This window comes from Dreissena polymorpha, chromosome 1 (genome assembly GCF_020536995.1).
Source record: "Dreissena polymorpha isolate Duluth1 chromosome 1, UMN_Dpol_1.0, whole genome shotgun sequence".
Taxonomy (NCBI): Eukaryota; Metazoa; Mollusca; class Bivalvia; order Myida; family Dreissenidae; genus Dreissena; species Dreissena polymorpha.
In genome coordinates, this window is record NC_068355.1 from 189,975,439 (window position 1) to 190,047,527 (window position 72,089).

At 35.0% G+C, this 72,089-nt stretch overlaps 2 protein-coding genes and 2 long non-coding RNA genes across 22 annotated transcripts in view; 2 read left to right on the forward strand and 2 right to left on the reverse strand.

The window, feature by feature from the left end:
* Positions 1–1,584: 1,584 nt before the first annotated feature.
* LOC127865228 (uncharacterized) lies at positions 1,585–29,146 on the forward strand. Its single transcript, XM_052405242.1, has 3 exons — positions 1,585–2,067; positions 14,307–15,274; positions 28,716–29,146. The coding sequence occupies exons 1-3, from the start codon at positions 1,730–1,732 to the stop codon at positions 29,066–29,068; spliced, it is 1,659 nt and encodes a 552-aa protein (XP_052261202.1). The 5' UTR covers positions 1,585–1,729; the 3' UTR covers positions 29,069–29,146.
* Positions 29,147–36,207: 7,061 nt separating this feature from the next.
* On the reverse strand, positions 36,208–38,264 carry LOC127864324 (uncharacterized). The gene is made up of 3 exons (XR_008041777.1): positions 37,956–38,264; positions 36,805–36,905; positions 36,208–36,432 (listed from the first exon to the last, which is right to left on the reverse strand). It is a non-coding gene; the product is annotated as an uncharacterized LOC127864324 (long non-coding RNA).
* A 1,347-nt stretch (positions 38,265–39,611) lies between these two features.
* LOC127864320 (uncharacterized) lies at positions 39,612–52,249 on the forward strand. 19 transcript variants are annotated; one of them, XR_008041755.1, is made up of 11 exons: positions 39,628–40,330; positions 42,446–42,592; positions 43,091–43,186; positions 43,606–43,712; positions 45,472–45,618; positions 47,665–47,786; positions 47,875–48,094; positions 48,183–48,380; positions 48,467–48,620; positions 48,708–48,795; positions 48,928–52,249. It is a non-coding gene; the product is annotated as an uncharacterized LOC127864320 (long non-coding RNA). The 19 variants fall into 19 exon arrangements; XR_008041761.1 differs by having other exon boundaries at positions 39,612–40,330; positions 42,446–43,712; positions 48,227–48,358; positions 48,445–48,620; XR_008041757.1 differs by having other exon boundaries at positions 39,612–40,330; positions 42,446–43,712; positions 47,875–48,050; positions 48,139–48,380.
* Positions 52,250–65,590: 13,341 nt separating this feature from the next.
* The window catches only part of LOC127864318 (uncharacterized), a 22,174-nt gene continuing 15,675 nt past the window's right edge, over positions 65,591–72,089 (reverse strand). Inside the window, exon 6 of the mRNA XM_052403977.1 lies at positions 65,591–65,655. Within this exon, the coding sequence (XP_052259937.1) occupies positions 65,642–65,655 (14 nt within the window). The 3' untranslated portion in view covers positions 65,591–65,641. The remainder of the gene's footprint in view (positions 65,656–72,089) is intronic.

Sequence of the window (72,089 nt, forward strand, 5' to 3'; positions counted from 1 at the left end):
ATATCAACATCTTGATGAATTATAATTCAAATTTTTGTCTCATAAACATTTACTTTGTTTAACAAACAACCTCTACAAAGCTATCATTCCTACTGCCTTTCGGCACCTCATGAACCTGAACTCAAAAAACTCGTAACTTTATGTTTCCTTAGGCAAATATCTTATTTGTACAATTAACAATTTTGTCGCCACATTAACAATCCTGCTACACTCACTAATGCCTCAAGAATGATCCAAGTAAAGTTCAGGTGATCTACGTCATTAGATATTTTGCATATGTCTCAGGCTTTTTCCGCCCTATGTCACGAATCCGAAATTCGGCCCCATTCCCAATGCAAATCTGGTTGTTTTTTTTCCCTATTGAAATTTTTTTTTCCCAATTCCAAAAAAAAAAAAAAAAAAAAATTTTTTTTTTATTTTTTTTTTTTTTTTTAACCTTAAAATATATAAGTTAACCTGATCTAGTGTAGAAAATAGAAAAAAGTCTCGCATAATTAAAATATCTGTTGCCTTGAATTTGTTTTAAAAACTGTAAAATATATTAATGATTATTTAAGACTTTCCTTATTTTCCTCAAAATCCGGCGCTTCGCGCGATTTTTTACAACTCAAAAAAGGCCAGGCCTTTTCCCCAAATTCAGATTAAAAAACCTGCACTTATCACACATGTTCATAATATTTTGTAAAATTTTAAAGGTCGTTTTTTACCAGTTAACGGCTTCTTTGAAATATAAGAAACACTATTAACATGCGATAATTTTTCCCAATTGAGCCAATTTTGCGATTATCTTTTTTCCCAAAATTGGGGTTTTCATGACGTGAAATTCCCAAAATTCCAGTGTGGCGTTTTCCCAAAATGGAGCGGAAAAAGCCTGCTGTCTTGAAGTATATAAGTAACAGAAACTTTGAAACCTACATACACTTTTTGGAATTTAATGGAAAAAGATTCATGATTGAATGAAGGAACTTTCATTAATCTTGAAGAACATGCGTAGATTTGATCTTCAGCATCTAAAAATATGTGAAATAGAAAAAACGACAATATCTTTTGGAGAGATAAATGTACCTACGCGATAAGCAAAGGACCTGTGCGACAATTCCCGGGCTTTTTAGTCTGTTTAGTTAACACCGTAGTAACATTTTCCATTAATAAAAATGCTCACCTTTCCAATATTAAGAACCCAGTGGGACGAGGGATAGAAAGAGACAGTCACATGCATGAGTACATTTCAACCCATGCGCATTGCACGCTTTTTTCGCATAAAAAACAGTGGAGCGATTCAGGGCCATCATGACCCTCTTGTTATTACTGTATGAGGGAAAGGATCTGATATTGTAATAAAATTGGTTTATGCAAGAACCTGCTTAATATTATCATTATAATTCCATGTTCATAACATGTCATTTATTAGAGCAATTAAAAATGTGGTGTGTTAAATAATTTGGTTTAAAGGTTTTATCTATACAGCTTGTTTGGTACAGTTTAAACTCAAGTAATCAAAACACACATTACCCAATAGTCATGTGACAGTATGCATAGTTACACTGTTAACCTCTATCATACAAGCGCCATTTGACGGTTAACTTGGGCGCTGTTCAGTTAGAAATTTCATATCACTTGTCTATGTTTAATAACATTGTGTGGGTGTGTGTAAAACATATGCTTGGACATAACTATTTCAAGTTATTTCAGATTGTAAAATCTTGTTTGTTGAAAGTGAATTAACAAAATGGCGACATCTGGAATTTCTAGAAATTCTGATGTGGTTATGTATTATTGTTGTACAATCTGCAAAACAGAGCGGTCTGTAGAAATAGATGCAGATTTTTACTGTGAAAAATGTCTTAAATACTTCTGCAGAACATGTATAAACTCCCACAGACAGCATGGTTGGTGGTTTTATAAAAAATCACCTTATGGAAAGGTTAAAATAAGGAAGTGGCCACTTTCTAAGAAGATGGAGACTTCTCTTTTAATATGCATCATACACAAGCGTGAAAAGTTAACAATGTTCTGCCCGGACCACAATCATCTGTGCTGCTCTAAATGTGTTGAGCTTAATCACAGGTAGCTAAAATTATTGCTTATTTTATATCAGTATAAATTACTGCATTGTATAATTCAATTACCATCATCCATTTTCATTTGTTTGGATTATTGTAATATTAGTTATATATAAGTATTTCCAAATCAGTGCATGTGAACAATTTGTTGTTCAGCTTTAATTTGTTAATTTGTGTTTGTTAATAAATAACTCTTCAATGGTTCAAGTATATGGATTACAAGATATTGGCCATATTTCAGCAAAAAACATAGTGTAAAAAGTCCTTCACTGAAATGACTAAATTATAAAACTCTTTCTTTGTTGTTTCAAGTCAAAATGATAAATGCAATAATCATGATGGACCTAAAGCTGTGACAATCAACAATTAATAAACAGTACATTTCTCATAAATAATGTAATGACTCCCATGCGGCAATGCAAGCTTTGTTTCAGAAAAACCTTAAATCAACATGCCTGTATACTATCTGATGCATGTATTCCTTTACCCAATTTACATGTATGAAGGATATGTCCTACGTGATGGCTGAATGTTTGAGCCTGCATTTTTTAACTCACTTGAGCTTAACCTGCTCATTGTGAGCTTTTCTCAGCCTGATTTCTTTATGTTGAGTGTTCATCGTCTGTCCAACAATTAGCTAATGAAAACTATAGAGGCGCCACATGTATTGCCTAATATTCATGGGACTTCAGGTAAGAACATAAATCGCCTCTATGATATTTCTGCCAAATTTGAAACTGGGCTATGTGAGATAAAAAAATGTAGGTCACATAGTCAAATTGAAAAAAAAACAGTTTTTCAACTCTATACAACAAAAGCATTGTTTGCATTCATTCTTAAATGTGCCCAACTGTCGTACCTGTTTTTAAAACAGGTCCGATTGAAAATGCTTTGTTGTCGGTTCAAATGTCCAGTATATAATTAAAGAGCAAAAGTTTCTTTATTTCATAGAATTAAAACATGAAACTAAAAGCGGGCTTGAATGAAATATGAGCTGTACAAATTACCTCATATTTATGTTAACAGTCATGAAATGTTACTGCACATGCACACCGAACACTTTCTCCTATGCAAGTAAATGTGTCAATAGGTTTTACTGTAAATCCAAAACAAGTTCTGCAACTGTTACACTTAATAGGGCTTTTTCATTGTTTTTTATATCTTTGTGGTTGGTTTGTTGATATTTGTAGTTTATTTCTGAGTTTTCGTATAATTTCCAGACCGGGAAATGTATGTCATTGAAATATTGTAAATACCTCGAATTGCTTTTAAAACTTAGTCTGTAAAATTCTGTAATTGATAGCAACATTTATTAAATTGTTTGAGGTACTTCGTTGAGTACTTTCAAGTATAAAGGCGATGTTTTTGTGTAGAAATAATTTATTTACATTCTTCAGTCATTGTGACACCTAACTAACAGCATCTGAAAACATTGGTGTTCACAGAAATGTGCATGCCAGTATACAATAACTGAATTTCCAATTGAAAACTTGCATTGTCTTTTTACTTCATTTTGGTTTAAATATTTTTCTTAAGAATACTGTGATTGTGTTGTGATTTGTTAGTGTTAATTGTTCAGTGCTGTGTTTATTTTTCATTTCATTTTTATGCCCCCGGAGGAGGGCATATAGTAATCGCACTGTCCGTCTGTCTGTCCGACACTTTGCGTTTAGTTTCGAAAAATGCTCATATGTCGCTTCAGATGTAACCTTCATATTTGGTATGCATATGTAAATGAACAAGGCCTTTTCATACGCCTCAACATTTTGACCCCTGTGACCTTGACTTTGAACTTAGGGTCCGCGTTTAGGTTTCGAAATCTGCGTTTATGTTTTGAAAAATGCTCATAACTTCTATCAAATCGTTAATAGGGGGCATATGTCATCCTATGGTGACAGCTCTTGTTCCAATAATCATTATGTCAATAAATTTGAGTTGATGACGTGTTGTATAGGTCTTATGAATCCCAGTCCTGTCGTACATTTTCAGAATATTTGTATGCCCCCCTTGGAAGAAGAGGGGGATTATTGTTTTGCACATGTCGGTCCGTCCGTCGGTCTTTCTGTTGGTCCGTCCACCAGATGGTTTCGGGATGGTAACTCAAGAATGCTTAGGCCTAGGATCTAGAAACTTAATACCGTAAATTCGCGAATATAATACGCCCTCGTGTTTAATACGCACCCCCAACTTTGGTCCAAATTTTTTGGTAAAAATTCAAAATCCGAGTAAAATACGCACTAAAAAATTCAGTGTCCGAAATCGGCCATGACACTGTCATTTCCGAAAAAAATGTATTCACACTTGTTAAAATAAAATTTCAGATTGAAGATTCCTGTTTAAAGTGATCGCTGTCATTTGTTCTCCCACATGTTAAATGTCTTTATATATTTTCTCCATTAAGTTTATTTGAACGTATTATTTTAAACAATAACGACATTTAGAGCAATACCGGTAATTATTGACCATATCGGCAAGCTATTGCATTCCCAGTACACATTACGTTCGACAGTGTTTACACCCACTCTAATTTTCGCGCGCTTTTAGACAAAGACTTGACAAGAAAATACATGAGAAATAGATTTGCTAGCGTAAGCGTCGGGTAAGCAACAAAATGGGGAAAATATATTTTTGTGTTGTGAAAATAGCAAACCAATTTGGCGTTATCACACATCTGTTTCACAGTGCTACCCCGGTATATTGATCGCGATGTGTTATCGGGCCGTTGTCATGACAGTTGCATAATAAATATCTGTCTATTGTTAAGTTCTTGTGTTTATAAAGACCCTTGACGGTAAGTGTCAATAAGTGTCAATTAGCAATCGTTTACTCAGGCCCCTAGATCGGGACCCTTTTTGTCAACACCTCGAATACACGGGTCCCGCTGACAAGCGATGGCCCTTCTCAGCACCTTTACCGATAACACATGGGCCACCTGCTGACACCCGGGTCAAGCAGTCAGCAAAAGAAAGAATCAGAGACGCTGTTTTTTTATAACATTTAATTCCATGTGACAATATTCAGAAAGATGATAATAATAATTATAAAATAATAAGTATTATTATTATTATTATATATATAATATCGATGGTTGGTCTATTTAGCATGTACGGTACTATACGGTGTAGCCGTGACAATTACCGTAAGCACAGTTGCCCCCCTTTGATGTAATTGTGTAATTCAAAATGGCTTACGCGCAGCGAATTACAACGATTAAGTTGAACATTTTCACAGGAAAATTTTTGTTCTGATCTAAATTCGTATATTATACGCACCCCCTACTTGAAGAAAAATTTGGCAGGTAAAAAAGTGCGTATTATATTCGCGAATTTACGGTAGGTACATTGATCATGACTGGCAGATGACCCCTATTGATTTTCAGGTCACTAGGTCAAAGGTCAAGGTCACAGTGACTCAAAATAGTAAAATGGTTTCCAGATGATAACTCAAAAATAAATGCTTAGGCCTAGGATCATGAAACTTCATAGGTACATTGATTATGACTGGCAGATGACCCCTATTGATTTTCAGGTCACTAGGTCAAAGGTCAAGGTCACAGTGACTCAAAATAGTAAAATGGTTTCCAGATGATAACTCAAAAATGCTTAGGCCTAGGATCATGAAAATTCATAGGTACATTGATTATGACTGGCAGATGACCTCTATTGATTTTCAGGTCACTAGGTAAAAGGTCAAGGTCACAGTGACTCGAAATAGTAAAATGGTTTCTGGATGATAACTCAAGATTGCTTACGCCTAGGATCATGAAACTTCATTGGTACATTGATCATGACTGGCAGATGACCCCTTTTGATTTTTCAGGTCACTAGGTCAAATGTCAAGGTCACAGTGACACAAAACGTATTCACACAATGGCTGCCACTACAACTGACAGCCCATATGGGGGCATGCATCTTTTACAAACAGCCCAGTTGTTTTCTAATTACATAGCTGGAAAAAGGGACATGCTTCTGACATGCTGATGGTGATTACCTTGCAAACACTCTACACATCACATGAAAAAAGATCACCTGACCACAACATTCTCATGGTGAACTTTTGTGATCAAATTTTGTCCATCTTTTGTCGCCCCTTGTTCATCATCAACATTTGCCTTTTGAACACCCAAGGATGGCATTTTTTGGCAAATCATCATAAAACTCGTTCAGAACATTTTGTCATAATGATATCTCGGCCACGTGTTAAGTCTGGTCATGTGAGGTAAAAACTAGGTTACATGAAAGAACATCTTGTGAACACTCTAGAGAACACATATTGCCCATTTTGTTATGAAACTCTTTGTCAGAACATGTGTCAAATTATAAACCATATATATTTAAAACTGGGTCATGTATGTTTCAAACAAATGGTTTGTAAAACACAATTTAATAAAAGTCTGTTCACACTCAAGAGGCCACATTAATTGTCAAGTGAAACTTAGTAACAACATTAATCCTATTAAAATCTTAGACATATTTCATGTGTCCTGAAAGCTCAAGAAGAGTAATACTGTAACAGACATTCAGTCCGACAACCAAATTTGCCAGATCAATACAAGATATACATGATATCACTTAAACATGTTCGTGGTCTATCACAGCAAACATACTTTTGTATTGAAGTCAATGTCAGAGGACATAACATTATGCATATATTTTATACAAATTAATACAAACTTACAATATGCATATTACTGGTAAAAACAAATCATTTGTTTGTACGAATCACATTACTCACATGTATTGTCAAATTTTCATGAAACTTGGTAAAAACATTTGTTCCAATGATATCAGTGGAGTTCGAAACTGGTCCTGTTGGATGTAAAACTAGACCATTACGTGAAATTGAAGAATAGGTTTTTTAACATATTTCAACTTGTAGTTAACATTTATTTCACATTGTTTTCATGACACTTAGTAATATTTGTCCCAATCATATCTCAGACTAGATCAAAACTGGGTAGGGTGAAAAACTAACTCACAAGATCAAACTGAATAAAACTCTAATGAAAGTCCACACTGATTGTATAATCCTCGTGAGAGTATTTGTTCCAATGATCTCAGCGGATTTGAAAACTGTAGAAGTCATAGCATTTGTCCAAGTTCAAAACTAGGTCACTAGGTAATGTTAAAAGAAAAGACTATGAACACTGTAGAAGTAATATATGTTTCCTCAATATTATTGACACTTGCTTAACATTGATTTAAGTGATTTCTCCGCAAAATAAGATATTATTTATATCTTATTTTGGTGCGGGCAGTTTTGCTTATGTTGCTATAGTAAAATCAGTTTTACACTTAAGAAGTCACATATGTGACCCACTTTTAATGAAACTTGCTCAACACATTGAAAGAGTGTGATATCATGATATGTGTTCTGAATATAAAAATGATTGTGTTTTGTTTAAAAAAAATTGACCACCAGAGGAAGTTTTTATCACCAGACCAGGAAGTGCTATTGTAATCACCCTTTGTCAGGCGTCCGGTGTAGTTGGTGTGCGGCATGCAGTGTTAGGTGTCCGTTTTGCACAGTTTTGTTACCACTCTAGATGCAACATGTGTAATGTATTATCCGGTGTAGTTGGTGTGCGGCATGCAGTGTTAGGTTCCGTTTTGCACCGTCTTTGTTACCACTCTTGATGCAACATGTGTAATGAATTATCAATGAAACTTGGTCCGGTGTAGTTGGTGTGCGGCATGCAGTGTTAGGTGTCCGATTTGCACCGTCTTTGTTACCACTCTAGATGCAACATGTATAATGTATTATCGATGAAACTTGGTCAGAATGTTTATCTAGACAATATTAAGGCCAAGTATGAATCTGGTTCATGTGCATACAAAACTCCATCATTGAATACGCCTGAAATCAGTGCCAGAACTTCACGTTGCATGCAGCACAACCATGTATATGAATCCATTACAAATCAAATGGTTGGCTAAGAGTGAAGACTTATTAAATAAAGTAATTCGGATGTTTTTCACATTGCCATTAACCACATAAAACTTGTCTTTTATGCACTAGGTGAAATTCTTATGACAAATGGTTTTAAAAAGTTATATGGAAAAAAGCACCACTTACCGGTGTGTTTACATCCATTAACATCAATTTGTGAACCCCATAAGATCCTGTAATCCTGCATCCTGAATATGTGTCAAGGCTGAGTTCAAATGTTTGTGTCATGTGCGTGTAGAAAGTAGATTAGCAGATGAACAATAACAAATAATTTGTGCCACTACAGATACCAGATTTCATGACTCAATCTGGACAAAACACAGAATGTGTATGTTCACAATATCTAGGCCAAGTCTGAAAGTGGATCACATGCGTCTAGAATCAATGTCACCGGTTAAAATCTTTCACTAAATTCTTACCACTCTAGTGGCAACATTTATGACTCATCCTTAATGAAACTTGATCATAGTGTTTTTGTTGACAATACAATTTTAATGTTTGAATTTGGGTCAAGTGGAGGCAAATAATAGACCCAACAATTGAAGTATTCCACAATGCATGTTCAGGAACTCAGATGAGCCCTTAAGGGCAATGATGACCCTCTTTGTTCATATGTAATATGTTTGACATTAATTTCAATATAACATGAGGCTTACATTTGTCATACACAAAAGAAAGGCAAGTGTGGGCTATTATGATAGGAACTTACCAAGCATTTTTGCAAAGCTCACATTTTATGGAGTCGTTTGCAGTCATCATATGTTGAAGTACAAAGCCACGGAAACAGTGCTTTTTATTCGCACGACGTTTTGTCCTTCACTTTCTGGCTGTCATGTTTCTTTTTAGCTCACCTGAGCACAACATGCTCATAATGAGCTTTTGGGATCCCTTTTTGTCCGTTGTGCGTTGTGTGTCGTCAACATTTTGCCTTGTGAACACTCTAGAGGCCTTTATTGTTCAATCTTCATGAAACTTGGTCAGAACACTTGTCCCATTGATACCTTGACTGAGTTCGAAACTGGTACAAAAACTAGGTCACTAGGTCAAAAAAAAGAAAAACTTTGTAAACACTGTAGAAGTCACATTTGATGCCAAATCTTCATGTAACTTTGTCAAAATGTTTGTCTAAATCATATGTTAGTTTTGTTCAAAAATGGTTTCAGTCCGTTGAAAAACATGGCCGCCAGTGGGCGGGGCAGTATTCTTTATATGGCTTTAGAGAAACCTTGTGAACACTCTAGAAGTCACAATTTTGCCCAATCATCATGAAACTTGGTTGAAACATTGGTTTCATTGATATCTCGGACTAGTTTGAAAATGGTCCAGATCGATGAAAAAACATGGCCACCAGGGGGCGGGGCATTTTCTCTAAATGTATGTAGTGAAAACATGTGAACATTCTAAAAGTCACATTTTTTTGTCCAATCTTCAGGAAATTAGGCCAAAACATGTGTTTTCTGGATATGACGGTTGAGTTTGAAATGCTTATGTTTACTTGAAAAACATGGTCACAATGGTGCAGGGCATTTTTCCTTATATTGCTATATATGGCTATAGTAAAATCTTGTTAACACTCTAGAGACCACATTTATTGTCTGATCTTCATGAAACATGCATGGTCAGAAGATTCATCCCAAAAATATCTTGGACGATTTCAAAAATGATGCCGGTTGGTTGAAAAACATGGCTGCCCCAGTCTCAGTCAAACATTGCCGGACCGACGGTCATGTCCTGTAAAATTTTGTAAGGTCCGGCCTGTCAGTCAAATATACAGGGCCGATTACCTGGTAAAATAAAGAGAACCAATTATTTGGTTTGTAGATCTATAGGTTTAATTGTTAACGGCTCTGAAAGTTTTCTGAGGTGCAAAAATAGCGATAGCGTCTTTATACAAGTGCTTTTCCATACTAACGCTTTTTTTGCTGACAGAATTTTCCGAGGGCATTTAATTGGTCCATTTTAAGCTCACCTGTCACAAAGTGACATGGTGACCTTATATGACCGTGTGATGTCCGGCGTGCGTTGTGTGTGCTTGTGTGCCTGCGTCTGTCAACAATTTGTTTGTGTAGCCACACAGTAGAGGTGACAGTTTTCATCCAATCTTTATGCAATTTGGTCAGAATGTTTATCTTGATGAAATCTGGGTTGGGATTGTATTTGGGTCATCTTGGGTCAAAAACTAGGTCACTTGGTTAAAAACTAGGTCACAATAGGTCAAATAATAGAAAAACCTTGAGTAGACAATAGCGGTCGCAGTTTTCATCCAATCTTTATGAAATTTGGTCAGAATGTTTATCTTGATGAAATCTGGGTCGGGAATGTATTTGGGTCATCTGGGGTTAAAAACTAGGTCACTAGGTCAAATAATTGAAAAATCATCAACAATGTGTTTGTGTAGACAGTAGAGGTCACAGTTTTCATCCAATGTTTATGAAATTTAGTCAGAATGTTTATCTTGATAAAATCTGGGTTGGGACTATATTTGGGACATCTGGGGTCAAAAACTAGGTCACTAGGTCAAAAACTAGGTCAAATAATAGAAAAACCTTGTGTAGACAATAGAGGTGGCATATTTCATCCAATCTTCATGAAATTTGGTCAGAATGTTTATCTTGATGAAATCTGGCTTGGGAATGTATTTGGGTCATCTGGGGTCAAAAACTAGGTCATATAATAGAAAAACCTTGTGTAGACAATAGAGGTCGCAGTTTTCATCCAATCTTTATAAAATTTAGTCAGAATGTTTATCTTGATGAAATCTGGGTTGGCATTTAATTTCCGTCATCTGAGGTCAAAAACTAGGTCACTAGGTCAAATCATAGAAAAACCATTAACAATTTGTTTGTGTAGACAGTAGAGGTCACAGTTTTCATCCAATGTTTATGAAATTTGGTCAGAATGTTTATCTTGATGAAATCTGGGTTGGGATTGTATTTGGGTCATCTGGGGTCTAAAACTAAAGTCATGAAACTTCATAGGTACATTGATCATGACTGGCTGATGACACCTTTTCATTTTCAGGTCACTAGGTCAAAGGTCAAGGTCACAGTTACTCGAAATAATAAAATGGTTACTTTTTCTTGTTTATCAGATAAAGCCCACAGTTTTCATCCGATTCTTTTCAAACTTGTTCAGTGTCTTTATATAAATGAGGACTCGAATCCTATTGATTTTTGGGTAACTGGGTCAAAGGTTAAGGTAACAGTGACTCGAAATAAGTAAAATGGTTTCTAGATGTTATCTCGAGAATGCTTAGGCCTAGAATCATGAAACTTCATAAGTGCCTTGATCATGACTGGCTGATGACCCCTATTGATTGTTTGGTCAATAGGTCAAAGGTCAAGGTCACAGTGACTCGAAATAGTAAAATGGTTACTTTTTCTTGTTTGTCTGATAAAGTCCGCAGTTTTCATCTGATTCTTTTCAAACTGGGGTCTAAAACTAAAGTCATGAAACTTCATTATAAGGTACATTGATCATGACTGGCTGATGACACCTTTTCATTTTCAGGTCACTAGGTCAAAGGTCAAGGTCACAGTGACTCGAAATAATAAAATGGTTACTTTTTCTTGTTTATCAGATAAAGCCCACAGTTTTCATCCGATTCTTTTCAAACTTGTTCAGTGTCTTTGTATTAATGAGGACTCGAACCCTATTGATTTTCAGGTCTCTGGGTCAAAGGTTAAGGTCACAGTGACTCGAAATAAGTAAAATGGTTTCTAGATGTTAACTTAAGAATGCTTAGGCCTAGGGTCATGAAACTTCATAAGTGCCTTGATCATGACTGGCTGATGACCCCTTTTGATTTTCTGGTCAATAGGTCAAAGGTCAAAGTCACAGTGACTCGAAATAGTAAAATGGTTACTTTTTCTTGTTTGTCCGATAAAGTCCACAGTTTTCATCTGATTCTTTTCAAACTTGTTCAGTGTCTTCATATCAATGATGACTTGAACCCTATTGATTTTCAGGTCACTGGGTCAAAGGTCAAGGTCACAGTGACTCGAAATTGTAAAATGGTTTCCGGATGATATCTCAAGAATGATAAGGCCTAGGATCATGAAACTTCATAGTTACATTGATCATGACTGGCAGATGACCCCTAGTAATTTTCAGGTCAAAGGCCAAGGTCACAGTGACTCAAAACAGTAAAATGGTTTCCGGATGATAACTCAAGAATAATAAGGCCTAGGATCATGAAACTTAATAGGTACATTGATCATGACTGGCATATGACCCCTGTTGATTTGCAGGTCACTACATCAAAGGTCAAGGTCATGGTGACAAAAAAAGTATTCACACAATGCTGCAACTACAACTGACAGCCCCTATGGGGCATGTTTTACAAATAGCCCTTGTTTAAACAGAGCAATATCGAAGCAATAAGTCAAGAATGACTTCCCCTTCAATATGAGAAAATTTTGAAATCCCGCTTGTTTACGTAATTAATTCCACAGTTTTCATCCAATTATTTCCAAATTTGCACAGTATCTTTATATCAATGAGGACTTGAACCCTATTGAATACGAGCAGTATCGGAGAAATAAGTACACAATAATCTCCCCTTGAATTTGAGAAAATTCTCCTTGTTTGCACGATTAAGTACAAAGTTTCCATCTTATTCTTTCCAAACTTGCACAGTGTTTTAGCAGTAGAGCAATTCAGGCCCTCATGGGCCTCTTGTTTATTTAAGTCCATATCCAGCGACATAAAATTATACAAATATTTTATACAAATAAATACAAACTGACAATAATTATGCATGTTATTGGTAAAAAACAAATCATTCATTTGTACGAAGCACATTACTCACATGTATAGTCCATCTTCATGAAACTTGGTAATAACATTAAATTTTGTTCAAATGATATCAGTGGAGATCAAAACTGGTCATGTTGGATGTAAAACTAGATCACTAGGTAAAATTGAAGAAAAGGTTTGTTGACATACTTGAAGATAACATTTATTGCATATTTTTTTCATGACATTTGGTAAGAACATTTGTCCCAATCATATCTCAGACTAGATCATAAATGATAATTGGGTGCTGTAGGGTGAAAAACTAACTTAAAGTCACTATGTAAAACTTTATTGTAATAATTATAATATGACATGATGCCTATATTCTTTATACTCAGAAGAAAGTCAAGTGTGGGCTATTATGCAACCAATTATGATGGGAGCTTAACATTTTGAAACTATTATATTCAAAGAAATGGTTTCATAAATGATGACATGTTTAAATGCAAGATCAATTTGCCATGTTGGTGCAAAAATTGCTATGTGCCTTCTCATTTCAATGTCATATGATACCTTTTTGCACCAAGGGGGTAAATTATACTTTTGAAAAGTATCATGAATCAGGATCATGAAACTTCATAGGTACATTGATCATGACTCGCAGATGACCCCTATTGATTTTGAGGTCACTAGGTCAAAGGTCAAGGCCACGGTGACCCGAAATAGTAAAATGGTTTTCGGATGATAACTCAAGAACGCATACGCCTAGGATCATGAAACTTCATAGGTAGATTGATCATGACTTGCAGATGACCCCTATTGATTTTGAGGTCACAAGGTCAAAGGTCAAGGTCACGGTGACCCGAAATAGTAAAATGATTTTTGGGTGATAACTCAAGAACGCTTTTGCCTAGGATCATGACACTTCATAGGTACATTGATCGTGACCCGCAGATGACCCCTATTGATTTTCAGGTCACTAGGTCAAAGGTCAAGGTCACAGTGACAAAAATCGTATTCACACAATGGCTGCCACTACAACGGACAGCCCATATGGGGGGCATGCATGTTTTACAAACAGCCCTTGTTTCAATTTGAAACACTGAAAACACTGAATATGTCTTAATAAAAACACATTTTGTCTTGTGGCACTTCAATGAGTATAATAATGATGAGTTAAATATACATAACTTTATGTTATACACATGTATTCTAGTAATGGCATTACTTAAGAGTGGTAATATCATTATAATGAATAAATGCACAATTTGTTGTTCAATGTGGTTTGCATTATTTCCCAAACACACAGTAGATAGATACATATTTATTTATATATTTTTATTTTAATAATAATCAATATAGTATTGCCTCTAGAAAAGTAACATGTGAATTGATGTAACATATGCATTGTTATTGTATGTGCCTAAATATATTTTTTTGTTAAAATGCCCCTTTTAATTTGTATTCTAATTAATATCCTTTCGGGGTACACAGTTGGTTATTGGTCAGTTGATTACTATTCAATCACTTACTGTCTCCCATGTGGTTGTATTTCAGACTTTGTGTACAAGTAACTCCATTACCTCAGGCTGCCGGAGGGAAGTCAACCAACTTCAAGAATCTGTCTGTCAGCACGGAAAATACTCTTTCACAACTGAAACAATGTCAGACGTATCAGGAGGACAGAATCAAGTCTCTTAAGGTTTCATACAAAGAACATGAAAGGCTTATTGTGGATGGTTTGCGTGTGAATATAGTATCATATTTACGCGAATGTGAAACCAGCACAGTTAATACAACACATAAACATATGCAATACCCAATCAGTGAAATGCGTGAGGAAATCAAATATTTATTAGCAGATTTTGAGAAAAGCACTATTAAGGACAAGAAAGAAGAGCTAAACCTTAAACAAGCTCCTCTCAAGGTTGTGAGAAACAGCTGCATTAGACTTCACTATGAATTGTTCCATCTCCATGTAGCCATACCGAAAGTACTGGGTAAAGAACTCTCTTTTATTGCCAGTAAAAAATGTCTGGAAAATATACAACAATCTGATATATTTATAAAAGAGAACTTTTCAAACAAGGTTTTCACTGTGAATGGGAAGTCTGTGCACAATATAAAAATGCCAAGTGAATCACACACATCCTCGAGCGAAGCAGTATGTGCTCTCCCAAATGGACAGGTACTGGTTGCAGACGACAATAATTACAAAGTCAAGCTTCTGAACCAGCAGTACCGTGTGGTGAGCCACTTGGATTTCAGGGATGGGCCATTGGACATGTGTCTTATCACACCCACTGAGGTTGCAGTGGCTATGTCGAATAAAGAGGTCCAGTTTATCACAGTAAGCCAGAGCCAGCTTGCCAAAGGCAGGAAGCTTAAGTTACAACATTCTTGTGAAGGTATTGCCCACAACCAGGGTGACCTATATATCTGCTCTGGTTCTGCTCTGTACAAGTTCACATTGAGTGGCGAACTGGTCTGCAGACTTTATGAAGATTCATCAGCTGATTTCACAGGTAAGAATCATGGTGGATTCATTCTAATAACATGTGTGATATGTACAGAGATTTTCTAGCCATTTTAAGAAAAAGAGTCTCGTCAAATTGATATTTTTAAAATCGATAAAATGGCTCATTGGGGAATTTCGTTATCGACTAAATGGACCGATTTTTTCTTAACAACAAATATTCGGTCTTTTCGAAACTAAGGGCAAACAAGAGTTGTCTCGCATTCAGGTAGGTCTCGGGTAACAAGTAAACGAACCAAACGAAAACAAGTTATCATATGCTTCTCACATCTCTGAAATCGTAATATTTACTGTTCATTTCAATTTACGTATACAGTTATTTCTTTATTGATTGATATACTTATACAGTTATTTCTTTATTGATTGATATACTTATATACAAGTTTGTGTACAATAGTATTTTAATGCTGTATTGCCATATAACTTTGCAACCAAAAGCTCTTCATCAGTAAAAGTTAAGCACCACTGATAATTAAGCTTTCTGCTTTTAAAACTGTGCCTGTTGCATTATTCAATTGATTCCAAACATTTATTACGTTCCTGTCAAGTATTTCATTGATTCATTCACCTCAGTAATGTGGGTTTATTTTAAATATTGATTGATATTCTTCTGTCACTGTCACACTTGACTATCAGTTTCTGAAAGAAAAAATGTTTTAACAGCAATTTCATACCAGTTAACTTAGTACATTATTTTCTTGATTTTACCATAAATACTTTATGATGTTTTTTAACTGATTTTTTGGTTTAAATATCTTCTTGATAATACTGTGTGAGAGTGTTGTGATTGGTCATAGTTCAGTGTTGTGTTGTTTATTTTGAATGTCCACTGACAAAATTAATTGACCGGGTTCTTTTTCGAATACAGCACTCCTTCTAGCACTCTCTTATGCTACGGTTCATTACATTCACCTCTGTCGTGGGCTCACGGACTACTTTTTACCGCGCGTGACTTTAGTCACATGATCATAGTGGCATATTCAAAATGGCCCCGCCCATCGGCTTTGCTTTATCTGATAGTATTTGAAGTTTATAACTGGGCGCGTGCTATTCAATTTTATTCCATGCACATATTTAACTAAATGAACATATTGCAATATTAACAATGAGTCAAAGCTGTATATCTGTATTAGAAAATAATATAAAATTATACAGAAGCATCAATAAGTAGTTGCTGCTTTGACAAGATTTTGAGTGAATGAGAAATATTGAATATAAATATTGACCAAAGTAAACAGTCTGTTAATGTTTTACCAATGCAATGCCAGTTTGGTACACATAGACCCTGAAGATGTTTACTCAAACTAATTCTATGGTAAAATACACATCTTAAAATAAATTGCAGGCCAACATCAGTACAGTTGTTTTGTTATTGTTGTTTTAACAATATACATTTCATTGTCCCATGCTTATCCTGAAAGGGGACAACTGGAAGCATCTATCATACACTTACAAGTTCATTCAGGAATATGTTTACAAATACAAAATTATATAAGAGAAATATGACAATCTGTCAAAGAAGAATAGTATCAAAACTTCACAGAATCAAATTATGCTGCTATAACATAAATTCAATTCTTTACATGATCTTTTAACTAAATAATAAATTGCAATACTTGTAATACTCATGCCTTTTCCCCAGCTCTTTAAGCACCTTAGTGCCTGAATCTTTAATTTATTACTTTATCTCACCAATTTGTGTTGCTGTAATTCTTCAATATCATGAAAGACATTAAAGATTCATCAGGTTTTTAAAGGCTGATTAGTTTACTTATATTTGTTCAATTATTGCACTTTCTTAAGTACAGTACCATTTGGTTAAGTGCCTAACATTAAATAAATTCAAAGGAGTAACCCAGTACACTGTAAATCACATATTTTCTCCTGTGCAAATTTCTCGAGAAAGACCTGCATTGCTGATACAGTAGTCCATGTCCTTGTTTTGTTCAATGTCAATATCATTATTCAGGATATTCAGAAGGTTCAGCAATGCATCAAAGTACACACATTTAAACAAACATGATTACATATAAAAGGATTTTTTAGGTATTCTTCTCAAGTGTAGAGGATGAGTTTAATAATAGAAAGCAATACAAGAAAAAGGGACGGTGGGTTGTAAATTTGAATGTCCTTAATTAATACTTTTTATGCCCCTGGATCGAAGGATGGGGGGTATATTGTTGTTGGCCTGTCTGTCTTTCTGTCTTTCTGTCTATCATTCTGTCCCAAAACTTTAACCTTACAGTAAAGTTTTGCAATAACTTTTGAAAGATTGAACATAGCAACTTGATATTTGGCATGTATGTGTATCTCATGGAGCTGCACATTTTGAGTGGTGAAAGGTCAAGGTCATCCTTCAAGGTCAAAGGTAAAAAATTTCAAACTTTATGATAGTTAAGTTTTGTAATAACTTTTGAAATATTGAACATAGCAACTTCATATTTGGCATGCATGTGTATCTCATGGAGCTGCACATTTTGAGTGATGAAACGTTAAGGTCATCCTTCAAGCTCAAAGGTCAAAAATTAAAAACTTTTTCACTATTGAAGATAGCAACTTGATATATGGCATGCATGTGTATCTCATGGAGCTGCACATTTTGAGTGATGAAAGGTCAAGGTCATCCTTCAAGGTCAAATGTCAAATTTATGGTGTCTGTCCATCTGAAAACTTTTCCATTGGTCATAACTTTTTAAATATTGAAGATAGCAACTTGATATTTGGCATGCATGTGTATCTCATGGAGCTGAACATTTTGAGTGGTGAAAGGTGAAGGTGAAGGTCATCCTTCAAGGTCAAATGTCAAATATATGGCGTCTGTCCATCCGAAAACTTTTAACATCGGTCATAACTTTTTTAATATTGAAGATAGCATTGATATTTTGCATGCATGTGTATCTCATAAAGCTGCACATTTTGAGAAGTGGAAGTTCAAGGTCAAGGTCATCCTTCATGGTAAAAAAAACAAAAAAAATTCAAAGGGGCATTCTCATGAAGCTGCACATTTTGAGTGGTGGAGGTTCAAGGTCAAGGTCATCCTTCAAGGTCAAGGTCATCCTTCAAGGTCAAACAAAAATTCAAAGCTGCGTTATCATGAAGCTGCACATTTTGAGTGGTGGAAGTTCAAGGCCAAGGTCATCCTTCAAGGTCAAGGTCATCCTTCAAGGTCAAATGTCAATTTGTTTTATTCAAAGCAGCGTTGTCATGAAGCTGCACATTTTGAGTGGTGGAAGTTAAAGGTCAAGGTCATCCTTCAAGGTCAAAGGTAAAAATTATTATTTTTTAATTCAAAGCAGTGCACTAGGGGACATTGTGTTTCTGATGAACACATCTATTGTTTCTTTCATACACTTGCATACTTTTCCATAAATAATAAATGATTAATATAAAAAGGAAAACACAACTTGACTTTTAATGTTTAATCCCTCATTTTCAGCTTTATTTATTTTTCAACATACAGTACCATACCAATAGCATATTTTTGAGTCTCTTTTCAATCTAAACAACAATAAATATACATGCACATGCAAGCACTTCAAGATAAAATTATTCTAGCATTAAAATTTGATCTAACCATTTTATCTATATGAATGCTATTCATAATCATGAATTCTATTATTATGAATGGGTACATAATATTGCACTGATAAATGTAAACATTGATTGGAGTGACGTTTATTCATTAAACAATAAGTACAATTAACTTATTAAGATAATAAATGTTTATGGTATTTTTGTTTAAAAAATATATCATTTATATTGTGAATAATTTGTATATGGGGCCTATTGTACCACAAGCTGTTTCAGAATATGCTTGGAATTATAAAACTTTAAACAAATTTCATGATACATGTACATTACATTAAGAATGGTTCTAAATGTAATCTTAGTCATGTATCAAAATTAAAGATAGCACATATATCCTAGTAAACCTGGTTAAAGGAAAGTGTAAGAAAATTTGACCTCTTTCAATTAATGGGTTGACTGGAAAGTATTCTCTCTTGAAAAGCAAGGGCAGGAATTAAGAATTCTGCATTGTAAGCATTTCATTTATCATAATTTATTATATCTGTAAGTGGCAATAAGACCTAGAACTGCAGTTTATACATTTATAGTTTTAAGCATTGTGACAAAGAAACAATCATCTACTATTCTACATGTACATGTAGGTTACCGGTAGTCAATTTACTCAGAACTTGATTTAAACGTCCAATAGTATGATCGCACAATGGTGGCAGTTCCAAATTAGCAGGTTACCGGTAACCATAAATAGTGATCAAGAAATTAACTACATGTTTATTAATTGTACACATGTAAACAGCATAATCCTAGACACTGGCCCTGATAGCCAGGGGTAAAAGATTCGAGTTCCGCATTGGCTGTACTTTTGTCCCATCCTGCAACATTTGTTGTCCAATGTGGGACCATGGCACAATCCATTCTCAACAAAACCTGTTCATGGTTTGAATGGATCCGGTTTACAATGATCCCCGTGACTTGAATTCTCGAAAAAATTCCAGCTTGGCAGAAGAGAATGTTTGTGCACGAACTAAGTGATTGTCACTTAACAGAAGATGTTTTTTGGCATATCATTAGCTCAATCAGAAAAGCAAGGGGTCCCTGGTTAAAATTCCGGACTGGCTGCACAATTTTCTCATCCTGTGTTATCAAAACATAAAATACCATAGTATATTTAAAATGCCCAGTATGTATTATGCTTGAGCATTAATTATGTGTATAATTTTTACCACAGGAGTTTGAAATTCTATACATATATATATATATACTCTTGTGGCCAAATAATAAAAATAGACCCCTATATAGTAAGTCTATATACTATATTAGTATATAGGGGTCTAGTTTTTTATTATTTAGCCATTAGATTATTAGCTTCATGGAGAGAATTTCAAACTCCTGTGATTTTTACTGAAAAGCATTAAAAGCAAAATATTGAACAAGCACAGAAGTAACATTTCTAAAGTAATTAATGGTGCTTGGTAAGCATTAAAGGGGCCTTTTCACAGATTTTGGCATGTTTTGAAGTTTGTCATTTAAAGCTTTATATTGATATATTGATAAATGTAAACATATTGGATCTAAAAAGCTCCAGTAAAAAATATAGAATAAAATTTTAAAAAAGGGAAAAAAAAGTAGCCCGCAGCAGGGCTCGAACCAGTGACCCCGGAGTCCTGGAGTAAAAACCAATTAGACCGCTCGGCCATCCTGCCAAGTATACAGGGTAGACATTATTATCTATCTATCCAAATTGCAAACTTATGATATGTTCCCATAAGTAGCTATTTCATTTGATTACATATTTAACATAAACATACACGAAACTTTCAATGTGTTTGTAGATTAACACTTGCTTTTCATCACCATTTTAGCCTTTGTTTACATTTTAGTGGAGTGATGCTATCTGCGTAAATGAGCATGAAAATTGTTCTCATAATTGTTATTAAATATCTCGATAATTTAACAATAAATGCAGTTTTTAAAGGTAACTACTTAAAATATTATGCTTGGTGTCCTAGATATTTCCATGAAAGAGCGTAAAATTACTTCGATGTGTTTCGCCAAGATTTCTGGAATTTATTCAGCCCGCTGCAGAGATGTTGTATGTTGAGGCACGAACAACAACTCTGCTAGGAGAATGTCTTTCTAGATCAAATTTGTTGTGCCTCCCAAAAAGAGTTAATTTTTTAAGTAAGTGCCTTATTCGTCTGCTTGCTTTAAGATTCTGATTTCATTTCCAGTCGGTTAATATTAATGCTTTTTACTGATAATGATTAAATCAAGTGAAATTAAATTGCTTGGATTATTTTTAATGAATATTTTCGATGAGTGTCTCCTTAATTTTTGTTCTTCATATATATAGTAAAACCATCAATAGAGATACAATAAAAATTAGGAATAGTTGTGGTAAAAGTGGAAAATTCTAAAAATGAGCAATATCTCTGTATCCCATAATTTTTAGAAATGTCTGCAAAATTATGTAATTAGATATATGCTCGTTTATAATGAAAAGTTTCCAACAGTTTTTTTTACAGATACCTGAAGTGTTTCATTTTGACATCAAAGAAAAATACTTATAAATTCATATGGACACAGTAACAATAAAAACTATTTTCATATTATTCTTCAAGTCTTTGTTGGTTCATTATATAAACACATGGCCAATTGTTTAGTTTTAATCAATTGGGAATTAAATATGGACTGTTGTGATAAATATATCAATCTATACTTATATGGCCTGTGATATATGTGATTTGAAAGTATATGTTACTGTCACATGTGACTGTTCATAGCACTCAAAGAACAACAATACAATGAAAAGATACAACTCATTCAAAATTAACAAATGTTTTATTTATCAATACAATACTTGCAATGAAGAGGGTTTTTTTTCATTATGTTGCATCACAATACAAATAATTTGTTTATTATGTCATTGAAACTCATCAACAGGTCAACTTTTTTACGCCTTCTCAATCTTAACAGTTTTCAGTTTTTTAGAACAGAACTCGTAGGCACCAAATTCAATCGATGTCAAAAACAAAGAATTAAAAATAACGAAAGTTGGCAAGCCAGTATAAAACATGATTGTATCGTCTTAGGCATTAACATATTTGATGGCTTTTTCTGATTTTTAGCTCCATTGGCCAAAGGCCAGCGGAGCTTATATCATGGTCCTGTGTCTGTCGTGCGTCCATCCGTGTGCTTACTTTTCCTTCAAACACCTTATTCTCCTAAACTACTGGTCCAATTCTGATAAAATTTCTCAGGAATGTTCCTGGGGTAAACCTCTTTCAAATTTGTTCAAATTATGCCCCTGGGGTAAAATTTGACCCTGCCCAGGGGGTCACAAAATAAAAAAAAATCATATAAGGCCTATTTTGTAAAAACTTTCAAACTTTTCTCGTCCATAACTATTGGGCATAGGGCTATCAAATTCAGTATGTAGAGACATCTTATAGTCCTCTATCAAATTTGTTCAAATTATGCCCCTGGGGACAAATTTGACCCTTCCCCAGGGGTCACAACATTGAACATATGCTTATATAGGGTCTATTTTGTGAAAACTTAAAAAATCTTCTCGTCCATAGCCATTGGGCCTGTAGGGCTACCAAATTCGGTATGTAGTGGCATCTTATAGTACTCTACCAAGTTTGTTCAAATTATGCCTCTGGGGTCAAGTTTGACCCTGCTCCCTGGGTCACACAATTGAACATATGCTTATATAAGGCCTTTTGTGGGATTTTTTTTTTTTTTTTTAATCTTCTTGTCCATTACCGTATGGCATAGGGCTACCAAATTTGGTATGTAGTGACATAAAATAGTTCTCTTCTTAGTTTGTTCAATATGCCCCTGGGGTAAAATTTAAAACTGCCCCGGGGGTCACAAAATTGAATATATGCTTATCAAGGGCTTGTCAATAACCATTGGGCCTAGGGCTACCAAATTTGGTATGTAGTGACATCTTATAGTCCTCTACCAAGTTTGTTTATATTATGCCCCTGGGGTCAAATTTGACCCTGCCCTGGGGGTAACAAAATTGAACATACGCTTATATGGAGTCTATTTTGTGAAAACTTTAAAAATCTTCTTGTCCATAAACATTGGGCCTAGGGCTATCAAATTAGGTATGTAGTGACATCTTATAGTTGTCTACCAAGTTTGTTCAAATTTTGTTCCTTGGGTCAAATTTGACCCTGCCCCGGGGTCACAAAGTTGAACATATGCTTATATAAGGTCTATTTTGTGAAAACTTAAAAAATCTTCTTGTCCATAACCATCTGGTCTGGGGCTGTCAAATTTGGTATGTAGTGACATCTAACAGTCCTCTACCAAATCTGTTCAAATTTTATCCCTGAGGTCGAATTTGATCTTGCCCCGGGGGTCACAAAATTGAACATATGCTTATATAATGCCTATTTTGTGAAAACTTAAAAAGAAATTGTCCATAATCATTAGGCCTTAAGGGCTACACAATTTGGTATGTAGTGACATTGTATAGTCCTCTATTTAGTTTGTTGAAACTATGCCCCAGGGGTCAAATTTGACCCTGCCCTGGGGGCCACAAAATTGATTATATGCTTATATAGTGCCTATTTTGTGACCGCTTTAAAAATCTTCTTGTCCTTTAACCATAAGGCTGTGACACTTCTACCCTTATGTGAATATATTAGTGTTCAAAGGTTCGTTTAAGTCGCATTGTGTAATCTTTTGTTTTGAAATGAATTTTCCAGGTTCGTTTAACTACTCGTTAGTTTGCGAAAGAAAGCAACAAGTCTTTTTATAGCATATATAGTCTTTTTATTCTTGTTTAAATGTTTGTATCTGTTATTTTGTAAATGTATATTATTCTAATTTGTTTTGTAAATGTATGTAATTCTTATTAAGAAATTGAACAAGATCAAAACAAGAAAGAAACAAGATTATCCAACACAAATATAATCCGTCCAGAAAGTAAATGTCCGTCTCTCCTGCACTTACCATAAAGCCGTAAAATTATAATGTTTACTGTGCGAGTTGCTATCAATAATGGCTCGATTTGTTTTAAAAATACCCCTCTTTTATACTAATGCTTATACATGTATGAATGCTTATATGAACGGTCATGTTCCAGAAAACGTGATCTCAGCAAGTAAACAAAACTTTCCATCACCCTGTCAAATTGGAGTATTTTTTCCTAACCCCAGTAAACAAGCAGTTCGTGACCGTTTTAACATCGGTCTGACCGCCAAATAACCAAGGCTTAAGAGCATCCCTACATGTATGATAGTTCCAATTGATTTCAGTCAGCTTACTAGGACAAAAGTGTCACAAGGCATAGGGCTACCAAATTCGGTATGTAGTGACATCTAATAGTTCTCTACCAAGGTTGTTCAAATTATGCCCCTTGGGTCAAATTTGACCCTGCGCGCGGGGTCACAAAACTGAACATACACTAATGGGGCCTATTTTGTGAAAACTTTAAAAATCTTCTTGTCTATAACCATTGGGCCTAGGGCTACCAAATTTGGTATGTATAGACATCTAATAAACTTCTACCAGTCAGTTGTTCAAATAATGCCTCTGGGTCAACTTCGACCGTGCACCTGGGAATCACAAAATTGAATAAACGCTTAAAAAGCGCCTAATTTGTGAAATCTTTAAAAAAATCTTCTTGTCAAAAACCATTCTGACTATTGCTACTTATAGTCCTCTTATACCAAGTTTGTTCAAATTATGCCCTTTGGGTCAAATTTGACCCGCGGGTCACAAAATTGAACATTATATACGCTCATATCTTGCTTATTTTGTGAAAACTTTTAATATATTCTTGTCCTAAACTCTAGGACCTAGGGCTACCACATTTTGCATGTCGTGAGATATAGTAGTCCTCTACAAAGTGTGCTCAAATTATGCCCCTGAGGTTAAATTTGACCCAGCCCAGGGGGTCACAAAAGTGTACATGTGCTTAAATAGGGCCTATATTTAAGTATTTGCACATGCCAAGAATATTTGTTTCAGCAGTGGAGTGATACACGGCTACATGTATGATGGCCCTCTTGTTTGTTATTTGTGGAGATTTCATGCATGTCAGGAGATGCCTGGCCACAGACACTTTCAAAGCTGCCATCACCGACACTGGTGTCATCAGCATGTGACCTGGCATAAATGAAATACATAAATCTTATATATATATATTTATTTATTTATATATTGTATCGTTTAATCTTGTTGTGGCATTGTAGATATGGTGCCTGCCTAGCCATTGGGAGGCCACAGGTATGATCCCTACTTGGGGAGGGTTCTCATGATCTTTACAAAAACACTATGTACTGGTTCTTCCCAGAAAACAGACTTGAGAGTATCTCAACAAGCCTAAGGCTTTGGATGCAGTCTAGCTAAAATGAATAAGTTTATTATTATACATACATCAATCTTAATGTTTATTTGAATGGTTTTCAATAAAGTTAATATTAATTTCCTAGTCCTACCACTTAAAGTATGTTATGTTTTGTTCTCACTTAAACAATTCACGTCCATATTAAAAAAATGGTTGTTAATCTTAAGAATCTTTGAACTAGAGGCATTTTACTGTTGAGTTAAAATTATATCTACATAAATATATACATAAATGCACAACCCTATAAAGAATAAATAGCCATTTTTGGAGACGACATATATTGATATCATTACCCATGAAATCATTCAATCTGATCCCTGGAATTACTCTAACTCTGTGGACCTCAAGAGTCATTATGACTGATAAGCACTTTCAAACACCTATAAAAAAAAGTAATAGCAACATATAAATGCATGTTTCTTTTAAATAAATACAACAACAAACAAATATACTGATTAAATGCAAATAACAATACAATTTATATTCAAAGGAGGTACTTCATACTCAAATTCAAATAACCAAGTGCCTAAGTGATAAGCTAGAAATAGGTTTGATGTTTTGAAATGTTATTGAATAATATTGCTACATATGTGTATGAATATGCATGATTTGAGTGTCATATAACATACATTTTTTAACTGCTGTTGTTTTTTGCACTATTTTCTAATGAAAAGTTTTAGTAAAAATGCGTGGTCTATAATTAATTAATTTTGATTGCATATATTATTATGCCCCCCTTTGAAGAAGAGGGGGGTATATTGTTTTGCACATGTTGGTCGGTCTGTCCGTCAGATGGTTTCTGGATGATAACTCAAGAACGCTTAGGCCTAGGATCATGAAACTTTATAGGTACATTGATCATGACTGGCAGATGACCCCTATTGATTTTCAGGTCACTAGGTCAAAGTTCAAGGTCACAGTGACTCGAAACAGTAAAATAGTGTAAGGATGATAACTCAAGAATGCTTAGGCCTAGGATCATGAAACTTCACAGGTACAGTAATAATGACTGGCATATAATATCTATTGATTTTCAGCTCACTAGGTCAAAGGTCAAGGTCACAGTGACTTGAAATAGTAAAATGGTTTCCGGACGATAACTCAAGAACACTTACGCCTAGGATCATTACACTTCATAGGTACATTGATAATGACTGGCAGATGACCCCTATTAATTTTCAGGTCACTAGATCAAAGGTCAAGGTCACAGTGACTCAGTTAAATGGTTTCCTGATGATAACTCAAGAATAATTAACCTAGGATCATGAAACTTCATAGGTATATTGATCATGACTGGCAGATGACCCCTATTAATTTTCAGGTCACTAGGTCAAAGGTCAAGGTCACAGTGACAAAAAACGTATTCACACAAGGGCTGCCACTACAAATGACAGCCCATATGGGGGGCATGCATTTTTTCCAAGCAGCCCTTGTTTATATTATATTCACATACTGTGAAAAACATGAGATGCATAAATAATTTAAAACGGGTTGAAAGGCTAAAACGGCAATTCATCACCTTTATCAGAGATTTACATGTCTTTACTTTCTAGATTGAAATGATCTTTTGCCCGTGGTATTTTGTTGGTACCTTGTTCCTGTTCATAGCGTTTGGACCATTTCTATCCACCAATGATTAGAGCATTCCCTGGTGTATCTGCAACATCAATATATGTAAAAGGGTTTAATTAAATACCGAAAAAATTAAATAAAATTTATTAACAGCCAGCACACCTTAAATTTGCCATAGTGATAAATGAAAAATGCTAGTTTGTGTGTAACATGGCCGCAAATTTAATATGTTACAGTGGGGCAGGTTGTTGGTGTTGTATCTACTGTAAGTAAACCAAGCAATATAGATTGAAAAAATAGTTCAATGTTGTATTAATAAGAACACGTTTTTCATTATAAATGGAATTTAATTTTATTATAATACAATTTTGGGCATTCATGGAATAGAAGAAATGATTGTTGGTATTTACATTGGTCTGTTCTGGTAACATAAATATGCAATGACAGTCTGCTCAAATTAATAATTCAAGTTTGAGATTAGCAAAGCATGGTGTAAAATGTCAACACATTAGGCCATATTAAATTAATTTTTTTTAACAATTAATACTAAATAAATTATGTTAATAATAATACTGCTTGCCATCTACATGGTGTAATACTCCTACAAATACGATATTTATGTACATCAACAAATAAGATATCAATACACTAATGATACCTACCCGTTTGGCGTCGCATCTTGCCTGCTTATAGCTCTAATCCATGCGGTTTTCGTGGCATGATTTATAGGCATTTTGTGCAGCGTTACATGCTTGCCATATATGCCAAATTGTACCACATCAGGCCTTTACCTTGCCAGTTTGGAAAAAAATCATATAATTTATAGTTATATACTTTGTAAGGTTATTTTAAAATAAAGTTCATATATAATAAGCATTAGACACTTCTTTCTTAAAAAAAAAAAAAGACATCAATGGAAATTGGGATTTTTTTTTGTTGAATATTGGTTTGGAATTGGGTACCTTTTAGGGCAATTTTTACATAGCAGAAACCCTCTGATATTATATAAAGTAATTGTTCAATAATGTATATGTGCCATTTTATTGCTACAGTAGACAAAATAATACATGTTTTCAGAATTATTGATTTATAAACATGAGTAATGAAGTACATGTATTTTGACTGTCACTACATGACATGTCTATAAATAGAAACTGAGTTCCTTGGAAAGAGACACTTTCTGACCTTGTTTGCATTTGTGTGGTTGTGAGATTACTGTACAGTGCTATATATTTTATAAATAAACAAATAACAAATTATATAAAATAGATACTGTTTAAATAGCTATATTTGGATTTTAAGAAGTTTTCAAACGTATGTATGCAATTAATTGAGAAATTTCAAAACATTGTATAAATAAGTACTCTTAAAAATTTAAGTGGTTGGATTGTAAAAAGTGTTCAAAGGTAGGTAATAATTTTAATAATTAATTTTAGCATTATGCGGTTGTTATTGGTTTTGTGAGAAAATAGATGAAAACGCATCAATATTTCTTGTTTGAAGTATTATTTTTCTTGATATAGAAAATTAAACACTTTAAAAATACAAATTAAGTTGTATATATTGCACATGTATGAAGTATTAGTACATTGTTATCACATGGGTACCTGTGTAAGAAATCAATTATTGCTGTGTATAGTAACATTCATAATGAACACATGTTGATTGAACTGTGCGATTGTTTTCTATTGTGTAATTGTTTCCATCTGTGTAATTTTGCAACTCTTCATTTCTAACTCACCACAGTCACATTTCAACATGGTAAACTTCTACACAATAACTCTGATACTGAAGTTTATTGTCGCACTTAACTATTTTTTTATTGGAATGTATGCATATATTTTAGATGTGTAAAGGCCTATTTATAACAACATATGCGTAATACAATATCACTGCAGTATGTTTAATAAGATTATTTAACATTTACAGTAATTCAATATCTTGATGTTACTCTGTTTTGCAGTATACAAGTGTGCTGTGAGTCCCACAGGAGACAGGCTGTACATCACCTGCTACTGGCCGCACAACAAGCTTCTCACCCTGGCCAGGGATGGCACACTCCTGGCTACATACTCAGACGAAGCACTAGTGTACCCACGTGGTCTACATGTGACCCCTGCAGGCCAGGTGCTGGTCTGTGGATACCTGTCCCACACTGTACTACAGGTGGGCTGGGAGGGAGAGAGTAAGCTGGCTAATCTTGCTACTCAGGATGATGGAGTGAGGAGCCCAGTGTCAGTCTGCTACTGCAGCACAACATCATCCATCATTGTGGGACAGATGGGGGACAACATCCTGGTGTTCAGAGTGGAATAGTGTGTACATGTATGTATTAGTTGTTGTAATTAGTGATTAGTATTTCAATGACAATGTGTTGTTTAGCATACGAACATAGTAGTGTGTGATGTTACAATACAACATTAAGTGTGTAGTTAAAGATACAAATAATTTATGTGCACATATTGTTATCTGATTATACAATGTGGGGGTTTTTGTGAGAACATTATATCTAATGCATATTATGTTATGTTGTCATAACGTTTGTGTCATTATGGTCCTAACATTTAGTTCTTGTAAACAGTGCATGAAAAAACAAAGCATTTCAACTGAAAATTTCATATTTGTACATAGATGCACATGTACATAGCAACTGAGGCTATTTTTAGACTTTCATTTCTATAAACACCATGCCATGTAAGAAATGTATATGGATGAATATTTTTTAAATAAAATATTGTTTAGGTAATCTTTGGAGGAGCATATATTGATATTTTACGCAATGTTTACAGAAAGGTAACACTTCACGTGAGATTTATTAATTTGCCATATTTTATGCTGTTGAACATCTGTTATTGATTTTCATTACATTTATATCAATTTGTGTGAGTCCTAAATATACATACAAGAAAAACATCAAGCTATTTTGCTGCTCCAGTCGCTGCTGAGTCAGGACAAGGATGCTGAGAATGTGGTGGACAAGGATGACCTGAATACACTTAAGGTAACAAAGACGTTTTAATTATCAGGCCTTTTCATGGCCAATTTGGGAAAAAATGCAATTTTGGGATTTTTATTTTTTTCGTGCGAAAAGTCCATTGATTTCAGAAAAACAAATTTAATATAACTATTTCTAATACTTAAAATTAAAAGAATAAAATCATATTATGCTAGTAATATACTTTTTTTTAGATCTTATTAAAATATAATTGAGACATATTAATCATAAGGCACTTATTATTCCCCCCTTTTGAAGAAGAGGGGTATATTGTTTTGCACATGTCGGCCTGTCAGTCTGTCGGTCCTTCTGTCCGTCCACCAGATAGTGTCCTGATGATAACTAAAGAACGCTAAGGCCTAGGATCATGAAACTTCATAGGTACATTGATCACGACTGGCAAATGACCCCTATTTATTTTCAGGTTACTAGGTCAAAGGTCAAGGTCACAGTGACTCGAAATAGTCAAATGGTTTCCGGATGATAACTACAGAATGCTTAAGCCTAGTAGGATCATGAAACTTCATAGGTACATTGATCATGACTGGCAGATGACCCCTATTTATTTTTAGGTCACTAGGTCAAAGGTCAAGGTCACAGTGACTCAAAATGGTAAAATGATTTCCGGATGATAACTCAAGAATGCTTACGCCTAAGATCATGAAACTTCATAGGAACAATGAACATGACTGGCAGATGACCCCTATTGATTTTCAGGTCACTAGGTCAAAGGTCAAGGTCACAGTGACTCGAAATAGTAAAATGGTTTCCGGATGTTCACTCAAGCATGCTTACACCTAAGATTATGAAACTTCATAGGTACATTGATCATGACTGGCAGATGACTCCTTTAAATTTTCAGGTCACTAGGTGAAAGGTCAAGGTCTCAGTGACTTGAAACAGTAAAATGGTTTCCTGATGTTAACTCAAGAATAATTAGGCCTAGGATCATGAAACTTCATAGGTATATTGATCATGACTGGCAGATGACCCCTAATGATTTTCAGGTCACTAGGTCAAAGGTCAAGGTCAAAGTGACTCGAAATAGTAAAATGGTTTTTGGATGATAACTCAAGAACACTTATGCCTAGGATCATGAAACTTCATAGGTACATTGACTTTCAGCTCACTAGGTTAAAGGTCAAGGTCATGGTGACTTGGACACAGTAAAATGGTTTTCGGATAATAACTCAAGACTGCTTACTCCTAGGATCATGAAACTTCATAGGTACATTGATCATGACTGGCAGATGATCCCTATTGATTTTCAGGTCACTAGGTCAAAGGTCAAGGTAACAGTGACAAAAAACGTATTAACACCATGGCTGCCACTACAACTGACAGCCCATATTTGGGGCATGCATGTTTTACAAACAGCCCTTGTTAAGGAAAGAAAAACGCTTTGCGTATGGGTCCGTTTCACATACCCATAAATACGCCAGGAAAAGACCTGCTTATGTATTCCCTATGTATTAAAAATGCAAAAAAGATGAGGTGGAAAAGAAAAGTATGAATTTACTTAAGATAAAATATCCTCTTTACTTGTTTGTAAAGTGTAAACTCATATATATATTCATCCGAAATTTCGTGGTCAAAAAAGACTTTTACGGACACATTAGTTTATTTTGTGGATTTCTCAGTTCAGAAAAATAAATGATGAATTTGTGTCAGTTATTTTTCTGTGTGTGATAAATTTGTGGATCAGTCAACCCTTAAAATCAACAAAAATAATGTCCCTCAAATAATAATGGTCTACAGTGTAACCTGTGTATTAAGAATGTTAAAGATGAAATTGACAGGAATGATATGATTTAACAAAACATAAAATGGCGTCTTTTATTGTGTATATCATGTTTACAGCAGGACTTGTTTTACTTGAGGATCAATAACTCAAACTCTTCTTCAGCTCGATGCTTTCCAACTTATCATACAGGAACCTCAGTTACACAACACCCCGAGAATTTCTGTCATCCTCATCAGGCCTTGAGTTTTTATAAAGTTGTGAGATATTTAATAAAGCTTATAAATATGATTCCATGGAAGGCATTTGTTCTCAATAAGAAGGTCCCCGGCCTCATTCCCAGAACAGTGTAATAAAAGCTTTAGAGTTAGTTTTCATGCATGCAATGGCAACAATGTAAGGATGCATGTTATGGGAAAACAGGACTTAATGCATGTGTGTAAAGTGTTGTCCCAGATTAGCCTGTGCAGTTCGCACAGACAACACATTCCCTTTTTATGGAGTTTTTAATTTAAATGAAGTTTTTTCTAAATCAAAATTCAATCTATGCAGAAATTCCATGATTAGCCTGTGTGGCTGCACATGCTAATCTAGGGAGACACTTAGGGCAACATTTATTAAGCCCTGTTTTCTCAGAGCAAGACAGTCTACAATCTGTTACAGAGTTGTACAAGGTGATATAATGTGAGCATTGTTTTTGGAAAATGGGGCTTAATGCATTGCAAGTGCAATCCACAGGTAAGCCTATGGGGCTTAATGCATTGCAAGTGCAATCCACAGGTAAGCCTATGGGGCTTAATGCATTGCAAGTGCAATCCACAGGTAAGCCTATGGGGCTTAATGCATTGCAAGTGCAATCCACAGGTAAGCCTATGGGGCTTAATGCATTGCAAGTGCAATCCACAGGTAAGCCTATGGGGCTTAATGCATTGCAAGTGCAATCCACAGGTAAGCCTTAGTAGTGTGCACACAGACTTATCCAAGTATGATAGTTTACGCTTTTAGGAAATTTTCGTTAAAAGGGATTTCTTCTAAACAAAAATCAAGTCTTGATGGAAAGTGTCGTCTCAGGTAAGCCTGTGAGGACTGCACGGGCTAATTTGGGACAACACTATACACTTGCATTAAGCCCAGTTTTGCCAGAACAGGGCTTAAGTTAAGTCTGCTTCAAATCTGTTGTAGAGGGGTATTTATAAATTCTGATTAGAACAAATATGAGACAATGATGTACATGTACATGCAAATTAAAAACAATTGTTGAACGATACTTATCTTAGGAATGTATGAGATTTTTATTACTGACTGTAAATGGGTAGTCAAGCTAGTAAACATAGTCTTATTAGATTGTGAAATCTTAATTGATTTAAATAAAAAAAGAAGAAAAAAATGCAAGAATACAATAAAAAATGTATGTTGAGAAACTATTAATGTATAGTAGAATTTTTTTTAAATAAAGCATTGCAAACACTTTATAAACTGTAAAATCGTTATTATTTGTGGGACATTAATTATCATTGAATTTGTGGGTTTACTGATGCATGAATTCAATTCAAACACATAACACCAGAATCAGAAATCCAGGAATTTACATGACCACAAAAAAGTAATTTTTTGAAAACTCCAAAATGTTATGTCAACATATATCTGATTGATGGGGACCCAATTTTTTGTGTCAGTCAGCACATTTTTATGCCCCCCTTCGAAGAAGAGGGGGTATATTGTTTTGCACATGTCGGTCGGTCGGTCTGTAGGTTGGCGGTCGGTCCGTCCACCAGATGGTTTCAGGATGATAACTCAAGAACGCTTAGGCCTAGGATCATGAAACTTCATAGGTACGTTGATCATGACTGGCAGATGACCCCTATTGATTTTCAGGTCACTAGGTCAAAGGTCAAGGTCACAGTGACTCAAAACAGCGAAATGGTTTCCGGATGATAACTCAAAAATGCTTACGCCTAGGATCATGAAACTTCATAGATACATTGATAATGACTGGCAGATGACCCCTATTGATTTTCTGGTCACTAGGTCAAAGGTCAAGGTCACAGTGACTCGAAATAGTAAAATGGTTTCCGGATAATAACTCAAGAATGCTTACGCCTAGGATCATGAAACTTCATAGGTTCATTGATCATGACTAGCAGATGACCCCTAATAATTTTCAGGTCACTAGGTCAAAGGTCAAGGTAACAGTGACTTGAAACAGTAAAATGGTTTCCTGATGATAACTCAAGAATAATTAGAGGTCAGGGTCACAGTGACTCAAAACAGTAAAATGGTTTCCGGATAACTCAAAAATGCTTACGCCTAGGATCATAAAACTTCATAGGTACATTGATAATGACTGGCAGATGACCCCTAATGATTTTCAGGTCACTAGGTCAAAGGTCAAGGTCACAGTGACTCGAAAAATTAAAATGGTTTCCGGATGATAACTCAAGAATGCTTACGCCTAGGATCATGAAACTTCATAGGTTCATTGATCATTACTAGCAGATGACCCCTAATAATTTTCAGGTCACTTGGTCAAAGGTCAAGGTCACAGTGACAAAAAACGTATTCACATAATGGCTGCCACTACAACTGACAGCCCATATGGGGGGCATGCATGTTTTACAAACAGCCCTTGTTTTAATAGTTACCTGTCAGGAAGGGATGTGATCATTTAGAGCTTTTTTCCTTTCTTACATAATGGCTGTTTTTCACAAATTTGACAATTTGACGACTCAAATGTTCACAATTTAAAATAGTTTGTTGCTCAAATTTTCACAATTGTAAAAAGTTTGCGACTCATTTTTTGACAATTTTGAACAATTCATGACTCATTTGTTCATAATTTTAAAAAGTTTGCGACTCATTTTTTGACATTTTGAACAGTTTGTGACTCATTTGTTCACAATTTTGAAAAGTTTGCGACTCATTTTTTCACATACTGAGGGGGCCACAGCCCCTTCACAAGGATGAGACAAAACAAGCCCTGTGATTTGATTTGTGTTTGTTGGAGTTTGGTTATTTTTAAACTGAAACATTTATTTTTCCTCGACTGAACATATCAAACCAAATTAATGTTTGCAAATTACTTGGAAAAACCGGTGCCATGGGATTAGTTACTGTGAAAATGTGGAGTTTTGGGCATCTTCACAGTACAGGCAAACTAGTTGTTCAAGTTACTTAGAATTTTACTCCAAGGTGTATGTGAACAGTCAGGTGCTTTCTTCTTTTTAAAGTACACGTAAAAGGCACCTTCTTATATGCTATTGGACTAATAAAATGAGCACTGAAATTGAACATTTCACTAAAAACACATGTAAAAGAATATGTTGATGGATTTGTGAAATAAAGTTCCATGAAATTAAAAAAGACCCATAATTCCCAATTTGAAGATTATTTCACACTGCAAATTGTCCAGTTGTCAGGTATTATCACGCTTATTATTCCCAATTGGTGTGGTTCAGGTACTTTTAGCAATTGGGAAAAAATATTGCTGGTGTATTACTAACGTTCTAGTTCAAAAGACTAACTGCCCGTCTGTAGATCTGCCGTGGAATCATATGGATTTCTATGGAAATCGTTAGATGGAATTCCGTGGAGTATTGGCACTAACTTGCCATCCGATTCCATGCAATCAATGGAAAAGTGAAAAAAAAACAGAAGGGGGACTTGATATGGGATGGAATTCCATAAAATGCCGTGGAATTCCATAGAATTCCGTGGTATTCCATATAATGCCGTGGAATTCCATAGAATGCCGTGGAATTCCATAGAATGCCGTGGAATTCCATAGAATGCCGTGGAATTCCATAGAACGCCGTGGAATTCCATAGAACGCCGTGGAATTCCATGGAATGCCGTGGAATTCCATAGAATGCCGTGGAATTCCATAGAATGCCGTCGAATTCCTTGAAAAGCTATGGAAATTAATAAAAAGCTGGAATAAAATAGAAAAAAAAAACAGATTATAGATCAAAGGCATTTTATTGATTTTGAAAATGACAAATGTGAATGTAACTAAAGGTTTCATCATAGAAGTTAAACAAGTACAAGATCTGGCATCAATCATTAACCACACACATGCAGTCACAGTACATATTCAAAAATGAGTGGTTTTACATTTTCATAAAGTACCAACTCTCTTAACCACAAGCATGCATGCACACATTCAAAAACACATCCATAATCATGCACGCATATACAGGTGAGAAAAGAAAAACTTATAAAAGGCACAATATAAAACATAGAAGTAGAATTTTACATTTCTCTAATGACAAGTATACTTCCTTTCTCACATATGTTCATAAACACACACAATTACATGCACACACACATCACGCACAATTGTTCTAGAATTTTTTCTCATAAATTTTAACGTTCAACAACTGTTCCTTATTAATTCTAGAACACTTTCAGTATGATAACAGAAGTTCAGTAAATTCTAGTTGATGTGTTCCAGTACAATTCTAGAAAAGTTCCGAAGGTTAACTTCAAATATTTTAGTCTGAAACCAACTTTCTAGAAAACAAATTCCCATGCAGACCGCCAGTATTCAAGTACTGAGCATAGTTAATAATAATACATAACAAATTAACAACTGTTGTAAATTGGTTATTTATTATACTATGCTCAGTACTGTTGAACACGGACTTAATTCAATTATCCAAGTTTCAAATTCCTAAATTAAAAAAAAAAACAAATAAATTAAGACCAAAAACAAACACAAAATACAATTCACAAAATAAATAACTGGTCTTTTTTATACAAGAAGTAACCAAAATAAAACATGTCACCAGCCACAGACTGCCAGGCTTAACACAGAGGCTAGTTTTTAAAAATGTTTGTCCAAGTCTTCCACTGCCATTTTCCTTTTCTTCTGAGAATATTGAACACCAGTCACTGCCTCCGGGTCCTTTTTGGTATGAGGTACATTGTATACTGCTCACATGTGCTCTACAGAATAAAAAATCATAAAAATGTCTAAAGCAAAGAGTTATTTACATTCAAACTATAACAAGAGATTGCAAAGCAATATGGTCCCCTAACTGTAAAACTTCACTATTTTAAGTTTGTTAAATATATTTGTTGCCATAGCAACCAGAATTCTTGCATTATAAACAACATGAAATGACGTGCAAAATGTCCTTATTGTCATCTGTTCATGTTTCAAGTTTCATGAAAAAATACTTAGAACTTTTAAAGTTATCCCAGGATCCAGAAAAGTGTAACTGACTTAGACCAATATATTGAATTCCAAAAAGACAAAATACTTTCAGGTGGTTAACATTAAATAACTTATCTAGCCGAGGGCATGACAATATTTACCATGAATTTGTGGCCCTGTAAGTCCTCTAGGTAAATGCGCTTAAAGAGCCGCTTTGCTGTTGGATTATTTCCCTGCCAAACTCTGCAGTATCTTCCATCAACTGGTCAATGGTAATTAAAGCACATAATGAAAATGTAAAGGGAACGTAATTCATGAATTGTTTTAAATATTAAGTTGTTAAATGGTCTTTAGAAAGAGAACTAAAAACGAAGTGAATACATTGCAAAGCACTAAGCATAACTTAATTTGTTGGTATGATTAGTATAAATTTATTATTGCTATAATTAGAATGATGTGTAATTCTATTGGTATGAAAATGCACACTCAGATACCTAAAAACCAATTCCATTGGTTTAATTTTTTATTTACAAGCAAATACGTTGAATTGATATCCCCCACCAACATGCTTCTGGACACATAAGTATTATATTTGACACTCAGACATGCATTTTTTAAAGATACAAAGGGCCATAACCCCGTTTTTAACAGATGGTGTACAATTCCATTTGGCGTGCATCATCCTTTTATCCATATATATACTCGAACCAGGTTTCAATGAAATCCGCCAAAGCACTTCCAGGATATGGCCCTGGACACACAAAAAGCATTTTTTCAAGATACAAAGGGCCATAACTCTGTTATTAACTAATGGTGTACAATGCCATTTTGCATGCATCATCCTCTTATCCATATACATACTCATACCAAGTTTCAGTGAAATCTGCCAAAGCACTTCCAAGATATGGCTACGGACGTATGGAAAGACAGACAGACGTAAGGATGGAAGGACGGACAGACAACGCCAAAACAATATCCCTCCGCCTATGGCGGGGGATAATAATAAACATTAACACCATTAATGAGCATTGAGTGCTCAACATGCACAGTAAAAAACTTCCTTAGCCTGCAGTTCTATAACATTGCATGATAAAATTCCGATACTACATTCAACGTTATTAATTTCTCCACATAGGTCTTATTACTTCCTTTTTCAACCTGCAAACTCCACTAAGTGAAAATTTGGGTGACAGCTGCTTTTAAACTAATATTTGCCATACTAAAACCTCAAATATCACATAAAAAGGTCTACAATAATGTCATAAGAAGATTAAATTTAAAGGAATATTTAGAAATAATAAAAATCACAAACCTTCAGTTGTTGTTCTATTCCTAGACAGACTGCTCAAACACTGTATGCATCACTCTTTAGCAATATTTCATGTCACTTTCCAAATGATATAAATACATAAGTATTTTAAGAAAGTGTTTTTAATGGAAAAACTAATGAACTCTTCTGTTTGTTAAATGTCTTTAACTTTATTTTAACAAGTTAAACCAGTACATTGTCCACCATGTTTCATGTTTCAATCTAACAGGTAAACTTTCTGTATTTGAATTCAGCCAATTAGAAAAGGCTGTTATATCTTATAACCAATAGATTTGCAGCAAACATACCCAACATCTGATGTACAACACATGCCTGGCTTATCAGATAGATTGTTATTTGACAATCTGGACTGGCTGAGTTTGATATTGAGAAAAAACAGTGTGTATACCACTTGGACAGGGTTAAGGAATTTAAACTTGTAGAAATTGCTTTGAAAGTAACAACTACTCCTACTTCTGCAGAACTACTACTTTAATTACTACAGCATCAACAACACCACCACCAACAACAACAGCAACAATAACAGCAGCAACAACAACAGCAGCAACAACAACAGCAGCAGCAACAACTGCTACTACAGCAACAACTACTACTACTGCTACCTCTATTGCTACTACTATTGCTACAGAAACTGTTAATGCTACTACTACTACTACTACCACCACAACCTCTACTGATATAAAAAACACTACTGCTACTACATCAATTACTACAACAACAACACCTACTACAACAACAACAACTACTACTACTAATACAGCAACTACATCTACAACTACTACTACTACTGCTGCTGCTGCTGTCGCTACTATGAATTCATTTGGCTATTTGTAAGTGTAAGGTGTTCTATATGTGTTCTTATTCCCCATAAGAACTTTTGTAGAACTAACTGGTTCTTAAAGCATTCTAGATGTGTTCTAGAACTACATTTTAAAACATTTTTTGACATTTTTGACCATATTTTGTCCTTGAAATGTTCTAAAAAGGTTAATGAAATTATTGGAACAGTTTCAGTCCTAAGCCATTTTCCACAAATGTTCTGGATTTATTCTAAAAAAACTGTTTTGGAACAATTCCAGAACATACGTTTTAGAACACAAATATGGAACAGTTCCAGAACTGTTCCAATTTCTAGAACAAATTTATATATATCTTTATTGCATTTTCTTTTAAATGCAAAATACATGATGCAAATAAATTTATACATGTATTAAACTACAAATACATTTCAGACAACCAGCGAAAATTTTCTAAGTTATTTTCCATTGATTACCATCCAAGAAAATGTATAAGTTATTTTCCATAACGATTTCCGTTGAAAAAAATGGCTAAGTCCAACTTTCCATGGTGTTTTCCATACATTCCGTGGAAATGCATGGAATTTTAGTCAAGATTCCGTGGAATTCCATAACAGCTTCAGATGGAAAATTGGCAAGTGGATGGAATTCAGATACTATAGCGAGTTAGACAATTTTGATATTTCAGCCTTTGTTAACTAAAAGTCTTTGTGTTGTAATTATAAGGGTTTAATAGTTATTTTTAATAGTTATTAAAAATTATTTACTATGGGTAAAAATGTGGCGTCTTTTAGTGGTTTGCCTTTAACATTCTACCTGCTCTATATTTCAAAACATTGGATCATCATGATAATTGGTGATAATATTTTTTATCATAATCTCTCGTCCAAGTTTTGTTAGCAGCCAGATCGACTTTAGCACTTTCAACATGTTTTTGTTTAATGAACACAATTTGACCAAATTAAACTTGTCTGCCATTGCACTCACAATCACTGTAACACAGTTTTCTAAACAGGTGTATGTTTTTGGCAATCTTGTTGTTCATTTATTTGGATTATGAACTGAGTGAAAAAATGAGCCCTGTCTAAGCATAAATACCATAATAATTTATGCACTTGGCGTAATTTTCTTGACAATTTACATATCTTCGGTGTACTGCTTACATTGCAAAACTGTGCAATGCTATGTAGAGTTTACGCCCTGTGTCTAACTTCATGTCAAATGGTGACTTGCCTACTTAAAATGACCTTGTTGAGATGAATAGGATAATCTCGTGCTGATGCAACTGTTTCACGTTGCTGCTATTTTATTTTACAGGAAAACATGTCAATTTACAAAGCACCCTTCCATGAAAATCTGGCCAAGCTAATAAATAATGTGAATGCATCAACGTGACCCTTCAGAGAAACAGGATTCCAGGCCGAATGTCAAACCGTCTGGGCTCCAGCAGCAGCCTCAGCCGTGGGGGTCAGGTTCATGATGCACCTATGCTCTCAATGCTCTCTGAACATCTTAATCTCATAGCAACAGTGGACCAACATGACCTTCAAGTTGGGGATGGTAATACATGATAATTTTATTAAAACCCACAAACCAAGTTTTAGAGAGGATGTATTGGAGTCAATTTTCTGTTAGTTGGTTAGTCAGATGGGCGTTTTGTCTGCATATTATGTAAAACAATTTTATCAAACCACATCTACATCAGGGCTAGCGCTGGCCTAAAATTTCTTTGGGCCAACCAGAATTCGTTTTTCGGCGCGCGAAAAGTGGTTTTAAAATAATAATATATACTATCAACTTGGTTATATTTCTTTTTATGACAACAAGGGCATATATCACATATAATATAACATGCAGTTTTCAATATAGAAGTAATTATTATGGTACTTTTCAAAGTACAAACATAAGTTAATTTGCACATTTGTTCACTTAATTAACAGTGGAGTAAGTTGTCCCAAATTTGAAATCCTGAAAATAAGGCAGGGGGTCTTAGAACCAGGAACCCAACAGGAATAAAGGGCAAAGCCCCCCACCCAACCCAGAGACTTACAAATTGTTCTTTGTTATAGTCTTTCCAATTGCAATTTCAAGTGAATACAATTCGAAATAATATAGACCATATCGTCTGTATTACCGCATGTGTATTCGGCATTCTATTTCTTCCATAAAGAACTCCAAAAATAAATTTAAATCAGCGAAAAATAGTGTATCCGAAAATGACAGTCCGAAAAATTGTACGCGTTCTGCACTTGAAATAAAATTTGCATATTGTTTGATTGCAGAAAATGAAAATTGGTAGCCTTGCAAATACGTAATCAATATACCATTTGGTTGACATTTTTCTTTACAATAGCATAGCTTGTGGGTAAAACAACTTATTTATCACCTTTTATTTCAAACGATAACGTCGATAATCGTCAGAAAGGTGTAACATCATCAACATAGAACTAATTATTTAATGATCATCCTTTAATTCAGATCGATAGTCGGTAGACAGGTCTAAAGTGATCAGCTGAGAAATTATTTATTGTTGCTCTTGTCATTTGTTTATCTTTAAATACGACGTTTGCCATCGGCCGATAAATTGTAGGCAGACGACAATATGAACTGTGTATTCCAAGTGTCTACGCATGATTGATCCAATATTATGCGTGAGCGAACTCAATGTTGATTGGCCAGCTACCACGTGCGCTTCAATAACAATAAGGTCAAGCGATGTCTCATGTTCTGGTGCAGAACGGTTTTCGTTTATTGTTCAATTTGCGAACACTTTTAATGAAACAAAGAGAAAACTATAGAAAACCAGTCTGGATTTAAATAGTGGATAATTTCAATGAAGATTTGCGAGATTTTAGCATTTTGGCAAATCAGAATTTTCTTGAGCCAATTTCTCAATATTTTCGCAAATGGCGAACGGCAGCGCGAGCCCTGCTACATTTCTCAAGGGATTACATTGATACTTCAGTTGTGTGAACCCCATGAAGTCTGGGTTTGATTGGTAGATGGTCATCTTGTGACAAAGCCCTAACTTATCATTGGCCAAGTAACTTTTGCACAAGATCAAATTAATATCTTTGTATCTCACCACACATGGGAATTCAGAGGCTGTGTAACTTATATTCTTTTCAAGGTTATTAACTGGCATTGTGCCCACAGTTGTGTGAATTTTTTAATTTGTTAATCAAAAAGAAAGCATAAAGCATTTGCATCACTTGTAATCAATAATGTTTGATGAAGGAACAATCATTTTGCAATATGACAAATATTTCAGAATATATTTGTCTTTTGACGGATCTTGGTCAGTGTCTAGCAGTATCCTATCAACCAAGCCACGTCTGCAAAGCAGCAATTTGTCTTCCACGTTTGAGCTACCTTTTTGCCACAGTGTGTTGTCCACTCAACATGGATTGTTTTAATAAAACAAATGGAGTTGTAGAAGATATTTGCTGATTCCTGTGTATGATCATAATTGTATATGACACAATACATCAACAACACTCACGCATATGAACGGTAGCTTATACAAGTATTCATGCACAAATTAAAGGATGATTTTCTTTATAATGTTCATTCATTATCAAAAATTCTTTTCCAAACATTTAAACATATTGATATATTGACTATGCTTTGATTTGTTGTTTGATTTAATCACTTTTTCTCTCTTTTACTTACCAGGTTGAGGGTCTCCCAAAACCACCCAGTGCCTTGCGATGAAAACCTCCAACAGGACTGTGACCTTGCCCTTGGACTCACCTAATGGTCAGGTTCAAGGTCACATGGGCTTAGATAGTCACTGCAGTAAAAAAGTGTATGGTTTTAAAGGTACTTGTTCACAGATTTCATGAGTTGTTTGATTGACCAGACTGACATAACTAAAGCACATTTAAAGTGGCTATATATACATAATATAAAAAAAACATACAAACATATAACTACAAAGAATACCAATATTTGCAGTATGGTATTGCGAATTGCTTTTACTGCTTTTAATACAAAATAATATTAATAATCTCAGTTAAAAACCCAAAAGAAGGCAGTTTTTATAATTTTCTTTCTTAATTTTGTATAAAATTACTTTAGGTTATCCCATAAACTGTGTTGTTGTGGTTTTAATAATGTTTGAAAAATGATATTGAAAACTCGATGACCAAGTTATATTATATTGTTCCATCTGTATTTGTAAACAAAATGACTGCAGAACAGGACATCACTTTGTTAATGTATTAACATTTACCTTTAAATTTGTATTTTTTTACAATTTTGTATTTGTATACAGGTGGTGCGAATGTCAAGTGGTAACACACTGTTCTACCAATCCAGAGGTCCCTGGTTCAATTCCTGGCCTAGGCACTGAAAATTTCAGAAGTGCTTCAAGTGTTTCCCACCCATCTAGAGATGTACTGGTATGAAACCCAGGTAATTCTCGCGTGTATCGGTTCTATACACTGAGCACGTAAAAGAACCAAGGGATCTATTCGCAAAGAGCTAGGGTATCGCACCCGGATTCCTTGTATCTCAATACTGTCTCTTCTGCTTGCTGTCTATTCAGCAAAAACCAAGGACCCCATTGGAAATAAGTGTTTGCACTTTCATGGGTTATGCTTGACTGCAAGGTCAAAAGAAATACACATACACATTTGTCAAAATGACTAAACAAGGGCATCAACAGAAACATGTTCATTTAAATATTGCTCAATCACTGACAGTAAACGGAAATTCTACAGAAAGAAAAATACTTTAAAATATTGCTCCATTGTTTTACTGTAAACGAATTGACTACAGAACAGGAATATATCTTTTAACATTTCCCTTAAAATATTTTATATAATTTTCAGTAAAGAAGACTTCACAACATGACATCCGAGACTGCAGGGACGAAGTGACTCACGTCAGCAGAGGAAGCCAAGACACAATACGAGAATTTCCAGCGGCTTACCTGCTTGTATGGGTTTATTTTAAACCTAATTATTATATGATTTAGTTAGGTAATTATATATATTTATATAGTTTAAATATAGATTTGATATTATTCACTGAAGTAAAAATATGAAAACAATTATTACAATATTTTTGTTCAACATCAGCCAGCCGGTAAATTGTTTGTTTCTAAAAAATGCAAATGTGTGTCGAATATCAATAGGACATTACGTTTGTCATAAATCAATTTAAAATATTAAATTAATCTACAACAGTGCACACAATCTGACACTTTTTTTTCACCATACTTTTTGTCAGTTTGTAAGGATGCAATTAAAAAGAGTGTGTATCCGACTTTGCATCAGACCCATATTAGAAGTAGAGCCCTGCCTATAAAGAGACTAATCCAGTACCGACCTGTGCACATGTCTATTGCAATAAACAAGCTGTCATAATTGCACTTGTCTTTGGCTTGTTCTCAGATGAGTCGCTATATCAATGTATTTAATGTTATTTTTTACCATAAAAAATAACATAGTGTAAATGTAAACCCTGTAAATTCAAGTGATTTCAAAATAAAACACATGCAGATGACTTTTAAACTGTCCTCACGTTAGTTTCTGTTTTTGTACTGAACATAAAAAAGTGTTGCATTTGGTAAATCTTCATTTATGAATAACACTTTTTCTAGAACAAGTATATTTAAACCCTTTCTTGTTAACCCGCCTTGTGTATTTTATGCCCCACTTCAAAGAAAAGGGGGTATATTATTTTGCAGGATGTTTGCCAGTCTGTTGTTGGGTGTGTTGGTTGACCAGTTGATTTCCTATAACTAACTCATCAACAAATTGATCTATTGTCTTGATACTTCACTTGTGCATTGGTCTTGGACAGTAGATGACCTCTATTGAAATTGGGGTCACTAGTTCAAAGGTAAAGGTCACTGTCACAATAATTATGAAAATCATGTCAGATCAATAACTTGTCAACAAATTGACCAATTGGCTTGTTACTTCATATATGCATTTGCCTTGGACAGTAGATGGCCTCTATTGAAAATGGGGTCGCTAGGTCAAAGGTCACAGTCACAATACGTGTGAAAATCCTTTCTGATCAATAACTCGTCAACAAATTGACCTATTGGCCTGATACTTCACATGTGCATTGGCCATGGACGGTAGATGACCACTATTGAAATTGGGGTCACTAGTTTAATGGTCAAGGTCACTGTCCCAATTATAAGTGCGAAAATCGTGTCCGATTAATAACTTGTCAAAAAATTGACCAATTGGCTTGATACTGAACATGTGCATCGGTCTTGGACAGTAGAGGATGTCTATTGAAATTTGGGTCACTAGTTCAAAGGTCAAGGTCACTGTGACATTAGGTGTTAAATTGGTATTCATTCGATATGTCATCAAAGGATTGAGTGATGGGAGTCAAAGCTCTGTTTTGGGAGGCATCTGTCTCAAACCGCGGAGCTCTTGTTTTTATTTAAACATTGTTTAAAAAAGTTTGGTGATAAACCAAAATGAACTAATGTTTCCTCTCTAATTATTGTAGCTTCATTGCATTTAATGCCTTCACATTTTCAAGTCGCTTTACAACTCTAGAACATTGTGGGCACAATGTAGGCTCTAGTTAAATATTTTGACATTGCATTGTCGATATGAAAGGTCGAAACACTGACAAGTGTTTTGTCGGGTTTAAATTATTTTTGTTTGTCCTTGAAAACGCTAGTATTGTCTTTAAATTGTTTGACGCACGATTTACTTTTATTCCAGAAAACCTGGGTAGCGGAGCAATGAGTATGTCCCAGGAGCATTTGCAGTCACAGCAAGTGAACCAGCGGCAGTCATCGTCTCCAGATTCCGAGATCCCCATGCTTCACAACCCTCAGTCTATGAACATCATTTCAGAGCGAACCTTGGGTGAGTTTTCGTGTCATGTGCATGCTTTTTCGTGGCCTCACTTTCAGAAATTGGTGGGTGCATGTAGATTTACCCTTTTGTGTCCATACATCTTTCAATCCAGCTGTGTTGTTTTTTGGTCAAGTGTGACCTAGAAAAGTATTGCTTCTTGTGTGATAAAATCAGACATATTTACAATAATGTGAACTTTCCTTCTTGTTTATTATACCCCCACAAATGAAGTTTATGGGTGTATATAGGAGTGAGCTTGTCAGTCGGTCGGTTCGTATTAAGTGTCCACTCTCTAATTCAAATTGTTTTCATCCGGTTTTCACCAAACTTGGTCAGATGTTGTATCTAGATGATGTCTAGATCAAGTTCGAATATGGATCATGCCGGGTCAAAAACTAGGTCACTGGATAACTAAGTGCGTTTTAAACATTAAGTATGGTGTCCGCTCTCTTATTCAAGTAGTTATCATCAGAGCTTCACCAAACTTTGTTAGAATTTGTATATAGATGATGTGTAGGTAAAGTTTGAACATGTGCCTTGCCGGGTCAAAAACTAGGTCACGGGGTCACTTAGTGCGTTTTAAACATTAAGGATGGTGTCCGCTGTTTTTTTTGTGAAGGCAACATGCAAAATATTCAGTGTCAATGCAGCAGGTAGAGTATTAGTCACGTCTGTGACGAAGCTCTAGTTTTGGTTAATTTTTAGCTTGGCTGTTTTCGGAGAAAACCCGAGCTATTTTCATAGCCAGCTCGTCATCCGGCATTGTTGTCGTGCTAAAACCTTAACATTGGCCTTAACTTTTTAAATATTGAAGATAGAAAATTGATATTTGGCATGCATGTGTATCTAATGAAGCTGCACATTTGAGTGGTAAAATTTATTATTTTGATTATTTATAACTCAAATGATTGATTTGTCAAAGTTTTTTTTTAATTATATAATTATCATTTCTGTCATGTTTATTACATACCTGTGGACTTATGTCAATAGATACATGATCAAATCTGGCTATGATCTCTTTTAAACCACAGGCCTTGGTTTTCAGTGATGTCTAACATGGTCATAATTGACTGTGAGACCCCCCCCCCCTCCGGTTGGATTGGACAAAATTCAAGGGAAGTAATAAGCTTTAAAGGGAGATGATGTCTATACCTGCCAAATGATAAATAGCAATTTTATTTCAAAGCGGCGTAATAGGGGGCATTGTGTTTCTGACGAACACATCTCTTGTTTTTCATGATATAATTATCATTTCTTACCTGTTCTAATTTGTAAATGCTAGTTTTCATTAAATACCAGTGGACTTATGTCCATATATACATGATGAACTCTGGCTATGATTTCTTTGATAAACCACAGGCCTAGGTTGTCAGTGTTGTCTGACTTGGTCATTTTTGACTGTCTACAGACCCCCCCCCCCCCCCCCCCCCCCCCCCCCGGTTGGATTGGACAAAATCCAAGGGAAGTAATAAGCTTTAAAGGGAGATGATTTCTATTCCTGTCTAATGATAAATAGAAATTTTATTTCAAAGCGGCGCAGGGGGCATTGTTTCTGACGAACACATCTCTTGTTGGGTCACTAGGTCAAAGGTCAAGGTCACTGTGATCTCTAAACAAAAAATAATAATTTCTGACAAGCTTTCGCAGCCAAGCTTGGCACCCGTGATGCGACGCTCTTGTTCTTTCATAGTAGTAAAGTTTTCAGTCAAAAGTAAAATGTGGTTGCATCGGTGACTTTTTACCTACTTCACAGCAGACATCTCAGAAAAACTCTTTTTTAACATGTTTTATTTTCTATTGGCTAGTTGGCCCTTTCTAAATTGTTGTAAATGATAAGGAAATGTTTTTCCAATGGAAAAATGTATGTTTATCGAATATCATCCCATATTTCCTGATTGATGGAGAGACTTAAAGTTAGTTGATAGTAAAGCGGTTATAATTAATTTTTAATGTAACTCAATGTATAAAAGTGCTATTATTGTTCTTGTTTATCATGGGTAACACACATACAATGAAAAACTGACATTTACTGTTATGAATCTTTCTTTATTTCAGACATCCATTGACTAAATCAAACCGGCAAATCAGAAGGACAGCCTGTTGCTACAGTTGTTATCATATTAACCCCAGTCATACCGAAGAAGCTCAGAGATATTAATGCTGTTTAAGATGTGATTGTCTCTGCATACTCCATGTCTGCTGTAAACATGTACAATTGAAGGTCTCTACATACCTCATGTCTGGTGTGAACATGTACAATTGAAGGTCTCTACATACCCCATGTCTGGTGTGAACATGTACAATTGAAAGTCTCTACATACCCCATGTCTGGTGTGAACATGTACAATTGAAGGTCTCTACATACCTCATGTCTGGTGTGAACATGTACAATTGAAGGTCTCTACATACTCCATGTCTGGTGTGAACATGTACAATTGAAGGTCTCTACATACTCCATGTCTGGTGTGAACATATACAATTGAAGGTCTGTACATACTCCATGTCTGGTGTGAACATGTACAATTGAAGGTCTCTACATACCCCATGTCTGGTGTGAACATATACAATTGAAGGTCTGTACATACTCCATGTCTGGTGTGAACATGTACAATTGAAGGTCTCTACATACCCCATGTCTGGTGTGAACATGTACAATTGAAGGTCTCTACATACCCCATGTCTGGTGTGAACATGTACAATTGAAGATCTCTACATACCTCATGTCTGGTGTGAACATGTACAATTGAAGGTCTCTACATACCCCATGTCTGGTGTGAACATGTACAATTGAAGATCTCTACATGTCATGTCTGGTGTGAAAATGTACAATTGAAGGTCTCTGCATACCCCATGTCAGGTGTGAACATGTACAATTGAAGGTCTCTACATACTCCATGTCTGCTGTGAACATGTACAATTGAAGGTCTCTACATACCCCATGTCTGGTGTGAACATGTACAATGGAAGGTCTCTATATACCCCATGTCTGGTGTGAACATGTACAATTGAAGGTCTCTACGTAACCTATGTCTGGTGTGAACATATACAATTGAAGTATCTAAATACCCCATGACTGGTGTGAACATGTACAATTGAAGGTCTCTACATACTCCATGTCTGGTGTGAACATGTACAATTGAAGGTCTCTACATACTCCATGTCTGGTGTGAACATGTACAATTGAAGGTCTCTGCATACCCCATGACTGGTGTGAACATGTACAATTGAAGGTCTCTACATACTCCATGTCTGGTGTGAACATATACAATTGAAGGTCTGTACATACTCCATGTCTGGTGTGAACATGTACAATTGAAGGTCTCTACATACCCCATGTCTGGTGTGAACATATACAATTGAAGGTCTGTACATACTCCATGTCTGGTGTGAACATGTACAATTGAAGGTCTCTACGTAACCTATGTCTGGTGTGAACATGTACAATTGAAGGTCTCTACATACCCCATGTCTGGTGTGAACATGTACAATTGAAGTATCTAAATACCCCGTGTCCGGTGTGAACATGTACAATTGAAGGTCTCATCTTTGAAATTGGGACAGGTGGAAAATTAATGAATTGATGCAGACAGAAGTCGCATAATGACAAATCACAACAAAAAGTGGAAATCCAGACAGTCTTGTGGCCAGCCATGTTTTTATGGGACCATCCAAGTTGTGTTCAAAGAAAACAATAGTTCATGTTTTATTGGTACTATGATGCTGATAGTCATTTTATGTAAAAGGCTTTTATGAACTATATTTAAATACTCAGTATAATAAGATTAAGATTACTTGATAAAAGCAATAATGAACAATATTATTTTAAGAGCAAAATTAGCAAGTCTATCCAATTACTGTGTCTGTATTATGAAATTTTATTTTGGAAATGTTAAGGAAAATATAATGTTACTAAATATATGTCTATGAATGTTGATTTTAACATTTGTCAAAGCTGTTTAAATGATGCTGGTAACTTTGACAAAATTAAAAGAAAATGTATTCTTTTCATGTAATGAGACATGCTTTAGTTTTTTTTGGCTTAACATGTAATATAGAGGTGGTAGTTACACTCATTGTTTAGACAGGTGGATAATTTTAATGCTAAGGCTTTGATACTCTTAAGTGTGCCCATTGGTGTCAGGTGTTTATGTCAAGCATCTTGTTTATCATCTTAGTATTTCAAGATAATATTGATTAACTTTAGACAAAATCATTTAATCTTCCTTAAATTGTCTATTCTGTATTTACTACCAGTTATTTATTAATTTGCTTGAACATGATTTAAGAATGACTTTTTTGTTGCTTAAAATGCTTTATATGTTTTACAACTGAGCATTTAAAAACGAAAATATAGGATGTGGGAATAATGTCTAAAGTTATGATAATTATTTTGTGTTTTTGTAAAGTTAATTATGCCTTATATGTTTGTGTATAGACATTAAGACGACCAGATTAACCTGACCAAGAATCCTTGATCAATGTATATATCGGTCAGTTCATTTGTCATTTGTATATAGAACGATTGCGAAATGATTGTATTGTTAATGAAAATCATGCGTTTATTGTTGTCATTTTGATTTTTCGCTGTTAACATGTATTTGTACAAACAATTTTCATCATGTACATCTTTTAGATGCCAGATAATAAAAACAAACATTGCTTGTGGAGATGCTCATTTAAAACTTTCTTAATGATACAGAACAACACATTCTGAAGAGGCTAATATCCTTTAGACAATAGGAACATCTTGTTACTAGTATATGTAATGCCTTTCACTAAATAAAGTCAAGCAACTATCGAAAGATTGGTTTAACTTTGTTTTGCATTATCTTAAGAAAAATTAATGTATTCAACTTGGAAATCGGTCAATTTCAAATCAAGCGAGAATGATGAATATTTGTACGCAAGATAAGGGATGTTTTTGCTTGGAAAAAAGTGGTATCCCTTGTAAGATAATGATTCTGTTCATCTCTCAACATAAGAAGTGGCTTAATAAAGCTTTTAAAAATATGACACACTTAATACTCAGCCATCTGTTTGTATTGGGGTTTTGTGGAATACTTACTTAACTAATATACGTCTGTTCAATGAATTAATAGTTATGGTACAATATGATACTCATTGTTAAAAAACATGTGTAATAAAAATATAATGGCATTTATTTGAAATCATAAAATTTAGTTTTCCATACAATGCTTACAGTTTTGCAATTGCGACGATAAAGTAAATGTTCTGCTCAAAATGTCTGTTAAAGACATGTGTATATTGTAGCAATTATATTGTACTTGTATTTATATTTAACATGATATTAATTGATTTATGGCTGATGATAGCGGCAGTTTACTAGTTGTGTAACAGTTTGTTTCACTCGATCATCAGACCATATTTCCTTAAAAATGTGATTGTTCATAATGAACTGTAATTGAATGCATGAAACATTGTTGTTCTGTTGCTTAACAGCTGAAAATAGCTTGATGTTTGTTAATTGTATGAAATGTTTCAAATGAATCATATTGATACATAGAAAATAAAATTACATTATTCGTTAATTTGAATGCATATCAAAAGATTGTTACCATACAAGCATATTTGTGTTGAACTTAATTGATACTTTGAGATGCAATTTTTACAATAATGTATAAATATTTTCATCTATTCCAAATGAACATTTTGCATTCGTTAATATAGGGTTTATATATACTTTATAAAAACTTATTAAATGCTTTATATAAATTGATTGTGTACCTCATATTGATTAAAGACTCTTATTTATTGCACAGTTGTGTGTGCATATGTCTGACTTATGTCTATATAGTCCTTAAAGTTAAATTACTGCAAATAGTATTTTAATAATGTTAAAATATTTATCTAAACTATAACCAGGTTATCTGTTAAATTAAGTTTCATACATTTGCATCGTCTAGCTAATTGAAGTGTTTATATTCTCGCCTACATGCAGTGTATGGTTTAGACAAAGCACATTACACAACTCATGTTGTTTTATCCATCATTATTAACCAGTGTTTAGTCCGTAGAAGTTAACGTATACTAAATATTTCGGTTGTGCAATGCTTTGCTCTCTAAATAAATCAACACCATTTATTGATTTTCTATGTGGGCACTTGAATTCCCATGACTTTATTTGTGAATATTTCTTTGAATGTGCGGTAGGGAAAACATTGTTTGCTTGAAGGTTTAGAAACTTAATGTTGGCATCTTGAAAGATGGCAGAAAACATTTTACTGCAGAGTAGCTGTGAAAAGATGTATGTTGAACAATGTAAGACAGAACTGCACGCAAGATATGTCATGCATTCGATATGCATGAACTATCTTTTTTAATTAATTTGGATAGGAATTATCTTTTAGAAATGGTATGGTTATAAGGGTCCCTAGTGCAAAATGTTGCATTTATTTTGTGTACAAGATATTGCTTAAACATTGAATTTGTTATGGAAATAATATAGTTTATGTGACTTAAAGAGATATACATGTTTATGTCAGTGATGTGTTTTGCTGATCCAAGTCTGTTCCTGCACACTATTTAAAGTAGATAACTACAAGTTATCTCATTTACTAGTAAATGGGAATAGTATTGTACTGTGAAAAAGTGTTGCGAGTTCAAATAAAAATACTATGAACCGTTGTATTAGTACTATATTGGCTCCTCTATTGAAACTAGGGGACACATATTTATTTGGCCTATCCGTCCATTAGTTTGCCGTCATACTTTGGTCGACATTGGTTTACAGTCAATATCTTAAGAACTATTCCGTTAAGAGCTTTCAAATGTCACATTGTGATTGGCGTTCGCGGAGATTTAATATCGTTTGATTTTGGATTTCTCGGGTAAAGTGTCAATGTCACAGGGGTCTCTAATGTGAAAATGGTATCAATGACTGGATTAAGACTTGAGCAAACCATCGTCTTTGCATTCAGTATAAACTTGACGTAACATTAAGGAAATCGCTTTAAGGAAATACACCACTAAGACGTTTGCACACTTTTCATCATGGTGACAGAGACGTTATTGAGACGTCGTCATACATAATAATTTTATTAAATCATGCTGGTAAATCCTAAAATTTGATAACTTATGTGATGCAATTTGATGCTGACGAAGTCATGTCGCCAGAATAGCTGCATGCTATTGGTCAAAGCAAAATTTGCAAATGCAGACTACTCTCTGTTGATAACACAGTGTTGTTTTCAATACATCAAATAACACACATTTTAGGGAAAGACATTTAGGAAAACCTATCGGTAAATGCCATTTGTCTTGTATTGTGAGACAGAACTACCTAATACTAGAGTGCCCATGATACATGTAGAAGGAAAATCGTTTAATTATCTAACCACACATGTGTGACGTATGCAAGTCAAAATAGTCTACGGACATTTGCCAGTTTGCTATAAACAACACAAGGTGAATTCACTTTTCTATCGGCAAGTATTGTGCTTAGATGTTCTATTTATAAGACGCAATAAGATTTGTATAAGGGTCATGCAAAAATTGATCTTATGCAATATGATCCCAACGTAGCTTCAGCCAGGCCTGCGCAATCGCACAGTCTTGTAAGAATATGAATACTTACCAAACCTTGCGTGCCTTTTTTAAAGCGGAAAGCGTAGCCATTGATGGGAAAGTGCGCAGGCTTGGCTTGAGCTACTCTGGCCGCATATGCCATAAGACCGATTTTCGCATGACGTGGATGATATAGTTTTAGTTGAATATGGGGAAAAAACTGCGTCTCAAAGCCAACCAACTTATTTGGCATAGTAAATGTAAGTATAAATAAGAAACATATTTTATCTATGCCAATTAGAATATATCTGGTGGTTACAAGGTAGAAATCGGTCTTTTTTTTGCGCTTTAAAACTTAAAAATAATCGCGTTTGTCGAAATGGACGTATACGTCTTGAAATCCTACTTTCGGTTTTAAAAGCGGTACCGTTTAAAAGTAATAAATTACTTACTAACTAGGCTATATATTTAATTTTATCTATGTCAATTAGAATATATCCGATGATTACAAGGTATAAATCCATATTTTGTTGCGTTTTAAAACTTAAAAATAATCGCGTTTGTCGAAATGGACGTATACGTCTAGAAGTCCTACTTTCGGTTTGTTTTAAAAGCGGAACCGTTTGAAAATAATAAATTACTTGCTAACTAGGCTATATATTTAATTTTATCTATGCCAATTACAATATATCTGGTGTTTGCAAGGTAGAAATCTGTCTTTTTTGCATTTTAAAACTTAAAAATAATCGCGTTTGTCGAAATGGACGTATACGTCTAGAAATCCTACTTTCGGTTTTAAAAGCGGTACCGTTTGAAAAATTATTAATTACTTAAGTCCTGAGTATAGGAATTATCACTCTATATGCAGATGCTTACTCGTGACAGAAATTATCGTAACCGTCCGCTTTTCTTTTATTTTATACAAGTGACGAAAGTCCTACACGACGCATATAAGAGCCGCGTTCTGAGAAAACTGGGTTTAATGCATGTGCGTTAAGTGTCGTTCCAAATTAGCCTGTGCAGTCCGCACAGGCTAATAAGGGTCGACACTTTCCGCCTAAATTGGATTTTTGCTAAGAAAAGTGTCACTGATTAGCTGTGCGGACTGCACAGGCTAATCTGGGACGACAGTTAACGCACATGTTTTATGCCCGCTTTTCTCAGAACGCGACTCATATGGTTAGGGTTCTTGTTAATTTTCTATTACTAGACATGTCTTAATTCCATACGCCGAAGAGAGTTGTGTAAATATGCATTAACAATCACGGCATTGTTTGACCAAACATATTGACTTACAACAAATTAAAAGCTTCTGATACGAAACATTTTATTTTGACAATCTTTTCATATAAACGATTGAACGGTTTTACATTTTACAATATATTTACTTAACGATTTTCCACACAAGAAATGACAACGCACGACAAACCCATTAATTATGAGTTTCACAAAATTAAAGGTTCACACTTACGTCCTACATTCCTGTTGTAAATCTTGACGCTTCGGATGAGGAATATCTGCTCGAGATTCACCCATCTTGAGACGTTGTGAGACGTTTCGAATAACGGCAAACTTATGCAATATATAAACGCAAAATCGGTCTTGAAGATGAATATCAAGTTTGGTACGATCAGGGACTTCTTCGATTACATTCCTAAGGTCGAGTCTAAATTACGAAAAATAAACGGACAGGAAAAAGCATTTCCAGTTTTAAGCGGTGTCTTTTTTCCTTACTCAGATTATGAAAACGACACGTGGACGGGATATTATACAACGTGGAATTGGCTGAAGCGATTCACGCGCGAAATTGAGCTGCTAATCCGCGCAGCCGACGTGTTCAGCGTTTCAGCCTTTCACCAATGCAGGAAACCCAAAACAGTCTTCGCTGAATTCTCCAAATCCTACAAAGGTAACATGGGTAGGCTGCGGAACGCCAGGCGGGACGTTGGTATGTTTCAGCATCACGTTTGTTGTCTCAGGCGACGAGGAGCGGCTTACCAACGCGTTCCGAAAGGCGCGGGAAGCGTTGGCCTTCGCGCTCAGTCTCTTGCTCGGGAAGGGATCTGTACGCTCAACGACGGCACTGAAACACAGCTTCGACAAGGAGAGTCCAAGATCACTGCTCTCGTTGAACGAACTGAAATGTCAGGTTGAAAATTTGAAAATCGTAGTTGCGAATCTGGTTGAGCATGCGCGCGAGGACGTTGTAAGTGTATGCATTGTTCAGGGTCATGAAGTGGTAACGGATGAAGAAAGAAACATAAAGCAGTACCAAGCGTCCGAACCCATCCATCCCACACATAATGGACTGAGTATTGTGTCGTTTTCTGTGAAACTGTTACCGTATGAGGTCCGGACATTTACAATCTCAAAGTCTGCAACAGGCCAGAACGACGCCATCGAGTCAAGCGTTTTATTTTTTTACGAAAATAGCAAAAGCTCCATGAAATACATATTATTCGAAAACGATTTCATTTAAGTACAGTTTGACGTTAGGTTGGGCAATCTAGAGAGCATTAACGATAAGAAGACTGGAACATATACGGTGGTTATTTAAATACATCTCGTGAAAGAGCGTCGCCTACTTGTTCGAGCCCAAGGATCAAGCCCAGAGATCAAAGTTCTATACGATACAACGCCAAAGATCTAGGTCATCAGTGGAAAGGAATTCAGCTTGACCTACAAATCCGGATTTTTACAGAAATTCACCATGTACAACGTCAAGGCGACGTCGGTGTTCATCAAGAACGAAATCGACTTGAACATCGAGCCGTCGCTGGTGAATACCGAAATCATAATGCGCCTTCAGACGGACGTAGATAACGGAGACATTTTCACCGACCAGAACGGATTCATGTTGATGGGCAGGCGAAATAACTGACAGCGTCCGATAGAGACCAACTACTATCCCCTGACAACGATGGTGATTCTAGAGGACAAGGGTAACTCTGCATTCCAGGCAGCCACATGGAGTTGCCGCGTTTGACGATGGCTAGTGATGCTCGACCGGAATGGGCTGGGGCAGGGGGTCACCCACCGAGCGCGTGCTCACAAGGACCGAGTTCGCCATACAGGTATTTATATTCGGGGTCGTGTTTCAGAAACATGTTGGTTTCTCATTGTTTTCTCATTTGTTTTACAATGTTTGAAATTTACATTACATGTCATTTTTGCATACACAAAACAATGGTATCATAACATCTTATAAAAATGATATCTGATCCTAAAGTTTTGAAATTGTCGGTTTGCTTAAACAGACCACACGTTAACATATTGTTTGACGTAGGGCTCACTACTTATCAATTAAATTTTAACTTCTTTTTTATTAAATGCTATTGGATCATACATCTTTTATAGTGTTCATAATAGCACATTATTTTAATCGGATAATGAATACAAATGTATATAGATCTAAATAATCATTATGTTTGCCCGATAAAAACATATAATAACATTGAACATATATATCGTTTTAAAACATGTACACTGTATGTAAATTTCTGGGTATTCCGTGCATAGGCCATATTTTTATGTTCTATTTTTCAATGTTTCTGGAAATACTTCGGGGGCCTGTATTCACATTTCAATTTTAAGACACACGAACAAGCTACATTCTTGAAAGTGTTTTGTTATTTTAAGTGTTTTAATATTTATATTTAATATCATGTAATTCCCATGATAACGACCCACAGTTTAACTGTCTTATATGTATAGAGACCCCAACAGTGCAATGCACACGTCATGTTAATAACCAACGGCGCAAATCTGTTTGTAAATACAATATGAGTCTCGCTCTGGGAATACGGGGACACCTGCCCAAGTTTTCCCAGAGCGACTTTACATGCAGTAGCGTTTTATTCCCGCTGAATAGCCTGGTCGTCAACGAGCATCTTCTAAACAAGTTGCTTGCCTTCTCCATAGAAAAACGAGCCGAAGAATTCACCCGGAAGTTAAAGCTACTTCAATTGAAATCTTTCCCATGTGATCTCACGGTTGCGGGACTAAAACAATTAGTTTCGAACGATCTCGAATCAAGTCGTACGAGCCTAGTTCTTCACCGGAAGTCGCCGCATTGCACATTTCCAGCGGGAAAGGTGCAATGTTCGATCTCGGATGATAAAGTATTTCTCTTGAATGTTATACGTGCCTTAGGTGTGAACCACAGTTTTTAACGTGACTGAGACTTCGCTTTCGTACTTAAATCACGTAAAGTCGTTGACGTTTAATGGAGATATATCTCCCAATTATGGGGAGCTCAGAAGTATTTTGATAAAAGAAAAAATGGTAGTGTTTATATTACATTGTACTGGGAAAAATGGGCTAAATGCATATGCGTTAAGTGTCGTCCCAGTTTAGCACGTGCAGTCCGCCCTGGATAATCAGGGATGACACTTTCCGCTCTACGGTAATTTTCGTTTAAAAGAAGTATCTTCTTAGCGAAAATCCAGTTAAGGCACTGTCTTATCTGGGACGAGACTTTACGGACATGAAATCAGAACCAGTTTTCCCAGAACGAGGCTTCCTTATTGACGTGTTCATTGCTTGCATTAGTAAAACTATTATGTATTGTAATTTTGTTGAAATTCCATTTTGAAATGATGTGATTGTAATTTGAAAAATACGCGCAATTATACATTGCATTCATAAAACTTATTTATTTTTTTAATTTTTTTTAACTATATTGTATACATAATGTTATTGCCGGAAAATAAAAAAATTCAATAAATATTTTTTTTTTATCCTGCTGTTTGTGGTCCGCACTCCGAAGAGAAACAGTTCAAAGATGCTATTATTAATATAAATCACGCGCCTATTTGCTTCGTTCAGCAGTCAATGAACGGCTGAAGTAAAGAAAGAGGATGCATCGCATCAAAATATCTGACAGGACGTCTAAAACACTGTGGCTTATGCATAATACAATTTAACAAATACATAATTCTATTAATGCTTGCGTTATCTTTTATTGTGTTAAATAATCACCATAAAATGCATGAACATGTAAACATATCTTCAAATAAATAGTTGACGTTACATGGACGAAAAATATTTGACAAGTACTGTAATATATTAACATATACATGTATATACATCAACATAGTTAAAATGTATTTTAACATAAATTAACAATTTGAGCAATAAATTGTAGAAACAATTAAACACACCATGAAAAGGTATACATGTATAACAATACATCATTATATAAGCAACGTTCTGTGAAAACAGGGCTTAATGCATGTACGTAAAGTGTCGTCCCAGATTAGCCGGTGCAGTCTGCATAGACTAATCAGGGACAAAACTTTCCAAATAAACTGGATTTGCATTAAGAAGAAACTTCATTCAAACAAACAATTCCATAACAGCGCAAAGTCCCATCCCTGATTAGTCTGTGCAGACTGTACAGAATAATCTGGGACGACACTTTAAGCACATGCAACAATCCTGATTTTCCTAGAGTGAGATTCATATAACAAATGTCAAATAAGTTAAAAACAGTCCGTTAAATAAATGCGCACTAATCAAGAGAAAGGTTGGCATGGACAGCATGTGAAATACGTAATTTAGAAGTTACCGGTACAGCGCTGTGTTACATCGTCTGCATATTGAATATTGCATTACTCGTATCCTTATAGCCATGAAATAAAGTGCAAAAAATAATATTAACCATCGCGCGATATCTTTATTTTCGAAACAGTACGCGTCCAAATGCCGATATTGCAAATCTAATGATGACATTGTATAAAAGTTTTTTTTTGTAATTTCCACAAGCCCTTTTATATCGGATACATACAGATCACATTAAAGCAATTATCGTCTAAACTGCAAAATTACATCGTTACTTAAAATATCCTACGAGATCTTTGATACAATGAAGGTCTCAGCTCAAATAAGAGTCGGCTTAACTGCGTCAGTGGTAACGATATGACTGTGAATAAACCGCGTGACGTCATTAACGTTTACGTCTGAAGCAGATTTTAAGTTCCGCCTCGCTTTTAGGTGACATAACCACATTTTTGCTAGTAACGTAACCAAGACAACGGACGCTGCTACTGCAGGAATGATTTTCACCGGAAGCAACATCGATGCGTCCGCTCAAGTCTCCATGTCTGAAATTGATGATACCAGTCAAGCCATTTTTGTATTATACCACTACATTGATATATGCCTGATATAACGCTGCCTTATACATTTCTTTAATATCACGTCATGTTTGGAAGTAGGTCGTATTACTCGGAATCAACTATAAATTCATCATTTTTGGTAAAAAAAAGAATTAGATTCAACTAAACAAATACTTGGATACCGAGATGTAATATATTTAAGACACAAAAAGCCACACGACAACTAAAAACACGCTTTAAAAATTAATAATCGCAAGTGCGTATGAAGTAATTATTAACACGTCAAACTTTAAACATTATATTTAATCAATCTGAAAATGTAGCGTCATAGCGATTATATGACAGTAACTATTAATTCTCTATAAGTTTAGTGACATCAGTTCACTCCAGTAAAATGCGTAGAATGCAATAACGTTTCGCCATAATTAATTGGCGCTAACAATTTAAAACAGAAGCAATGTTTCTCATTACGTGATAACATATTATTTAAATTATAAAGCGTGTTCATACAGAGACTCAGTAACAAGTAAGAACCAACTATTGGGAACAAAACATTTTCAAAAAACATAAATACTCGTGAGTGCATGTTTTCAGCCGACCACAGCATACGATTACCGTAAACAACGTTTTGATAATCTGACGACATAACAACTTTTTGCACTGGACTAAGCGGAAGTAATATAACAAAATCACCGGTAGTACGTAATTGCGTTCTGCAGATCTCATCTGACCATTGAGGCACTGTGTAAAAGTATGCACATAAACTTACTATTCACAGCATCGAGCGATGCGAAGATGTATATAAAATTATAAGCGTACAATTTCATAGGAGAGTGACGAGACAACGTTTGTTTCAACCTAGAAGTACTGTATAGTAGAGGATGCATATGAAATTACCATTCATGACGTAGTAATGTGATCATTTTTGTTTGACCCTAGAAGTAGTGTGTAGAGAAGTTGATACTAGTAAACTTACCATTAACGACGTAGTGGTGTTAACACTTTTGTCTGGCATTCGAAGTAGTATGTAGAGTAGAAAATGCACGTACACTTACCATTCACGATGTAGAGTGATGTGAACACTTTCGTCTGACACTAAAAATACTGGTCAGAGAAGATGATGCACATAAACTCAAGCTCTGCGTCCCGATCTTCGACGTTGGAGACGGTAAGATTTGACGTCAAGACGCCGTCATGACAACAAAAGATGTCAGTACAAACTAAAGTTCTTCGTAAATATTTTTCATACAATTTTGAGAACATTGTGAATTTGATCGTTTATACTGAATGCTATTAGAGGGATGGTTAATATGCCCGTAATCTTTCAATATGTTAAACAAGCAAATTGACAACGATATTGGCCGTTATATCTCATTTTGAATCAATTCCATTTTAATAAATTTTTAGTGACAGCGTTAAAGCCACTTAAAATCAAGTGTTCGTTGCCAAATAAAGTTTATTTACAATTTCAATTACAAGTTTTGTAACACTGCCTAACTTGAATCAGAGGTAGAGGACGGATGGCCGTCACAATCAATATACCGCCGAATCCTAAACGGCTAACCTATATCTTTCTGGCTGTGATTCCAGTTAGCGTTCCCCTACCAACTAGACCAGCAGTCCCGTCTATTTAATACCAATTTAGCCAGCCGTCCCGTCTATTTAATACCAATTTAGCCAGCCGTCTCGTCTACTTACTAACAATTTAGCCAGCCGTCCCGTCTATTTTATACAAATTTAGCCAGCCGTCCCGTCTACTTACTAACAATTTAGCTAGCCGTCCCGTCTACTTACTATCAATTTAGCCAGCCGTCCCGTCTACTTACTACCAATTTAGCCAGCCGTCCCGTCTTCTTAATACCAATTTAGCAAGCCGTCCCGTCTACTTAATACCAATTTAGCCAGCCGTCCTGTACCTTAATACCAAGTATACCTGGCGTCTCTTCTACTTAATTTCATCTAGGCCAACCGTCCAGTCTAATAACTACAAAATAAGCCAGCCGTCCCGTCTACTTACTACCAACTAAGTCACCCGTCCCGTCTTATTACTACTACCTAAGCCAGCCGTAATATCTACTTACTACTACGTAAGCCAGTGGTTGCGTTTACTTACTTCCAAATACTAGTAAGCAAGCCGTCCTGTCTACTTTTGCCAACTAAGCAAACCGTCCGTTCTACTTCTTATCAACTAAGCAAGTGTAATAACTAAGGTATGTCCAATGATCTCCTTCCAACTAATCCAGCCGCCCCGTCTACTTACTAAGTTTTGTTCTGGACGAATTATGTAAATATTGCATTAAATAAAGAGCGTCACATGCTTTTGTTCGGAAGAAACACTCATCCAATGTTATCCAAAAATAGTTTTTAAATCTAAAAATTCGTTATGTACGCGAAATCAATTCGTGCTGTATATCATTTTGACACCAACATAGTGACATGAGATTGACCAGTGATGCTATCAAATAAAACGCTTTAACTATCTTAGACGTACGTACGAAAACATTATTGACAATGTATGTTTACAAAAAAACATCATGTTAACCATGTGATAAACACTTATATTATTACATATTAAAACCCAGCCATTTGCTGGTTAAATCAAGGGGATGTCTTACTCGGTAAAGCTATTAATAACGTACACTATGATATTTGATTATTTACAGGTTTTACCAGGTAGAAGCACCAACATAATTTTCGAAAATGAAACATTCATATTTCATAAGATTGTGCAATACAACCCGTGATTCAATGAAACCGCAATATTTAATGAATGCGACCGACAGCGTCGAAATATTCGTAATGCGACCCTAATTTAATAAAGAGGCTATACGCGTTTAAATGCATACAAAAATCTAACGACAATGTGCTCAGTCGAGTATAAAAATGAAGTGAATGTGACTTAACTTATATTGCTTAATATGTTATTGACTAAGTCAAAATACGTCTTCATTTATATGATTTAAATTGTACCAGTCTTTACAAGAATAATTTGCAAAAAGTGCTATCTATTTTACCCATAATTTATGTTTTGACTGCTCGCTTTGTTAGATTCAAAATATCTAAGGACTCTCAACATTGAAGAGAATAAGGCCTTTACTATTAGGGAAAAAATAACGTGTCGATCTGCTTGCGTGATTATGTCGTCTGCTGCTAGAACTTCTGTCAACGAGCTATAATCGCTAGCCTTGGATTTCGTGAACCATGTCACCATTCTAACGTCATCTTGATCGCAACCGAAATATCCTGTGCACGGGATAGTCACGTGATCACCCACTTTTGCAGACGTCACACCGCAGGGCAATGGCGCGTTTGGGAACGGACCACGCGCTAGCTGGTCACAGGCGACGACTTTTAGATCGAACTCTGTCCCTGACTCGTCTAATTGGATTGACTTTCCGGAAGGGCGCGTGTATTTGTATCGTCCGGTGTCAGAAAACTGCGCCTGGTTGGTGGCAAGAGTGGCATTCCGTTCCAAAAATAGAATGTCGGATGTATCCGGCGCTATAAGTTCCCACGACTGAGATTCTTCCTCATATTTGTACCAGAAGGTGTCCAATAGTTCTGCATGGTCGCGATCACAACACTGCAGCTCCTGGCATTGACCATACCGGACATACAAGTACTCTGAACGATATACATTTAGAGAGGTTATTAATATGTAACGCGCATAGAGATTGTATTCATATCAAGTCTGACGTACAATTCACTGAATGTTTCATGGTCAAAATATAAATGACCCTCGCTATGGGAAAACCGTGCTTAATTCATGTTTGTAAAGTGTCGTCCCAGATTATCTTGTGCAGTCCGCACACCCTAATCAGGGACGACACGTTCCGCTTAAACTGGATTTTCGCTAAGATGAGACTTCCTTAAACGAAACAATACCATGAGAGCGGAAAGCGTAGTCCCTGATTAGCCTGTGCAAACAGTACAGGCTAATTTAGGACGACAATTTACGCAAATGCATTCGGCCCGGTTATCGTTTACGTGTTTATCTTATATCATAAGCAGTTAATTTAATTAATGAACCTTGCTCTGAGATAACCGAGTAATGCATGAGCTTTAAGTAAAGTCACTGATTATCATGTTCAGTAGCAGTCCACTTGCAAGTACTAAAAGTATATATTATTTGACTTAAATATAGGATCTGGCACGAGTTGTCATATCATACCATATTTTATTAAACGAGTTCAGGAATTGTGTTAGTAAGCGAGCCTTTAGCCTGTCAGATCTTTTTTATCGCATGCTTTTAAATGAGCAAATTAAATAAATATTTACGCAAACATAATGATAAATCCCGAATGTTGTCATTTGACGTTGCAACGTCATTTCAGCAAACTAACTAAATGCGATTGGTCAATAAAAGAAAACTAAGCCAATGAAAAAGCTTAAAAATGTTGTATTACGCATGTGTAATAAACAAATGTAATGGTTGTATTACATGGAAAACAGGGTATAGCATGTGATAATGTACTGTATAATATATCGAAAAACGATTGAATTATTTGGAAAGTTCTGTTGTTATCGTTATATTTTGTGACATAACGAGGATTGTGGACTATCAATTTGAAGCATCAAATGACAAACTTCAAAACATGCAAAAATCGATGAACAAGTCATCTAACTTTAACCACACTACATAAATAACATCAATTATTGCTAGTACCTCTGCTGATGTTACAACAACCACACTACAACAACTACTGCTAAAGTAACTACTGCTACTGCTACCACAACAACAGAAAACTACAACGGCGTCTGCTCCTAATATATACATAGTTAACATATTGTATTAAATAATATATATTATAACTACTGATGCTGCTACAATAGTGATGTTTTAGATTTTAATGAAATATTTAAACGAACCTTAGTAAAATCAGCTCCGTCACTGTAGAGTTGTGTCTGTTCTGTTCTCGAATCCTCAATAGACACTTAATATTTTGTTAGCGTCATATATAATTCCTCTGTCGGTGGGATCCCTTTAAAAATTAGAATTCTTCGAAAACACCCGCAGGGACTCCACATTGCTTATTTAGCTTACTTAGCTCTACGTTGTATTTGTAAGAAAGGTTGCATCATGTTATGATTCATGTAAGCTTTTTCTGCTATTTGTGCAATTGATAGAATAGGAAAATAAAAATAAAAACAATAATAACAATACAACTACTACTACTACTACTACTACTGCTAATAATAATGATAACAATAATAACAGAAATAATAATAAGAAGAAGAAGAAGAAGGAGAAGAAGAAGAAGAAGAAGAAGAAGAAAAAGAAGAAGAAGAAGAAAACATAATAATAAGAATATGAATTGTAGTAATAGGACGACGAAGAAAGAAGAAGAAGAAGACGACGACGAAGAAGAAGAAAAAGAAGAAGAAGAAGAAGAAGAAGAAGAAGAAGAAGAAGAAGAAGAAGAAGAAGAAGAAGAAGAAGAAGAAGAAGAAGAAGAAGAAGGAGAAGAAGAAGAGGGAGAAGAAGAAGAAGGACAAGCAGAATAACCGAAGAAGAAGAAACATCGCAACTCATGCTATAATTAGATTTTAACGTCTCTGCTTAGAGGTCGTCCATAAAGTATGTCACGCTATTTTTTTACACTATTTTACCCTCCCCCACTCCATTCCCCCTGTCACAGCTGTCAAAACTCTCGGACACCCCCCCCCCCCCCACCAAAGTACGTCACACTTTCAAATAATTAACACCAAATAAAAATGTTAACTAAAACACACTTTTTAACTGTATTTATCTATAAAATTTCCACCTTAAAGAACTTATCTGAGAGGCGTATTCCATATTATTGAAATTACTTTGATTTACTGATTGATTTTTATTCAGGTTAAAAACACATAATATACAAGTTATCATTCAAATTTACATAACAATTTTAACCAAAAGTATTTGTGAGATTGCTGCTGATCTAAACCTATGGTGTAAAAGCTGCCATAAATAATATGACATAAGATTTGACAATGAAAAGGAACACAAAAGTGCGACAAGATAAAAAAAAACAACTCCATATAACAGCATACGGCATATGTACGCTTGCCCGGCACAGGCTAATCTGGAACGACACTTTACGCACGTGCATTAAGCCACGTTTTCCCTGAAAGAGGCTCATATTTACCCAAAGATTCATCATGAAGAAACATTCAGTGCGTTTTTGTTCGCTTAATTCCTGATGTGTGAATGTTTGTATTTATTAAACATTGTTTGTTGAATATTAATATGAATTACCGATATATATTTTATTAAAGAATCGTTATTATATTTCTAGCTACATTTTAATAACCATAAACCGTTAATAATATAATTTTCGATAAAACAACCGTTACCATGGCGATTCAGTTAATTGCGACTGTCAGATCTTGTCCAGATTGTAACTTCATCATCGATGTACATCTGAAATAAAATACCAAAAAGCATCACTATTTGAAGACGGTGTTGTCGAGTGCAATGCATGTATGCATGACTAAAGAATCATAATCACACTTACATGTCAGTTGTTGAATACTAGTATGAAGATTTAACAGCTGGACCCGACTGTAACTTTCTGATAAGTCTGGAGATGTTAAATGAATAACTGAAAACACAAAACTGAAATATTTACTGCCAAGATCATTAAGGTATTAATTCAATCATGTATTACAGTAACCTTTCAGATCTGGGGCATAATTGTAAAAATCGGTTGGGCTGTAAAGGAAATACATTTATTAATAGAGTAAAGCGTCTGGAATGCATTGTAATGATAATTTTTAAAGTACGTGTATTTTCTTACAAGGCGTTTAAAAGTGATATTATGGGCATTGTTCACTGTTGATTTGAGCTGAAAAGAATTAACAGGCCAAAAGAGGTTAAATGTGGTTACTGTCCAATTATCTGCAACTCATCTTTCTTCTTATTGTATTTAAAAATATATATTATATTCGATACTTTACATGACTCACCCAGTCCTCTAAGCCGAAATAATACGTTCAACAAAATAGTGTCCTTGTGTCGTATGAACGAATCTGCACTAACACTAAATTTAGATTCACATTGAAATCGAATCATTTTCATATTCAAATGCATCATTTTTTTCTTTCCGGGATCTTGTTTTAGCATTATAGTATGTTGATGCTGCATTAACAAATATAAGTGTATATGAAGTGAAAACACCAAAAATAAAAAAAAACGGTTGCGATATACACCTATAAAGTGTTAGATGCCCATAATATCACTTTAAATAGGCTGAAAAGTATTTATGCCTGACAGACACAGAGGAAGCGCGTTATATCTGACTCGCAGAGGTCCCGGATTTGAATCCTATGGATTTCATTCAACTATTTTACTTGACATTATAGTTATTGCAGAATACGCCACACATTACAGTATTTTTTGGTAAAACCATCTAACGACACTTTCAATACCAAACATACACAGAGATTTGACTGGAACAAGCACTTTTTAAAACAAGAATTTCAACGAGTACATAAAATACAGATTTTATGCTGCTCATGACAGTGTGAAATAAATCAGAATTACTTTATTTAATTAGCCTGTGTTCTTGTTTAAAAGTTCATTGTGTACTGCACGGTTATGCACGGTTATACTTCACGCAACGTGAAATTTTGTCACCGATTTCAGACGTATTCAAGGATGTATTATTCATATACCTTAATTAAGATATCGGCACAAACTGCAAGAACACTTGTCTTTTATGCACTTAAGATTTTTTCAAATATATTTCAATAACTGAGATATTTGAACAAATAAAGTTTTTAACGGTGTGTTAACATTCTTCAAGCCTAGAGCTAGACTGCCACTGATTTTTTCGCAATATGTGGCTTAATGGATAAAAGATCAAGCATACGAAACAAGAGAGAATGATGTGAATGGAATGCATGCGTATCGTTGTGTATTTTTGTAATCTTGTTCTCCATCTGAAATTTAAATATATGGAGATCATCGTATTTGCTAGTAAAGTAATTCGAAATTTTAACACTTATTTTTCCCAATCGGATCCGCATCCCATCCCTTACATGCCCATTCATTTTGTCTATAATATTCACATCACTCATCTTGTCTAGCACTCCAATGGTCACACTGGACATGGGTCGTATAATCATTAAAATCGTTTTATAATCGTGCTTGTAGATGAATTTCTGCAAGACTAACATTCCAGTATCTGTGGTTTTACCATTTAAATTACACTAATTTCAATGTCGAAAAGATCGCATTCTGATACTGCAAACTTTTATAGCAATGTTCAAGCCTTTCTTTCTCCTATTGCAAACTTTTGTAATACTTTTAACGATCGATATGGCTTTTTCCATTTATTTAAATAAATGGGCATGTCATACGAATGCAGGCACCAGTACAAACATCGTTTTGTCAGCCATATTTCGACAAAGCATTTTTCGACAAAAGCCCCATATAACAGAAAACGCAAGTTCATTTTTTTTAACTTAGAATGCAATCGACGTGATCAACATACTGCAGAAACATGTGGATATTAGAAATAGGCACATAATACAAGCCTTAGATTTTTTAATGGCTTTTATTCAAGAAGGGAAGAAGAACTCTTTAGAAATTACGCACTACCGAGAGATACTCGATGTTTTAGTTGAATGTAACCTAAGATGGCGCCGTTTGACAATGCATTTAGTGAACGAACTTGACAAATAGATTTAAGTAAGGAATATAAAACTCATAATGTAATGACAAAGGTGAATATGTGTTTATTACATCTATTTATATAAAATAGCTATATATTTACGATGGTCTGATTCATACAATTACTATTTCTCAAACAAATGAATCTTAAACTTTACATTTTGTCAAGACAGATGTCAGATGAATGAGTTGCTCCCCTTTTCTTCAAGTAGATCTATCGTTCGGTGACCTGGGCCTAGTATCACGAACATACTTAAGTCGATACTTTGACTCAACTTTGAGATTTTGCTCAACTTGTGAGATGAGTGTAAACGCCTTGTTCAAGTTGGTGATCACGAAACGTTTTTGAGAACTGAGTCAGACTCATCTTGAGTTTGAGCAAAAATAATTGAGCAAGCTTTCTACCTGTCTCATGTTATAAAGCAGTACTCAAACATGGCCGCTTTCGTTGATCGCATTAATCGTTTGAGAAGGCGTCAGCTGATTGAACGCGTCGTTGCTGACCGAAGCAACCCGCTAGAAGTCTTATCGGCCGAAGAGGTCAGAGAAAGATACAGATTTTGTCCGGAAACGATTCATTTCATCGTGGGAGTTGTATTCAATGTCTTGGACTCACCGACTAGTCGGTCATTGCCGGTGCCAACTTTGCTGTCAGTGTTGACAGCTCTCCAATTCTTTGCGACGGGCTGTCATCATCTACTGTGAACAGCTATACATGGCGTGTCAAGATGTTCCTTGGGGCGAGTGATCAATCGGGTGACGGATGCTCTATGTCTGCATATGCATCAGTTCATATTTTTTCCTGCTTCTGAATACCACAAAGCTAGAGTAAAACGAGAGTTTTACAGCATCGCTGGTAATTTCCTTTATTAGATTCATTTGTATAACAGTTGATTGGTTGCCAAGTAAACATTAACAGGAAGACAACTTTACATCTTTGTCTAAATCCCGTACAAAAAAGTTCATTTAGTGTCTTTATTTTCTAAGAAACATAGTTGAAAAACTGTTACCCAAAGTCGTGAACTGGAAAATACTAAAACTTATTTATAATTTAATCCTAAGTTTGACAGTTTAACTATATTTCAGTAATTAGAATTATGTGTTTTAAGCTGATTGTGTACAATACACTATACGCTATATGTATTTGTTATTATGGCGCATACATGGGTATTTATGTTTTCATTATTGCGTGTATGTATTTGACGATGTGCTGTATATATGCTTTACTCATAAATATTTAAACCCATTCAAATAACTTAAAATCAAAACCCAAGGAAGCAACTTTGTATTGTATTCACCCCTTAACCAATAGGTCCCGGCACACAATCTTTTATAAAGAAGGGGTGCTGTATCGGAAGAATGAATACACTTGCTGTTCTGTTCAGTATCTTCCATTTAACAATACAGTATACTTCAAAGATAACACACATATCCTTCTATCACATGTTCATTTACTTTTTACAATTGCCAATTACTGTAAACGACCTGCGATTTTCCATTTATTTATTTATACAAATGTTAAGGGTTCCCCAACGTTCTTGGATTCGTGGACTGTACTCATGTCAAGATACGAGCTCCAAAACGGAACGAAATGGACTTCGTAAACAGGAAGGGATATCACTCCGTAAACATTCAGGTAGATAATAATAAGTTCCAGACAACTGCTTATATCAAACATATGTGAACAAATATATTTATACGAACAATGTCGTTATCAATACTTTTTTTTCAGATGATATGTGACCCGCAGTTCCTCATCACTGACGTTGTGGCGAAGTGGCCAGGCAGTGTCCACAACAGCCGAATATTTAGAGAGAGTTCTATCTGCGCCAAGTTCGAGAAAAGTAATTATATGTTGTTATAAAAAAACGCTGATTATTGCACACACACTTTTTTTTTATAAAAACATTCTTACACACACTTTAATTTATTCAGGTCAGCTTGATGGGTTACTATTGGGAGATTCCGGCTATGCCTGGCGGACATTTCTTCTGACTCCTTATCTGCATACACAAACACAATCACAGGAAATGTAATTATTCTTGTATAATTATCAAAAAGTTAATGAATTATTTTTATTCTACAACGAATGTAACATTGTTTTATTTCGCTATTATTTACCAATTATGAATATCATGATTGTAAGTAAAAAATGAAAATGTAAGTGTTCTCTATTTCTCCTGTAGTGCATGCTCCGCATTTATTTGCTTTCTCATTTTGTGTGTTTTTTATATTTTACTATGCTTTGCTTCTGCTTGAGTTTTATAACTGATTTGGTACATGCAGTCTTATTTTTTTTATCTGAGTTGCTTTTGTTATATAGTTATGTTTTATTCGCCTAGCTTAATATTATTTATTACCATTTGATTGATGTTTTTGTGTACCGGTATGTTCTTTTGTTTTTTTGTTTTATAACCATGTAGGCTATGGTCATTTTAGCCAAGGGAATATACAATTTCAGAATAATTAAAGATACTCTACCTAGTTGCTTCCCTTGACAATCATCTTGGTATTAACAAGATGTGTTTGTGAAACACAATGTCCCCCTCCATGAGATACACATGCATTTCAAATTTAAAATTGCTAGCTTCAATATTGCAGAAGTGACATTACATGAACCGCCGCGTCCAAAATCATGCAAACGCCGCGTCTGGCGGGATTTTCTTAATCTCCCTCCAGGTCAATCACCGCGGAGTATGGAGGAAAATTGGGGAAAACGCGTGGAGTGTACTGTACAATTATTCTTGTTACTATTTGGTTTTTCTTGTGAGTACAAAATTAGTTTTTGTCGTTTGTCAATAAATTAGATTGATCTCTTTTCACAATAAAAAGATCCAATTATTTACGTAAATGGAAATACTTATACTACAAAATCAAAAACAACAACTTTAGTGATATTATTGAGTGTATTTTTTAACTAGATAGCACTGCTTTCCGTCAAAAATACATCATTAAATGCAGCCTTGTCTTACAACTGTTAAATATCATAAAAACAACAAAAATGGAATTATATAAATATAATTAATCCTAAAATTCATCACATTTATTTATCATAACTATTAAAAATATTAACATGAAAAATAAGTCTTTATTGATATGTGTTTATGTTTTAATGTCTGTGGAAAACTTATAAGAAGATGTACATTTGTACAACCATTGTACTTAACCCATTTATGCCTAGCTTCTAGAAAAAAGGCCTTGGCAAACAGTGTAGAACCAGATGAGACATCGCATGATGCGGCGTCTCATCAGCGTCTTCGCTGTTTGCTTAAAGGAATTTCTGTAAGAACTATTCTAAATATAGAAATAAATATACTAGACATTCCTAATTTTGGAAATAAATTGATCCATTTTAGAAGGATGGGAGAAGTCCACAAGGCATAAATGGGTTAAGATAATCTTTCAGCAATACATACCACTGTATAATACAAGAATCACCTTCAACACCCATAAATAAAACCATTAACACGAGAACACTATTACAAATGAGTAAAGTAATCCAAATGGAATGTGAATTGATATTGGTGTTTTTTTTTTTTAACAAGTTATTATTATCAACAACAACAAATTATGATCATATATCAATCACGTGTTACTTTGAATGTATTATACAACACAGCTAATTTACAAACTTTACCCTTCACCTAACAATATAAAAATAAACAAATCAACAATTTAAATAACAAATCCATTTTTATGCCCCCCTTCGAAGAAGAGGGGGTATATTGTTTTGCACATGTCGGTCCGTCCGTCCGTCCACCACCCGCTGATGTAAAACATACACATGGAAAATTTAAACAAATGATTCAAGAAATCCAAATTGGAATCAAAATCATATTATTTGAATTGATGTTTTTTTTTTTTTTTTTAATAAGTAATAAAACAAATGAGCATTTATAAAACAAACTATTTTTTAGTTACAATAAACTTAACAATACAGCTAACTTTCACACTTAACTCATAAATTAACAATCTAAATAAACAATCCAATGTTGTTGTTTTTTAAATCTACACGAAATTAGCAATACTTAATAATGCTTGATTGCGTATTTAAGTAATCAGCGATCAACAAATATGGTTGATTGTTTGATTGGTCATTTTCGTCTTGGGTACTACTTAAATGAAACCAGGGTACTCTGTAAGTATACTTAAATGTAACCCAGGTACTAAAAATATACTGC

Coding starts and splice junctions, on each gene's coding strand:
- LOC127865228 (XM_052405242.1), top strand. CDS start 1,730: ATGGCGACATCTGGAATTTCTAGAAATTCTGATGTGGTTATGTATTAT. Junction 2,068..14,306: donor TGTGTTGAGCTTAATCACAG/GTAGCTAAAATT, acceptor GTTGTATTTCAG/ACTTTGTGTACAAGTAACTC. Junction 15,275..28,715: donor TTCATCAGCTGATTTCACAG/GTAAGAATCATG, acceptor TCTGTTTTGCAG/TATACAAGTGTGCTGTGAGT.